At 41.7% G+C, this 72,089-nt stretch overlaps 2 protein-coding genes and 2 long non-coding RNA genes across 4 annotated transcripts; 2 read left to right on the top strand and 2 right to left on the bottom strand.

Moving 5' to 3' along the window:
- Positions 1–37,010: 37,010 nt before the first annotated feature.
- LOC103185209 lies at positions 37,011–40,582 on the bottom strand. The gene is made up of 3 exons (XR_488617.2): positions 40,526–40,582; positions 39,524–39,640; positions 37,011–37,982 (listed from the first exon to the last, which is right to left on the bottom strand). It is a non-coding gene; the product is annotated as an uncharacterized LOC103185209 (long non-coding RNA).
- A 2,378-nt stretch (positions 40,583–42,960) lies between these two features.
- On the bottom strand, positions 42,961–49,256 carry emx2 (empty spiracles homeobox 2). Its single transcript, XM_007903601.2, has 3 exons — positions 48,869–49,256; positions 46,613–46,797; positions 42,961–43,203 (listed from the first exon to the last, which is right to left on the bottom strand). The coding sequence occupies exons 1-3, from the start codon at positions 49,254–49,256 to the stop codon at positions 43,036–43,038; spliced, it is 741 nt and encodes a 246-aa protein (XP_007901792.1). The 3' UTR covers positions 42,961–43,035.
- A 5,200-nt stretch (positions 49,257–54,456) lies between these two features.
- On the top strand, positions 54,457–55,782 carry LOC103185208. The gene is made up of 2 exons (XR_488616.2): positions 54,457–54,526; positions 54,653–55,782. It is a non-coding gene; the product is annotated as an uncharacterized LOC103185208 (long non-coding RNA).
- A 10,552-nt stretch (positions 55,783–66,334) lies between these two features.
- LOC121849481 (homeobox protein not2-like) lies at positions 66,335–68,696 on the top strand. Its single transcript, XM_042336972.1, has 3 exons — positions 66,335–66,826; positions 67,569–67,750; positions 68,351–68,696. Exons 1-3 carry the CDS (start codon positions 66,460–66,462, stop codon positions 68,537–68,539), a joined length of 738 nt encoding a protein of 245 aa, XP_042192906.1. The 5' UTR covers positions 66,335–66,459; the 3' UTR covers positions 68,540–68,696.
- The last annotated feature ends 3,393 nt before the right edge of the window (positions 68,697–72,089 follow it).

Raw genomic sequence — 72,089 nt, 5'->3', positions numbered from 1 at the left:
GTGTAAAACATTATTAAATTACCTCGCGCTCTCCTTGTCTCCCGTTTCAAGACCTTACACTTTGACCTTGCCTATGGTCACTCACCCCCAACCCCCAGCTAGGGTCCAAATCCTTGACTGCCCAGTGCCTTGGGGACTCCTCCTGATGTAAATGACGCTATAAAATTCAATTTGTTGTTGTTATTGTTGTAAAAGTAAAACCAGAACAATACTTTTGGGAATGGTCAATGGTCTTAAAGCTAAGACCACAGGAAACGTTGAGCCTCTGGTTGGGCTCACTTACCCGCTTCAATAACAATAATAATAATCCTTGCATTTGATATAGGGCCTTATCACGTCTTCAAGACGTCTCAAAGCGCTTCACAGGATATACTGTAAATTGAATTGACAGGGATTTGGACACAACACCAGCTCGGGTCAAAATTCCTGACTATCCAGGGCCTTGGGCTGTCCTCCCGACGAGAAAGGCGCTATACAAATACAATCTGTTGTTGCCGTTGTTGTTTAAATCAAAAAAGGCTGAAATTGAAATCTGTAACCTTTCTGATCTGCTCCACGATACCTATGTTGTCCTATGTACAAGCTATGATACTGGGTGAGACCTTCAATTTGAAGGCGAAATGCAAATGCACCTCGGGATGTGTGGGTGGCGGGGCGGTGGGGGGGATGGTGTGTGGGGAGAGAGAGGTGCACAAGCCATGGATGCACTGCCTTACACTGTCCTAGAGTGGTAGGAAATGGATATGTGCCTGCAATTCATCACGCAACAAGTCGGCCGTGCTCTTGGAGAAAGGCAGAGGAAATCAGGGTAATTGGAGGGCGAGTCACCCTAGGCTATTTTTGAACATCTCCTCATGGCTGGAGCGGACGGTGCCAGCAGGAGCCGGGAGCGGGTCAGTGGGCCGCTCGCTTGATGGTTGTAGGGAGGTCAGGTGGGAAATAGAGCGTGAGACTAACACGACCCACTTGGGGGAGGAGGGCAAGTGTGAATGCGTGTGTGTGTGTGAGGACAGTACTGGAAGATGAAAAGACCTTTGAAACGATCTTACAACAGGTAATTGCAGTGCTTGGCTCGGAGCATACTGTAATAATCCTTGCATTTGATATAACGCCTTATCACGTCTTTGAGACGTCTCAAAAGCTTCACAGAATATACTGTAAAGTGAGTTGACTGTATATTTTATTGGCGAAACACGGCAGCCAATTGTGCACAGCAGCGTCCCACACACAGTCGTGGATTGAGTGACCAAATTATTATTATTTTTTCTTGAAGTGATTATTACCCCAGAAAAGCGATCCACCATTCAACTAATAATTGGGTTTCTACTTCCAACTAGGTAAACCGAAGTGTGTGGAGTAAGGAAACTTGCCTAATGTTTTGCCCTGCCCTGGAATCGAACCCAGGTCCTCTCGCTTGCAAGGCGAGTGCTCTAACTAAAATGGCTAATGCTGCAATTTGCCTGTGAGGGTAATGGAGCTCGCTGTGCTCTCGGCTGCCAGAAACTGGCAATTAATGCAATAGAGCTCCAGTAATGCAGGGGAATCAAGATGCACTATATGTGTTGACACACTCCTGCTGCTACCAACAAGCTTCCAAAGAGCCACTACTGGGAAAAAGGAAATATTTGTTATTTAAATCAAAAGAAGCTCTTCACCATACTCACTGTAATGATATTTCATCTCCTTCCTTAGTGACACTTTCTCATTACCATTCTATGTACCCAACTCTGCCAATTGGGTAATTTACAACTATTTGGTACATCAGGGTTCAAGTGCTGATGATAATTGTAAACCTCCATTAAATGCCCAAGTCATCTCGTTCTCTCTTTTTTTTTAAATAATCCCTTTCTTTTCCAAAAATATAGAATTAAACCAGCTTAAAGGACTTTCAAAGGTTAAGATATTCAGAGTCGGATAAAACAGAACCTCTTAATGAAATTCAAATTAGCAGTTTTATGCTCTTTGCTATTAACCTAAGTCATATCAGATTAATACACATTTTCGCAACCCATTTTTTCAATTAAGCATATTAAGTCCACTGTCAGACATTTCATCCTTTTTTTTCTTATATTGAGAAAAATAGATAGAGGCGCATTTCGTCTCCCATTGAGATAGCCATAATTATTAAGACGTTTGCTCATTAATTTTATGTAAATGTCTGCATTATAACTATTTATTTGCATTTTTAAATAAATGAGGCACTCAGAAAAGCAGAGGGGCTTCTGGATATCAAAGTAGACAAGTGCTAAAACCCTGAGAGACATCTAACGCTTCAGCAGGGCGAGGGGAGGTGCGGGACTGCTGTTGTGTTTTGCCTTTGACCTACCTTGTTCCCGGCACATTTGGTTTTATTTTCCCACTTGCTCCGGGGTATTCTTGGCAATCACTCCCACTGTGTGGACCTTCATCCAGCTTGCTCCCTGATTTCCTCCCAAACTATTGACCCCGCAAGGAAGGCTATTCCTTCCCAGACCCCCCCCCCCACCTTCAGTCCCGAAACCTTATGACGGATCTCAGTTGCTCCTCAGCTTTGGACATAAATCACTGCACACCCTGCACTGGATGAACGCTTCCCTTAAGAGCAACTTGCTTTGCAAAATGATTGCGTTTACAGACAGTCGTCAAGCTAAAATTCCATCTAGTCTTAGCCTGCAAAATCGTTTTCGTCTTAATGTTTAAAGATGGCACAAAATTGTGGAAAATTCTTAAAGTCAGTTTTAATTTGGAAGCCGGTTTTCAGGTGAAAGAAAACTGTCTTCCACATTAAGACTTAATGTAAAGATTTTCCACAATTCTGTAGGATCTTTTCATTTTAAGACAAAAATGGTTTGGCAGGCTAAGACTAAGATGGATTTCCGGCAAACACAGTAGTTAAATCTTAAAACAAAAGAGCTTTACAAGCAAAGATGAGGTGCAATTTCAGGCTTTAAAAATCAGGGTTAACTGCACACAGATTCCCTTGCACACATGCTGAAGAGCATTTATAATAATAATAATCCTTGCATTTGATGTAGCGGCTTATCACATCATTGAATATATCAAAGAGCTTCACAGAGTATACTAAACAACACCAAATTACATTTGTAAAGTGTCTTTCAAGTTGGGAGGACATCCCGAGGCACTGAAGTGAATTGACTGTGTATTTTGTGGGCCAAACATGGCAGCCAATTGCGCACAGCAGTGTCCCACAAACAATCATGGATTGAGTGACCTTATTAATATTATTATTTTTTTGAAGGGATTATTACATCCGGAAAAGCGATCCGCCAATCGACTAACAATCAAGTAATAAAATAATAAAAGCAATAAAAAGGGTTTTACAGGCAAAGACGAAGTGCAATTTCGGGCTTCACAAACCAGGATTCACTGCACACAGATTCCCTTGCACACATGCTGAAGAACATTTGCCTCACTATAAGTGCTCCCTCTTTCAGTCAACCATCTAGAATCCCAGATACTCTCCTCCGATTATGAGACAGCACAGATCTCGCCAGTTATTTTTCTCCTCCGGTGCACGTAATTGCACCATTTCAATGCTGTAGTAATTGGTGCAGCAATGACTGGACTCTTTCAATGAAAACCCACTCTACCATTATCTCCTCACTGCATACACAAAAATAATACGATCCCGCACCCAAAGCCTCCAAGGAGATGATAATGACCCCTTGTGAGTAATGCCTTCAAAATGTGTCATGAGTTGCTCTTAATTGGCTCATGATCCAACTGATGATCATCTAATAAAAGCCTTAAAGTCTTTAAAGGTTCAGCTCTCTCCATGTATCAAATCCTCTGCTGTGCCGCTCCCTTCAATAAGATTCACGGATTTGTCAAGCTTTGTTTTTAACCAAAAATAAGTGTGTCGTCCTTCCAAAACTTTGACTTAATAATAAAGTAACAATCCTTGCATTTGATATAGCTCCTTATCACATTTACGAGACATATCAAAGCACTTCATAGGATATACTGTGAAATGAATTGACTTCACTCTGTATCTTCAGCATCAAGTTAGAGGTAACTTTCATGCAGTCAAACCTGTTAAAGCAACCGCGTGCTGTCAACAATAATCCAGATCGATTTTCCATAATAAACCACCTCTAATCAGCAAACACCTGTATAATGCAACCAGTGGCCACTCTGCGTTTTTAGCCCTTTCAGTGTACAGCCACCCTTTTCATAGGCCAGATCTGGTCGGGTAGGCCATTCAGTGTGGCGTTGGAGTCTAATGAAAGTATGCATGTAGGCCCACAGAAATCTTTGGCCCTTCCAAACATTAACAACATATATTTTGTAATTGATTTGTAACTATATTCAATCTCATTCGATTTATGCACTGTATTTTTCTATACACTTAGAAATTCTACACACAACCAGCAACCCCTTACTCAGAGGCCATCCTTATATAAAGGCCACTTGTGGTCGCTGAAGAGTTGCTAGAAACAGGTTTGACTGTAAATGCATTCGCTTTAAAGTTTCAATCTTTCATGGACGAGACATTAAACTGAGGCCTTACCGTGTTTTTTCAGGTGGACCTAAAAGCACTTTTTGAGGATAGAGAGGGGAATTTCTCCTGGCCAACAATTCCCAAGATGAAACAAATTGGTCATTCTCTCCATAGCTTTTCCTAGGACATTACCTTGCACAAATTGGCTGCCACAAAATACACTGTACTACACTTTACATAAAATCCTGTGAATCTCTTTGAGATGTAAAAGATGGTGTATCAAAGGCAAGGATCATTATTTATTACCATCGCTATTCCGAGGGTAATAATCCCTTCAAAATTGGCTGCCGCGTTTTGCCCACAAAATATATAGTCAATTCACTTTACAGCACATTCTGTGAAGCCCTTTGAGATGACTCGAAGGCGTGATAAGGCACTATAGAAGACGCAAGGATTCTTACAAGGAACCGAATGGGATAAATAGCGATTGCAGCAGAATAGTGGTGGGTTTTCAACATTCCCGGCGTAAAAGATAATGATTGGAATAGCCTCCTCCTCAAACCTTCCCTTCCCCTTTGCCCCCCACCCCACTTCCTATTAATTCTCTCCCCATCCCTCCGTCTCCCCACCCCCATCCTCATCACATCCCCAACTTGCACAGAAAACAAATTAATAAGAAAAATCACAAATGCAAAGTATTTACAAAACGCTTCCCTCCACACGCTCGTTCAAACCATCCCAAAGGGCAGTTTATTCGACTCTATGCAAGGTTGCCTTTTTTGTTACGATTCGTTGGTTAGATTTCCCTAAGCTCTGGGACTGGAGTTGTGATAGATACAGAGGTTTTTTTTTGTTTAACCTGGGTAATCATGTTGATATCACTCCTACTCATTTTACACCGTAACATGTTTGACATTTTTAGTGACTCCCCAAGGGAATTGTAAGCCTTGTAACAATTTCACTTTCAGCAAGGACATTCTTTTTTTGTCTATTGGCAGATATCCCACCAAGATTATTTCAAGCAATGAGTCTTCAAATTATTGTGCTTTACCACTGGCACGCATTAATTCCCTCCCTCCCTCCCTCTCTCCCCAGTCCATTCATGTGAGAGATCCATAATTTAAAGTAATAACTGCCAGACATCAACGCAGGGCCAACATAGCAGATAGGACATTTTTTTTTCTTAAGGGGCAGCGATTTTTTTCGTTGCAGTCAGAAAAGATGTGCCCAGGGCAGCGCTGGGTCTTGAGACATGTGGAAACACTTTAGAAGTGATAAATGATTTGAAATCTAGTGCGTCCAGTGGAATTCTTCTCCGGAAACAAAATTAGGACTAACAGGTGTTAAATAAGGAATTCTGGTGCACTTCAATAGAAATGTCAAAATGTTGCAGCCACATGAGCCTAAAGGCCCATAGGGATAGGTCTGATTGCCTTCAAATTTGCACATCTCTTACTTGCTCTGCCTTTACGACTTTATACTGCTGATTGGAGGAAAACAAATGGGAAATGCTATTGTAATAAGAATAATCCTTGCATTTGGTATAGCGCCTGGCATGTCAAGAGGAAGTCTCAAACCTCCTCACGGGATGTGCTGTGCCGGACACTAAGCGCGGGAGGCTTTGGAGGGAGGTGGCCAACAACAGCTGCGATGTAATAATCACCCCCAGTATATTTGTACTTGGAGTCTTGCAGCGTAGGTTAGAGCACTTGCCTCTCAAATGAGAGGACCTGGGTTCGATTTCCAGGCAGGGCAAAAACTAGGCAAGTTTCCTTACTCCACACGCCTAGCAGTAAGTAGGAACCTGGTTGTTAATCGAATGGAGGATCGTTTTCTGGAGGTAATAATCCCTACCCCCAAAAAAAATTTTAAATACTAATTTAATCACTTAATCCACGACTGTGTGGGACACTGCTGTGTGCAATTGGCTGCCGCGTTTCGCCCACAAAATATACGATCAATTCACTTTACTGTATATTCTGTGAAGCACTTTGCGATGTCTCAATGATGTAATAAACCTCTATATCAAATGCAAGGATGATTATTAGTATTATTATTAAAAAAAACACAACCCTGGCCCTTTGCAAGCAGCACGCAGATTAGAAATTTGATTTGGAAGCTATGTGTGCACAAACCTACCTTTTCTTGTGTCAGACATACACAGGTGAAAGTCAGAGCTCGTAGAAGGAAATTCCGACTGATTTCCACGTAAAGACTTGAAGCTTTCTCTTTGATAATAATAAAAAGATAATATTAAAAAAAAGCCATTCGGCTTCACTTGTTGATGTGAAAGGTGGGCCCAGTTATTGACGGTTGGCTGATCTAAGCAGCGATTAGACGAAAGGACAATGAAACAAACCATTTGTCAAGTGGCAAACATTTACTCCCGATAACCTGACTCAAAACCAAGTCATTTAACCGTCTCATAGCGCTTCCATCATTCTTAAGGATGATTAGAAGTATAATATGATGAAGATCTTTTCAAGATCAAACCTGACAAGATGAAACGCTATTTAAAGAATTCCAAACCCAATTAAGTGGAGCGTTGGGGGTACTCCACTTAATGGCAACATTTGCTCACCCTTTGCCTTGGAGAAATTATGAAACACTGATGTGGCCCGTTGGCTTTTACCACTTTTTCTCTCTTATCTGCTGTGTATCATCTTCATGTAGTAAATTTACTGGGACTGTTTGAGACCATTTTTATGTTGCCTAATCTGTGCTTGTTCTTGAACATATTGCTTCCCACATCCTCTCCCTCTCACGTTTGAGTACTAGACTCTATCTCCCTTTAGTTCCTCACTTAAAAACCTTTAGTGCAAACAGCCAGGCAGAGCTTTCAATCCAAAAATTGGACGCAAACCCAGGACTCGGGAGTGAAAAGCCAATGTCGTAAACCATTGAACCAACCAATGTTCTGACAACAAAAATGTTAAATGGCTTAGACACTGAAAATCTATTTATTATAAGGAATAGACATATTGAGAAGTACACAAGATATGGGAGAAATTCCACTCAGGAATAGATTTACTTTTATTCGTGTAACAATTTTACAGTTTCCAGAATTCAGAAAACTGTTGAATACTTTTGAATAGTTTTGAAACTTGATCTCATGAAGTTCAAAAATAATTACAGAAAAACCGTTTCCAAAATGAAGGCCACACAGAGAATTTGCCTAATTGTGGGTGTTGTTAAAGTGCAGCATAAATAGAGTAAATCTAAACCTTGGTGAAATTTCTCTTCGTAGGTAGATTAAGCAAGAAATCCCAGGATAATATTTTCGGATACATCAAAGCAGATAGACAGGAGGTCACAAGTTCAGTTTTGTGAAAAGCAACTTTATGACAGACACCTGGAAGAATTTCTTCACGCAGCGAATAACGACTGTAACAGGTTAGCATGAATAGTGCATAAAGCCAGAGCACTGGACTCATTTACGAAATAGATCGATGTCTTGTAATAACAATAATAATACTCCTTGCATTTGGTCGAGCGCCTTACCACATTGTCGAATGTCCCAAAGCACTTCACAGAATACCCTGTAAAGTGTATTTTGTGGGGAAAATGTGTCAGGCAGTTTGCGCACAGCAACATCCCATAAATGTCCATGAAGTGAATGGCCAGCTTTATTTGAGGGATTGTTGGTCAGGACACCAGGAGAAACTCCCTTCTGTTTTCAAACAGTGCCATAGGATCTTTAACAAACATCTGAACAGACAGTTGTTTACGTCTCAACCGAAGGACGGCAACTCCAACAATTCAACCCCCCACCACCCACCCCCAGCAATGCACTGGAGTGTTAGCCTAGGTGTGACCCACACACTTCTGCCTTAGAGGTGATAGCGCTACCAAATAAGCAAAGGCTGACACCTAATTTTGACTGAATTGAAGTCATCTTTCACAATTGTACAAAATACAATTTTGTAAGTCAAGATGGTTCAACGGTCTAAGGCTAGGTGGAATTTCAGGCCTACGGTGTCTCGCGTTTCAGTTTCTGACTTGCTTCATAATCTCCTGAGGCCTATTGTGCACTATGTGTAAACCATGTGTGAACTACGTGTAAATCAGTTAGAGCAGAGGAAGAATACCATCAATGAGGAAAATCTTATGTGGTGAAAAGAAATCATGCACCAGCACACCCAGGCAAGCTTTTACGAGCTACCAATCCATGCTGTGCCCAACACCTAATAGCTTTTAACTACCTGCGGAAACCTAAAACCTGGTATTTCACAGAACTTGGCCGAATTATATCAGTGCGTGACGAAAGGGCGGAAGCAAATTCTGCAACTTAAAGAACGCAAAGATAAACGTGCAATAAAACGTACCAAGCAAGAATCCTCTAATGACGTGAAATTCCCATGCTAATGGCCTTTGAAAGATTTATTGCCTGCCTTCGAACCTGTTTGTGCAAGCCCCCGTTTCACTCTGCCCAGGGAAACAATGAGCAGATTCTGGTGAACGTGTGCACTGATCCAAGCAATACACCTCCCACCAGTGCACAGCAGAAAAATGTTCCAATGTGGAGGTTAGCACCACTTAGCACTAAACCCCATCCACCACACTGCAATATTTTATAGAACATTAGCCTCTTGCATTCCATCCCATCCAGTCCTACACCGTTAAACAAAATTTGGTCATTCAATCCACGACTGTCTGCAAGACGCTGCTGTGTGTAGTTGGCTGCCGGTTTTCGCTCACAAAATATACAGTCAATTCACTTTAGTATATTCTGTGAGGTGCTTTGAGACGTCTCAAAGACATGATGGGACGCTAAATGCAAAGATTATTATTAATATAGAAGTCGGGTACACACACACATTACGATATATAATCTGTGAAGAACTTTGGGACGACTCGATGACGTGATAAGGTGCGATATCAAATGCAAGGTTTATTATTATTATTATTATTATTATTATTATCATGTCTTGAAAAAATATCCCCAAATTGTATCAGAACAAACTATTAGGATTTTTTGTACAAATTCTGCCCGAGAGTTTCCAAGCTGTAGGAGAATTTGTTTAGGAAAGTGAATTTTGAATTTACCAGGAAGAGGTGAGCTACCTACAGTGCAGAGCTGTAAATTGTGACCTTAATTAGCACGTTGTTGATAAATGCAGTCAACGATGTCAGTTGGGCTTTCGTCCCACGCCCCCTCCGACCCACCATTGGTGGGCAATTTTTCAGAGAGTTTGCCTCCCTCCCCCCCATCACCCCCGGAACTCTCTCCCTAAATCCCTTCACCTTGCTCCCTCACTGTCTGCTTTCAAATCTACCTCTTTGACCACACCTTCAGTCACCTCAATCCTTGCTTGGGCTCTCATTTCATCCCGGTATCCTATATGAAAGACATTATATAATAATAATAATTATTATATAAGTGCAAATCGCTGTTGTTGTCTCTAACATTTAGTGCAGAAAAGCATCTCATATGCATTCCGACACGCACTAGGCATTATGTAATGATCGACAGCAAACATCTCACTCGTCTTCCACTTCAGTTTCTGGCTCGTTCGAGAGATTTCTATTATGCACCATGTGTAAACCAATTGCAAACAGGGGGTAAGGATGCCATCAATGGACCAACTTTTCTGTGGCAAAGGTGAGCATGAGTCTTTCACCTCTAACATCAAACAAGCTTCTGCTTCTGCCAACAATGTTGTTGTCTCTAACATTTAGTTTAGTTTGCTGTTGTGGTTAAATCATCTAATCTTCCTTCCGCTTTGAATTTAAGTACAGTTAAACTCTTATAAGACTGTCGATCAGAAGCATGAGGCAAAATGTCTCAAGAGTATCAAGCAGTTCTCCTACTGATTTCTTCCGCTCGTAAGATGGAAGAGTGAAGCCCTGAATTTGACGTGTAAGAATAGTATTCTGCTTTTCATTTTATTTTTGGGAGGGTTTGGGATAACTCGGGAAATGCAATAGAACTGCTAACTTGACATTTCCTGGTCCGCCACACATTCACACCGTTTCTGTGAGAGCCTCGTTCTCTGTAAGCTTGTAATTGAGGATGGGGGTTGGGGTGGGGGAGTGGGGGGTTGTGGGGAGGAAGGGGGGAGGGAATAAATCTTGTTTCAATTTGAAATTTCCTCAGTAAACTCTGGAGGGAATGGTTGTGTGTTGTTTAAATCTGCATCTGTGACAGGAGCCAAGGATTGCTTCATAACAAGCGCATTGAAATGAGCAACCGCTATACTTCTCTCTGCAGCTGGACTTCTCTGTCTAAACACCCATCAAGCCGGGAGAACAAATTAAACACGACGTCCAGAAGATCTGGGGTCTGTACTGGATCGACTGACAGGAAACCCACATTCACCAGCGCGATGACAGATTATCATTCCCGTGACATCTCCACAGTAGATTCCTTCCACACTAGGCCACCGCACTTCACCTCACTTCATGGCTGTCTATGGTACATTCATGTGTGCAATTTGGCTGCTGGGTTCGCCTGCAAAATGTAGAGTCTCACCACTTTAACAGTACATCCTGTGAAGCGCTTTGAAACGACCTCCCAATGTGAAAGGCGCTCATCGAACGTAAACATTATTAATGATTTGTTTTTTTACAGCTTTTGAGACTCTCTCCCCACACACCCATTGTATGTGTGTTCATATACAGCACTTACCGGAAACCAAAAAAATTTCGCCCACAAAATACACGGTCAATCCACTTTGCAATAAATTCTGTGATGCACTTCGAGACATCTCAATGACGTGATAAGAGCATTATAGCAAATGCGAGGATTATAGGATTATTGTAAATGTGTAGTTTCAAAGGCATTGGGCTCATCTTAGAAAACTGTAAGAAAAAACAAATTCTCTTTAGTTCAATGGACCAAGAAATGATAAATAAATATTAAAAAGTTAGTTGAAATAAAAATACTTTGGCAGGAGAGACGCTGGATATTTGGGTTCTATGCTGGATCGACTGACAGGATCTGTCAGCCCTGGATTTTTTACGGATCTGAAATAGCGACGGCCATGGAATGAACAATTGTTGGGCAAATGGGTTCTCAGAATTGCCTTTTGGCATAATTTCAGTCGAGCTGGAGTCTAAAAGCGACACCAATTCTCAGTGGTGACATTTTTGGAAGATCTACAGGCATTGTAGAAGCAACTAGCTGGTTACGACTTAATGATGGCATTCTTTGTTTGTCAGATTGTATCATACAAGTTCTGCAACATATCAGTAGCAAATTATACTGCAGCGTGATTTACTTCTCTGCAGACCCTATCATTTTCATTTTATTGCAATGTATCAGTGCCAGCACACTGAGCTTGGCTGCATACTCAACACTAAGACTAAAAGGAAATTAACGATAAAGGAATTGTAAATAAAACCGACAGATTATCTCTAACATTTCTTTTGCTTTTTTTGTTTCCCCCGCATGTAAAATTATACAGAGCAAAATATCGAATGTGCAAATTAACAGCTCAGCAACATAGCTCACATCCTCACCAGCTCACTCAATTCTTAGAAGAAATTATTTCCCCAATCTAAAGGCCGAATAATTTATTGTGCTTTTTTTAAAAGTAGGAAAAGCTTGTTTAATTTACTATTGCTAATAGCCAAGCAAAACCATTTATGGGAAAGTGCTTCCTTTTAAAGTTCTGGAACAAAGAGTGGGAGTAGGAACTCAATCTTTGGTTTGCATTAGAAGTCACTGATCCATTAACACTTTGAGGATCATTTCTCTTACAAATTGCAAAGAAGGAGTTGTTTAACCACAAGTTCTGACCATCCCATAGCAGCTGTATGACTACAGGGGGAAAAAATAATTAAGTCTTAAAGATTTTGTCTGTGGTTTCTAAAAAAAAGAACTCACCCTTTCTAATGTTTTGTTGAGAAACCAGTGCGCTTTCCAGCACTTTTTAACAACCACAACAAGCAATTTATATTTCAAAGGTATGAATTGTGCATTTATTTTTAGAATTACAACGCTAAGATGTCAGCGTGACTCAGACAGTCTTGCCTCTATGTCAGAGGTTTGCGGGTTCATGCCCCACATCAGGAGTTTGAGCTCACAGTCTAGGCTGACATTTGGTGCAATGTTAAATGCAAGGAATATTATAATGAAATACGTATCATTTTAACTGTGATTCTTTGGTAGTGTGCGAAGAGTTGTAAAAGTTCCACAACGTAATCCGATGGACCTTTTTTTTCATCTGCACCAACCTTCTCGAGCTACAACTGGAGAGCAAAACTCGAAAGATAATAATGGCCCACAAATTCCTTAGACTCAGCCTTAAAATTTAGACCTGTAGGAAATCCTTTCAATTCGGCCTTCATTTGGAAACCTTTTATTTTGTGAATTGTGGAAAATTGGCTTCCAAATTAAGACACAATTTAAAATTTGGTGCCACAAAAATGGTGCTGTTCTCACTGTATCCACCCCCAACTTCTGAACGTTGGTAGCACCCAAACCAACCTTGGGTCCTACAATCTTGGATACCCTACCCCTTCCCTATAGTAATGAAAAAGTTGGTCACTCATTTTATGACTGTTTATGGGACACTGCTATAATAATAATAATAATCCTTGCATTTGATATAGTGCCTTATCACATCTTTGAGATGTCTCAAAGCGCTTCAAAGGACATACTGTAAAGTGAATTGACTATGTATTTTGTGGGTGAAATGTGGCAGCCAATTATGCACTTCAGAGGCCCACAAACAGTCATGGATTATGTTACCAAATTATTCTTTCTTTTTAATTCATTTTTTTTGAGGGGATTATTACCCCCAGAAAAGCGATCCACTAGTCGACTAACAACCGGGTTTCTACTTACTGCTGGGAAAACAGAGGCTTGTGGATTGAGGAAACTTGCCCAACGTTTCGCCCTGCTGGGAATCAAACCCAAGTCCTCTCTCTTGCGAGGCGAGTGCTCTAACCACTAAGCTACAGGACTCCGCTGTAGCTTTGTGGCTACAGTTGCTAATTTCTATGCGCGATTGGTTGCAGTGTTTCCCCCACAAAATACACAGTCAATCCAATTTACAGCGTATTTTGTGAAACAGTTTGAGATGACTCAACGGACTATGCATTATTATTATTATTATTATTGTAGCAGAGGTAATTTGCAAGTGCTAAAAAAAATCCTTTCAGATTTTTCAAGGAAATTACTATCCTAAGTCACTCTGAGTTGGGGGTTGTCTATGGTGAATATACCCTGAAAGGTCACAACTGTTAACAGAGGTCATTGAGGAATACTGAAAGTTTGACTCTGCTGCAGGTTCGAAGACTTCAGCAGTCAGATCAGCAGATCTGGTTGACCACTGATTGTGTCACACCAACCATTAGAACAGGCGATCCCTTACATCATAATAATAATAATCCTTGCATTTGATATAGCGCCTTATCACATCTTCAAGGCATCTCAGAGCGCTTCACAGAATATAGAGTAAAGTGAATTGTCTGTATATTTTGTGGGCGAAACATGGCAGCCAATTGCGCACAGCAGTGTCTCACAAACAGTCGTGGATTGAGTGACCAAATTATTATTCTTTTTGAAGGGATTATTACCCCCGGAAAAGTGATCCGCTGATCGACTAACAACGGAGTTCCTACTTCCTGCTAGGTAAACAGAGGTGTGTGGACTAAAGAAACTTGCCCAATGTTTTGCCCTGCCCAGGAATTGAACCCAGGTCCTCTCAATTGCAAGGCGAGTGCTCTGACCACTAAGCTACAGGAGTTCAGCTTCTGGTGCCAAACATAAATGGCAACTGCTGGCAATGTGCTGGCAAAATCAGCAGCATCCTAACGAACTTCATCACTTGCAATGAAAAACTTTCCTTTGCGAACCGAGCCATGATGACTCAAAACCTTTCGATCGTGACCGACCCACCTTATCTTAACCTTATTAGGATTCCACCGGGAGTCTTAAACACAGTCCTTCTCATGAATGCCACATTGTCAGTAATTGAGCGTATCAGCCATACCATTGAAAAGCATTGATGTAACAACACAAAAAAGTGTTTGTTATTTCCCCAACAAGCCTGTAAACACCAGGGACTAGTTTTATTGTTTCGGACTTGCCCTCACTTGATGGCTAGGTTGCTGTTATAGCTCTCTCTCTCTCTCTTTCTTATGCACCCTGATTCAGTCTGTGTTTTCTCCAGCTCCTCTAATCAGCTGCCTTGAATACTAATGAAGGAATTAGCTGCTGCAATGAAATTTTCTCTATCAAACACAACCTTATCCTTTGGGATCTGGAGCCCTATTTGCATGGCAGAGGACTTGGCTTTTCAAGGTACAGTCTTTACAACATGTCACACACTTACCACTATTTTGTTTAACTGAAGAACCGGCAACCTTTACCTAGTTTGGCTAATGACAGCCACCCACTGTGATCTATTTGATTTAAACTCAGGTGAGTTCCGTGCAAATAATACTGTGTGACACTGCGAAGACCGTCTCTCCTGTGTTTCAACCGGACGCGAACTGTCATTTCAATGCAGTGCTGCGGTGTCAGCTTTGGGCGATAGCAGAATATCAGTGTGTTATGGTGTTTTTGCCCAATTAATTTACTCCAGGGCTCTTCGGAAGAAATTCCATTTTCTCTATTCGTGTAGCATTTCAGAGCATCCAGAAATTTGGCAACTTTTTTTTTAAAAGTGCAGCCTTAATTATGAAACTGGTTTTCTGTAAGTTCTTTCTGTAAATTCCTTGATCTGCTCTTCATGATTTACGTTTCGCCCACAAAGCATACAGTCAATTCACTTTACGATATATTCCGTGAAGCGCTTTGAGACGTCTCAACAACAGGATAAAGCACTATATCAAATGCAAGGATTAGTATTATTTATCCCTCTCTACATTTAGAATCTCTTCCAGTCCCATTCTGCTCATGCCTTCCTCTCATCCCAATCTCACCTAATGCTCATTCTGGGCTCCATCAGTCCCAGAGTTAGTGACCGAGTCTTCACTATGTCCCATCCTTTTGAACTCCCCCTCAATGTCCCTTTGGCTTGCATCATCTCTCCCTACTTTGAAAACCCTCTTAAAAATATATCTCTTTGAACATGCCTCAAGTCGCTGTCACCTACTCCCTGGACTATAATCTCCATCATCTCAGCAAAGAGCTTCGAGATATCCATCGTATGTGAAAGGTACGTAGGTGAAAGATATTTTATTGGAGGGAGTTCTCGCGCTCTCTCTCAGTCTTTCGACTCCCCCATTGAACCATGAGATGTCAACAGACAAGACAAGCAGTTTTTATAGAGCATGAGTGAGTGGGATAGACTGGCACTCCCTATTTTCTGCTAACTTCTTCCATCTAAACTTAAAGAGTTTTATATTGAGTTGGTGTATTTGGGAAGACACTCAAATTCCTATTCTACTAAAGTGGCTCCGATTTCAACCTTAGTCCATTTTGCCAGGTCGAATTTTAGCTACTTAAGCCTAGACCAAGTGCAGTTTCTGAACGTTTAAGATTTACACGGGCAAATAACACTCCTAATGTTCGGATGCATCCTACATACGTGTCTGTGCATCCAGGTCTCTGTGTGAATTTGTGACTGGTAAACACAAAAGCAATGTTTACTGAGAAATTCAAATATATCTCTTTTCTCTTCCCACTTAAGCCCAGTGATGGGGGAGATGGAAATAATTCCATTGGAGATCTTTTTATTTTAAGTCTTCAAGTCAGTCTCTCCGGTCATTGTCCCTGATGGACAACACCAAGCCACTTTTCCTTTTGGAAATTGAAATTGGTTCACAGTCCCTTACCCAGTCAGGACGGTCCTTATGTGCAGGCCAGTGCAACCAAAAGAAACATGTGTGAGCCAATGCCCGAGGTGCAGAACTGGGCTCACGTACACACACAAACACTCACTGGGGTCCTCTACGTCCTCAACCATGTTGGGAGTACCTATTAAATGTGCAATTGCTGTCAAACAAGTTGTAAACAGTCAATTGAATTCTATAAACGTGCCATAAGATTCATAAACAGATTGCGGAAGGGCATTTTTCTGAGATATAGTTACGAGTGACCATCAAACAGTGATAGCACGCTTCACGATCACGTCTGTCTAGGTCTGTCACACTTGACACAACCTTCCCTCACAACTGACCCATTGTTTTCAACTGAGATAAGGGTAGCGTTGGGTTATGAAAACTGAAGAGGATCTCGGAGGAGGTTTTGCCTGTGCTAAGATAACTGCTAATCTGAAAGAGGGGGTTGAAAACATATGGTGGCAAAACTGAGGCATAGGAACAGACATCAAAGAACTGGGAGCAGTGGTCCATGCAAAAGGTCAAGCTGCACTCCTTTTGACCCAAGTCTACTTTTAGGTCATGACAGTCTCGAACATGATACATTCTTCTAAAAGATATCTATTCGTGTTAACCGCTTCAGCGCCAGGTTTACTCGGACACATTGACGTTTCCCCAGCTACTCTCTTCTTGGTTCGTCATTTACGATGATAACGACCTCCAATTAGAGGCACCTTATTATTGCAATTAATAATAATAAACCTGCTCTTTTTATACTGTGCTTTGCGTGTGAAAATACGTGTCTCGAAGAACTTTTGTAAAATATGACACATAAAATTGGGCACTCAACTCATGGCTGTTTGTTGCAAAGTTGCTGTCTGCAAATTTGCTGCCCCGATCGCATACAAAATGTCCATTCACTACACTTTACGGTAAATCCCATGAAGCGCTTTTAGATTTCATCTGTTTCACCATTCCGCCTACAAAATATACAGTCAATTCAATCGACACCCGCTTTGAGACGTCTAGAAGACGTAATAAGGTGCTTTATCAAATGTAAGGATTAGTATTATTATCATCTGGAAATCAATAATAAACTGTTTATGATATAGAATTCTGTTATGTAGACAAGCATGGCAGGTAAGCTTTGCCCAGCAAATATATAACGAGTGAAATGAAAATTGAGGACAGTGAAAACGAAAGAAAGACATCTCCTCATTTGCAGTCTCTGGCCTCCTTAGCTCTACAAAGCTACATCCCTCCCCTCTTCCTAGGCGCAGAAATCTTTGTGTCCCATGGAGACTTCATGTGTCTCGTTCTGAAGCTACCCATATAATCCTCCAATATTGTTCTCAAGCCAATGATTATCCAGTTCTTATTAAAGAAATTGCTTGCTTAGCTCATTTGGTTGCATTCTCACCTCCTCTCGGTCACAAAGTTATGGGTTCAAACATTAGAACTTGAACTCACAGCCCAGGCTGACACTCCAATGCAGCAATGGGTGGGGGGTGGGTACCGTACTTAAATGAGGCATTAAAACTGAGGTCCCACGTGAAAAGGAGTCACAACACTATTGGCAAAGAGAACAATATCATGGCCAACAATCCTACAGATAAATCGGCATGATCGTTCATTTCGTGCCTGGTAATAATAATGATCCGTGCATTTGATATAGCGCTTTTCACGTCGGGAGGACGTCCCAAAGCGCTTCACAGAACACAATGTAAAGTGAATTGACTGTATATTTGTGGGCGAACGCGGCAGCCAATTGCGCACAGCAATGTCTCACAAACAGTCGTAGATTGAAAATGACCAATTTATTATTGTTTTGGGTTTTGGAGGGATTATTATTAGGCTCTGTGTGGAGTAAGGAAACTTGCCCAAGGTTTCGCCCTCTGCCTGGAATTGAACTTAGGTCTCTCACTTGCAAAGCGAGTGCTCTAACCACTGAGCTACAGGACTCCCAAAGCCAAGAATGCTACTAACTGAGCCAAGGTAACACTTGGATTGTGAGTGAGACCAGAGGGAGACAGGGCCAACTGGGAAAGGCACTTATCACACATATCCTGAGACCTTATCCCACTGTCTGCACACGGAAAAATAAAACAAATGGGGACCGAGTGAAAGGTGAAAAAAATCAGATTTTAAACTTAAAATGATGCCATGTGAAATAAATAGAATAAATAATGGCAAGGGGGGAGGGGGAGGGGGTGCAGAGTAAGGAGACTGTGGAGAGAGAAGTGATTTACTTGGAACTGTTCGTGAGCAGCCCAGGTAGACAACACTTCCAATGAAGTGCATCGACACTTAGCTTGGAAGAATAGATTTTAAGGTCGGTATTGAATTGGGCATGCCTTTCAACGCAAGATACATCAAGTGCTATTCGTATGTTTGTTTACCTTGTGTATTCTGAATTGATATGCACAAAATGTACAGAATAATGCACATAATTATATAAAGCCTTCCAAAATATATATTATGTATACACACACATATACATATAATATTATTAGAGCGAATTACAGCTATTAAAGGAAATTAAAATCTTGCAAATAAAAAGTCACAAATGAAAATTCGGCCTGTGATATCCCTTGAATTTTTCAGGCCCCTGAAGTTAAGCCAGAGTGATTAACCAACAGTTATTTCAGGTCTTTTCAAAGGATCACATCTTTGTATTAATACCCTGATTTAGCAGCTGGTGATCGAGAGGGAGGGTGGCATTTTGAAGCAGGAGAAGATGCCAGTCTCTGGGGAGAGAAGGTGTTAACGTTTAATAGCTTTCCAGTAATAGCACAGAGTGTGCAGGACCCAGCAAAAAGGATTTTTAAAAATTAATAGAGCTGAATACGCTTCACACTGAGGAGAAGGCTGGATTAATAAGCGCATTAACGGTTGCTTTGGATTGGAAATAATTATAGAGGCTGACAAGGAGCAGAGGTGGTAAGGGCGGTGGTTTAAGGAATACATTTTAAAAGCAGTTTAAACAGCCTTCAGATGTTGGAATTATCCTGCATGACCAAATTAAGAGCAAATGAGAAAAGTTTATCTGGCATTTTAGAGTATTGAATCAGCTTATGATTTTAAATTATACAGTGTGTGAGAGGGATAGAGGCCGGAATTATGGGTAAATCATGTTAGAAACTCTATGAAGCGTTCAATGGATCTGATTATTAATGCTGCCACTTCCTGTTGCTTTTTTTAATGGCTGAACAGAGAAGGGGATGTTTCGAATCTCGGATTTTATAGTGTGTGTGTTTTGGGGGATAAACATTGGCGATGTAAACCCAATCTAATTGATGTTGATTGCTCTGTAGGTGACAAAAGGTCACCACAGCAAAGGAATGCTATACACTGGCTTATCTGCCAAAGCCTGCTCAATGATACATTATAACTTACATTTACACAGAGTCTTTCACATCAGGAGGATGTCTTCAAAGCCACCGATACTGCTAGCTGGGCACCGGAGCTGGAGATGGGAGCCCAAAGGAGGTGGGCAGGGGAACATAACCCGAAGCACAGTCAAAGAGGAAAGAGCTAAGCAATCAATGATATTTAAATGGCCTGAAATGCGGGATTTCTAACAGGTTTTCATAATAAGGAATCCGAGTAGCTCAAATCACTGCTCCATCCAGTAACCAGCAGTGTGTCACCCTACCAATGGGAACACCCAGTGACTGTTTAAGATAGACGTTAACACTTATAATGCTTACGATCTTGTGACTATCCGTGACATTGATTGACGAGGGAAGTGAGTTTCTTCTGTATCCTCCTGATGCATATCATGGCCGTTTGTGGGATGGACTTTGTCAAAGCGCTTCACAGAATATACTGTAAAGTGAATTGACTGAATATTTTGAGGGTGAAACACTGCAGCCAATTGCACACAACAGTGTCCCACAAACAGTCGTGGATTGAGTGAGGAAATTAATATTATTATTAATTCAGTTTATTTTTTGAAGGGATTATTCCCCCAGAAAAGCGATCCGCCAATCGACTAACAACCAGGTTCCTATTTACTGCTAGGTAAACAGTGGCTTGTGGAGTAAGGAAATTAAAGTTTCGCCCTGCCCGGGAATTGATCCCAGGTCCTCTCACTTGCAAGGCGAGTATTCTAATCACTAAGCTACAAAACTCCACTCATCATCTGCTTGGATGAAGGTCTGGAAATCTGGTGATTTCCATTGAATGAAATATCCGCTTTGGGAAGGTGAAAATGGAGAGTGAGATTGTTGGGGGTGGGGGTAAAGACTTTACTTTTGCCTTGACATCAACTTGTTTTTAATGCAACAACATCAAAATCATTGCAGTTTGACTTCCGGCACTCCAGCTGAATCGTGTAAGGCCCAGAAAGCATTTCAAGAAGAGGTTGATTATGAATTAAATTTAGAACGAATCATGGTTTAAGATTGTTATCAGCATTTAACGTAACCACACATTCAAGAGTGGTGAGTCTGACTAAACAGCTGCGATTCTTTTGAAGAGGAAATGTACTCGCTGGTGTATCCTTTCTCCTAATGTGTAAGAATGACCTAAACTTTCAATTTTAACAGCTATCAATACATGTAAAGCCACAGTCCTGTGTGGATCTGAAGTCTACCCTGAAGGTACATTTAACTCACCGCTGACACGGCAAGGCCTCCCACCTGAGAACATGGGGGATTAGAGCGGTTCGGAAGATCTACAACCACTTACAAAGTACTGCAGTCCTGATCTGCACTAATAGTGCAGGAACATCAGTTGTTACTGTTGTCCTTTTCACTTGGTTAGCCTCGAGGCACTGCAGTGATCTATCATCCTTAATAGATAGGAATATTTAATTGGCAGGTGGGTGACTCATAATGAATGGGTGGTAGAAATGAGATTTAGCAGTTTCTGGTCAGTCAGCACCAGTGATGATCGGTTTTGAATTGGCTGGAAGACAGCAACGAAAACCTACAAAGGGATCTGTGTGTCTAAAGCTAGACGCTAAATCTGATATGTATAGCTGTGACTGTGTCCCTGCGCCCTTGGAATAGCTGTTCACAGCCCCATTTATATATGGGTACCTGGATCTTGTGTGCCTGCCTCCCTGGGCATTAAGCTGGCACATACAACAACGACGACTTGCATTTATTAGCGCCCTTCACGCAGGTAGCATCCCTGAGTGCTTCACACACACGTACACACACAGACACACAAGTATCCCCACGTTAAGTGGAGTTTGTGGAGTCCTGTAGCTCAGTGTTAGAGCACTCGCTTTGCAAGCGGGAGACCTGAGTTCAATTCCAGGCAGAGGGCGAAACCTTGGGCAAGTTTCCTGACTCCACACAGAGCCTAATAATAATCCCTCCAATCCAAAAACAATAATAAATTGGTCATTTTCAATCTACGACTGTTTGTGGGACATTGCTGTGCGCAATTGGCTGCCGCGTTCGCCCACAAATATACAGTCAATTCACTTTAGAATGTGTTATGTGAAGCGCTTTGGGACGTCCTCCTGACGTGAAAAGTGCTATATCAAATGCAAGGATTATTATTATTATTATTATTAAAACCGATCCAAGATGTGTTACATTGCACATTGAGGTATTTAACCAGCAGTGATACATTTAAACTAACAAATGGAATGGAGAAATGCATTGGTGATTATTATCACAAGGACAGGAAATGCACTTGTTCTGTTCTGCGGCCTGTCCTTAAAGACAGACTTGGGACTGAACATTTGACATCTAGAGAATGGTTTCTCCCTGAGTTAGTGAACCCCACCATTTTTTTTCCCCCCAATTCAATAGAGGATTTTTGTTTAGGATTCCTAACACTTAAGGCTGATTTTAAACTTTAACATTTTTTCCTCTTTTAGGCCAAATTCTGGTGAAGAACAGCAAAATGCATTCTTCTTGGGACCTGGTTCAATATTCTTCCAATGATGAGGAATTGTTACACTGGTGCAGTTTTGTCCAGAAGTGTTTACCCTTCGATGCTATGAATAATGATACAGATTTATTGCTGATTCAAAGTCACAAAGTTCCTAACCTGAGCAAAAGAGAAATCAGATGCATGTTATGAAGGTAGATTTCACACTTGCTCAATGACTGTGCCTAATTGTACCCCTCATACTGTGCAATTGTGTGTCGAATTGAACGTCCCCTTGTTCAAGGTCTGTCTCGAACGCCTCAAAAACACAACAACAACAACTTGCATTTACATAGCGACCCTCACGCAGGAGAGCATCCCAGAGCGCTTTGTGCCACTTTGACTGCAATTTTGTTCATCTTTCCCCTCCCACATTCCCCCGCCAGCAGCTCCCAACTCCAGCTCGGGTGCCCAGCCAGCATTGTCGAGGGCTTTGAGGCGGAAACCTGACAAGATGTAAGTTGGTAATCTTCCAGAGTGCAATGGACAGTCACAGAACCGTTTTGCGAGGTCATCGGGCAAGGTACGCACAGCCTGGAGGATCCCCCGGTGCTGAGCGCCATGCAGCCTAAGAACATAAGAACAAAAGAATTTGCTAGGCAAAAGAAGACCAAGGTCCATTGAGTTCTGACAAAGGGGCGAGGACTTGAACCGTTGACTCACTTTCCTTTCTCCATAGATGCTGCCTGACCTGCTGAGTGTTCCCGGCGACTTCTGTTTTTGTTTCAGATTTCCAGCATCTGCAGGATTTCGCATTTTATTAAGGTCTATCTTGTTCAGCTTTCACCATCCTGGCAGTCGCTCGACTGACATGTCGTGTCCCAAACTACACTGTATCCTGAGATATTTTCTAGCAGAAATCTATCTAATTTGTTCTTGAGGAAAAAANGCTCCTGAGGAATGTACACTAATCCCAAAAGCCAGGGTGCGGATCCCCAAAAGACTGTGTTTGCCCAAATGCATGTAACAACAATAACAACAACTTATATTTTCATATCGCCCCTCATGCAGGGTAGTGTCCCAGAGTGTACCGTGCTTCTGGTTAGCTACCACGGCCCATCTGTAGACCCGCACTATAAAGCGAGGCACCATTCTATCAAAGGACGCTGTAACAGAGTTCCCCCCACTCCCCAGCAAGGAAACAGGAATAAGGAAAGGTCAATGATTGCCCCTCCCCTTCATAAGACCACAAGATAGGTTTGGATGAAGAGAGCATTTCATTTGATAACACTATAAGCGACTTAACATAGTACCTTTCACAAACCCTTGTTAATTTACGATTTTAAAAAGTGGGTATGATCTCTTGTGATGTTTCACATCAAAGCACCACCTTAGTAGCTCTGGCACAAGCTGAACGGGTCCATTTATCATCATTTATAAATCCTTCGCCAGCTTTCTCTGCAGGACTATACTCCAATGTGAAGTTTTGATAAGCTGCTGAAAAGGTAGTAATCTGCCTTAGGAATTTCACACTGGGATATATAGGTAGATTTTATTACCCACCCAATTACATTAATCACATTGATTGCAATTCGCAAGTAAATCCTAAGAGCTTTTTTTTCACATCTTCTGTTCAATTCTTGCTACATTTATGGTTTTAATATTAAGGCAAATTCAGTTCCTTGTGCATTACCAATTATTTCAATGTTACAATGGTTCCACACAAAAGAGGAGTTTTGATAAGGTAAATCAACAGCAACAACTGCATTTCCACTGGTCAGTGAATTAGTAACTAAAGAGGGCATAAAGGAACATTGGGACCAAACAAAAATCAAAAGGCAGAGGGTAAGAAAGACATTCTTTTTTAATACACAGAGTGCTATTAGGATTAGAATAATAATACTTGCATTTGATATAGTACCTTATCAGGTCCTCGAGACATCGCAAAACGTTTCACAGAGTATACTGTTAAGTGAATTGACTGAATATTTGTGGGTGAAATGCATCAGCCATGTGATGCACAAACAGTCATGGATTAAGTGACTAAATAATTATTTTTTAAAAATCTTTTAAGGTAATATACCCCAAAAATGCAATCCGCTAATTGACTAACAATTGGATTCCTACATACTGATAGATAAACATAGGTGTGTGGAATAAGGAAACTTACTTAAGGTTTCGCCCAGCCCGGGAATCAAACTCAGGCCCTCTCACTTGCGAGGTGAGTGCTCTAACCACTACGCTACAGGACTCCATAGGAATAGGAGAGGTGAGGGCTCGTGTGGAGTATAAACACCAGCACAGATTAATTGGACCAAATGACCAGTTCCCATGCCATATCACTCAATTCAATCTATTGTAAATCACCTCCAGTGCTGTAAAATTCTATGATTCTAAATTCTCTGTCTCAATTTAATTGCAACCACTGACAGGAAATTTTAAGTGGTTCATTTTCTCAGGCCAAAGTCCGCCGTATTGATTCAGTGAAATAATCATCATCATTCTCATCATCATCATCATCATCATCAATAATCATTGAACAACATTTAGAAATTACCTCCTCAGAGTGATTTAAACTATAATAATAATAATAATAATAATAAGCCTTTCATTTCATCCCTAAGCACTCCACAGGATATACTGCAATGTTCAATCACTGTGTGTTTTGTGTGTATGCCTAGTTAACGATGAGTATGTTCAGCAATAAATGCCCTGTCTGTTGTGGAGCAGAAATCGACTACATACATTTTAACACGTCAGCTACACGTGAGACATGAAATGTTTGACACGGTGGCAGTAAACAGTTACTTATCGCATTTTTCTGTCACAAATTCCACTGTGTGCCTTTGTTTAAAACACCCGGTGAAGAGCATTTAAGAAACATTTATTGAGCTAAAATAATCCTTGCATTTGGTATAGTGCCTTATCACATCTTCGAGACGTCTCAAAACACTTCACTGAATATACAGTGAAGTGAATTGACTGTATATTTTGTGGATGAAAAACAGCAGCCAATTGCACACAGCAATGTCCACAAAACAGTCATGAACTGAGTGACCAAATTATTTTAATTCATTTTGAAGGACACATTTCACTCAACATTTCGCTCAACATTTCACCCAACATTTCGCCCTGCCTGGGAATTGAACCCAGGTCCTCTCGCTTGCATCAAATATCATTGACTTTAACGTGGGTTTAAACTAAGTACAATATCCCAAGTTTTCGAAAGCTTCTGCATATTTATTTAGTGATACTCTTTCTCTTTTGATCCTTATCCACACTGCCTCCTAGCATCACCAGTGTGCCCTAGGTTCCCAGCAGGGTCAGGTATGAAACCCGGCTCATTAGAGGATGGGGATTTATCAGTGAGAAAAGGTAATTGGTAGCCGAAGGGCAGTGAGAACTGGTTTATGACTACTAATATTTTAGATTCTGTGGAATGATTTGTTTCACTGCTGGTGCCAGGTGTCCTTTACACTTTATTTTGCTCAAATCACTAGTCTTCATGTGCATGATCTTTTTGCTGCTTACAATGCCTCTAAACTTTTCCTGTTGTACAGGGTTCCGAGCACTGGTGATCTGCTGTGCTAATTACCTCTCAGTCTGACAAGGCTGGTCTAATTAGACCGTTTAATTAGCTTTTTTTTGATTTGACGTGTGAGATTCGTGGTTGATGTGAACAATAACTTTGGTGTTTTAGCTGCTTTCTGTGAACTGCAGGGTTTGGCCGCAGTTTATGTTCCAATTAGTGAGAAGTCTAATTTTTAATCAAAATCGAATCAATGAATTTCATCCAGATAAGCGATATTAACCCTATATGGAGACTACTGTTTGGGTTCATATTGGATGATACCTTTTTTGTGTATTACATAAATTTGTTTCTCATAATCCTCTTTCCTTGAATTAAACATAAATATAGCGTCTATAATTGTACATTATATCTTCACAACTTTAGTTATATCTGTGGTATATCGTACTGAATCCATTTGTTAAAATGTATTTTTCTTTAATCGGGTAGTCTTACCCACAAAATCATTACACCCCACAAAATATCCAGTCACGACACTTTACAGTATATTCTGTGAAATGCTTTGAAACATCTCAATGGCGTGATAAGGCACAATATCAAATGCAAGGATTATTATTATTATTATACTAATCCTTGCATTTAATATTAAACCTTTACCGTGTCAGTGAGACATCTCACTTATGCGATAAGGCTCTATATCAAATACAGTTCACAGGATTTACTATAACGTGCAGTGACTGTGTATCTTGCTCAAATGACAAATTTAAAAGAGCCAGCACAGACATGGTGGGCTGAATGGCCTCTTGTGTGGTGGTCTGTGATTCTACCTCACGTTTTGTGGAGTCCTGTAGCTTAGTGGTTAGAGCACTCGCTTCTCAAGTGGGAGACCTGGGTTCAATTCCCGGTAGGGCAAAACCTTGGGCAAATTTCTTTACTCCACACGTCTAATAATAATCCCTCAAGAAAAAGACAAATAATAATAAATTGGTCACGTCAATCCACGGATGTTTGTGGGACACTGCTGTGCGCAATTGGCTGCCACGTTTTGCCCACAAATGTACAGTCAATTCACTTTACAGCTTGTACTACGATGCACTTTGAGACGTCTAGAAGAGGTGATAAGCGCTTATATCAAATGCAAGGATTATTATTGATAAGTCAAGGTACAATTTGACATTAGATGTAAATACAGTATTCAATGAATGAGAATGAATGTGGTATCATTCAGTGGTTAAAGCCATTCAATGAGAACCCCCCCATTGTGTGCCCAATCGAGATGCAATGGTTGAGGCAATTTAACTTCAGTCTATAGATTGAATGCACTGTCAGATACATCTAACAGGAGAGGTATAGTTTTACTCTGGTGAAACACTGCATCCAATCTACAGATTGAAGCAAAAATCGCCTCAGCCATCACGTCTTAACGAGTCACCAAAGTGTTAAAACTCGCAGTGAATCCTTCAGGATTTCTATAAATGGATTAATTACCACAAAAGGGTGCCAAAAACGAAAAATGGAACACAATTATACAATAAATGTCCACAGCCCAACAAAGAGGCCACAAAAGTGCCAAAAGAAACAGGGAGTTGGCATAAGTCCATGATTATCTCACATTAAAAAATCTTTAGAGTGAAAATTCCTGCAAATGAGAAATATAATTTTTTTAGAAAGCAATCTTCCCTTGAAGCATATGTGGTTTGACAGCATAACCTCTGCCTTAATCAACTCGCTAATAGTTTTTGCATATGACTTGAATCACATCCATCATAATATAACATAATAATAATCCTTGCATTTGATATAGCGACTTATCATGTCTTCTAGACGTCTCAAAACGCTTCACAGAATAAACTGTAAAGTGAATTGACTGTATATTTTGTGAGCGAAACACGGTAGCCAATTGGGCACGGCAGTGTCCCACATTGGAGCACTCGCCTTGCAAGAGAGAGGACCCGATTTTGATTCTCAGCAGGGTAAAATGTTTCCTTACTCCACAAGCCTCTGTTTACCTAGCAAAAGTAGAAACTCAGTTGTTAATCGATTGGCGGATCACCTTTCCGGGGGTAATAATCCCTTCAAAAAATAAATAATAATTTGGTCACACAATTTACGACTGTTTGTGGGGATGCTGCTGTGCGCAATTGACTGCCGCGTTTTGGCCACAATTCACTTTACAGTGTATTCTATGAAGCCCTTTGAGACGTCTCGATGTTGTGATAAGGCGCTATATCAAATGCAAGGATTATTATTATTATTATATCTCCACATATGTGTTGTCTTCACCGGATCCTGTTCTATTGGTTATCATCATCTTGGAGGAGGTCAGTGATGGATCATAAGGGGGGGGAATCTCTAATCCTTAGGTGAGGGGAAACTGGTCCAGTCACTGGGTGGCTTGTCCACTAACAATATCAGTGACTGGAATCCACACTCTGCTGCCATACAAAAGAAAAGATTTCACCCGTGATTGAATTTTCACAGGGAGTTGCTGGCACGAAAGTAAAATGTTCAGAACAGGGTCAAACTTTTCTGTATAAATATGAAGGTTTCCCTCTATTTCCTAATATTATTCCTGTGTTTTCCTCCCTCGTTGGTTCACAATATTGAAAATACTGAGAGAAGATTGAAATAGTGACATTTTTACAAAGAATATAAAGAAATCAAATTCCACAGTGCTGTGATTTATAACCCTTATTGACAAAATTATGAGGGGTTGTGATAGAGTAGATAGGGAAAAACTGAGGGTCAGAAACAGGAGATACAGATTTAAGATAAATGGCAAAAGAACCAGAGGGGTGATGAGGAGCAATTTTTTTTACACAGTGAGTTGTTACGGTCTGGAATGCACTGCCTGAAACGGCTGGTGGAAACTGATTCAATAACACCTTTCAAAAGGGAATCAGATAGGTACTTGAAAAGGAATAGTTTGCAAGGATATGGGGAAATAGCAGGGGAATGGGTCTGACTGGGTAGCTCTTCCAAAGCACCGGCACAGGCACTTCTGTGCTGTAATATTCTAAGATTCTATAATTCTATAACAACCAACTATTACGACCGAAAGAAGTCAATGCATTGTAAAGTTGAGTTGGGTTGCCTCTGGTTCTATCTCTGAAACGAGGTGCGCTTTGAGGTATCTCAATGGCGTGATAAGGCGCATTATCAAATGCACGGATTATTATAATACGTAATGGAACTTTTCATTTTGGGTGCATGTTCTCTGATGCTCTCGTTTTAATTGAAACCTGGTAAAGAATATCAAGGGGTCCCAGGAGAGAGATTTTCTCTCCCATTTCCCTACAGGTTGCGATCTTTCCTTATTTCTTCCCTACATCTGTACACAACTGTGCTTCCATTTCAAATAAAGCTATTCCCATTGACATGAAAAGACTATAGATGTGTGAGAAAATCCAGTGAGCAGAGGCAGATTGACTTCCACTGTAACCCATTCTCATTTTTTTTGGCAGTAAAGAGGACTTTGACAAAGCTGAGATAATCCCTTTAAGAAGCAGAGGCAAGCACACATATCCTCAGATCTGCCCCAGGTGAAGAACTAGCATAAGTCCATTGATTTCCTTTCAGAGGGGGGAAAAAAAAACCTCAGATACATTTTTCCCCGCGGACCACATGCAAGAATACTCGTCAGGGTTTATTTATCCTTAAAATCTGCCCTCATATTGATTAGAGCAACTGAAAAACAATCGCTGTTAATGTGACCATTTCATTCCAGCACTATATTCGCACCAAACACTCCGAATTAAGATGCTGTCTCCTGTGAATGTAGTGCTATATAAATGCAAGTTGGTTGTTGCTGCTGTGTAGGTGGACAATTCACAACAAAGAGATCCAAAGATGACCACAAGGTGCAGGTGTTCAGCTGGTCTTTCTGCTCGGGATCCAAGTAGAATGGCTGGACCTTAGATGCAACGTCATTGTAATCTTCTCTCGCCAATTAGATTGTCTCATTGTCAAGATCACTGCCTTTGCTCTCCTCGTTCTCCTGCTCTGTGGTGCTGATGATCTTAGTTTTGAATCTGAAAACCTGGATGTGGAGGGTGGTCTGAATGACGTAGTTCCTACGCTATGGTTTTATCAAATCTAACTGTTACAAAGACATGTGGAGCAAAAGACGTTTCCGTCTTCCAGAGGAAAGAACTATCAAACGTTAGACAATGAATAAACATTGTGTTTGATTTTAAGCTTCTGATGCGTGCATGTTCTCAGAACTGTACACGCATGATGCAAAACTTAAATTTAAATGCTCACTTCCCATTATTGTTCTGTATCTCAGTGGTTAGAGCACGCGCATCGCAAGCAAGAGGACTCAGGTTCAATTCCCGGGCAGGGCAAAAAAAATTGGTTACTGAATCCCAGTGTTTGTGGGACACTGCTGTATGCAATTGGCTGCTGCATTTCGCCCACAAAATACAGTTAAACCATTTACGATATATATTCTGTGAAGCGCTTTGAGACGTCTCAACGACATGATAAGGCGCTATATCAAATGCAAGGATTATTATTATCGTTATAGTTCAAATGAAAACGTCTTCGGTCACCAGTGAAAGCTAGGAACTTGATGGACCGCTCAATGTATCAGCGGATGTCACTCACAGATCAATGTCTTTCATGCTGAAGCTGCGGTAAAACAAATTATTTTTCCAGACACTTTTTTAAATCACCTCGTAAATATTGTTTTCGTTTTGACAAATTGTATTTACTTTCTGGCTGAAAATGTTGCTGTTGTATAATGACCTTGCTTGTCTATGGAAGTATGGATTAAAGGACCTGTTTTCTTTTTGAGTCTGACTCAGGAGGTTCCAAAGGTGTCATCAATTAAACTCTCACCGTTCCCATGCTGATGTGAAGACAACATCATACACCTTCGTCAGACACTCATCCCAGGCATGTTCCTGCTCTTCCCTGTTTCAGGCAATGAATAGTGCCATTGGAACTTTAATGTCAACTTGAGCAGGCAGACAGGACCTCGCCTTAACATCTCATTCAAAGCACATCACCTCCAGCAAAGCATCACATCTCCAGCACTGCATTGGAGCTTCAACTTAGACAATGTGGTATTCTGTAGTTCAGTGGTTAGAGCAATGTCTAGAAGACGTGAAAAGCACTATATCAAATCCAAGGATTATTATTAATGTGTGTTCCAAGTCCCAATGTTATCATGATGATGGAGGTGATATCGATAGGTGCTCCTGCTCATGACAGCCTTTTTCAATATGTGTTCCCTCTGCATTGGATGACGTCTGAAGTTTTGTTTTAAAAGTGCATTTTAACATGCTGGCTGGTAACTTAAATAATAATAATCCTTGCATTTGATACAGCACCTTATCACGTCTTCGAGACATACCAGAATATATTGTAAAGTGAACTGACTGCATATTTTGTGGGAGAAACGCAGCAACCAATTGCACACAGCAGTGACAAATAGTCGTAGATTGAGTGACCAAATTATTATTTTTGTTTATTAAGGGATTATTATACCCAGAAAAGTTATCCACGAATCGACTAACAACCAGGTTCCTACTGCTAGGTAAACAGAGGCGTGTGGAGTAAAGAAACTTGCCCAATGTTTTACCCTGCCAGGAATTGAACCGGGTCTTCTCGCTTGCCAGGTAAGTACTCTGACCACGAAGACACAGGACTCCACAACTTCTACTGTTAAATCAGCACCTGGAATGGTGGACTGTTCATGAGGAAGAACGCTGAATAACAAGACTAAGTGTTCGGTGACTCTGCGTTCTGTATTGCAAACTGTACTGCTCTGGGGGAGTGAGGAGACATGTGGCACTCTGGACACCAGCAGGTGTGCAATAAGAGAATGTGAGCACCACTCATGCCTTTGGCAGGCTTAATAAGAATAAAAAGTAAAATACAGTCAGAGTGGTTTCTGGGGACAAAAGTCAGCTGATTTCTGGAATAAATAATAATAATCGATGCATTTGATGTAAAGCTTTAACACGTCATTGAGATGTCTCCAAGCGATTCACAGAATATATTGTAAACTGGATTGACTGGGTATTTATAATAATAATAATAATATTTGTGGGCGAAACGCAGCAACCAATTGTGCACAGCAGTGTCCCACAAGCAGTCGTGGATTGAGTGACCAATTTTTTTCTTTTTGAATGGATTATTATCCCCGGAAAGCGATTTGCCAATCGACGAACAACCGGGTTCCTACTTAGTGCTAGGTAAACAGAGGCATGTGGAGTAAGAAAACCTGCTTAAGATTTCACTCCACCCAGGAATTGAACCCAGGTCCTCTCACTTGTGAGGTGAGCATGCAAACCACTATGTTAGGGGACTCCATGAATGCAATTGGTTATTTGTTCAACTATTGAAGCTTTGAGCCACCATCTCATTGGAGGTGTTGGGTGGTGAGGGAGGCTAGAAAGAGAGCAATCATCTAGCATGAGTTCTCTGGTTACTGCCTATGCTTTGCTCTTGTTTTTCCCATTTCCTGGACGCAGTTGTCATCTGCGATTATCTCACAGTTTCACCACAGAGTGATCACAAGTGAAGACTCTCTTCTTTCTTCTCGGGCCGGGTGTCAAAGTACAGATCAGCCCTGCCTTCCTTGTTCAGAGAAGCAGGAAAAGGCACACCGAGCACTCCTTGTGAGGAAAAGGCCTTTGAAAGCAAAGCTATGTTTTAATTATTCAACATAACAGCATCGCATCACCTTTTATGAACGTAACACATATTCGATGCCTTGTGTGATGTGAAATACAATTTATTTATTTTGGGGTGGGGGGAATGTGGAAACATGCTTTTGCAAAAGGATAATGTAATTCTTATGCCATGGTTACTTATTTAAAAAAAGGCTAGTTTTTCCTAGCTAGTCTGAACTCCCGTCATTCCAGGGATTTGGGTGCAACAATGGAATTTTGCGCATCAAAGGTTTGAAATGTCAAAAACTGTAACCCATCAATGCCAATTGACAATTTCTGGGCAACGGCCCTCTGAATTATAATATGCACTCTCCCCACTAACGCCCCCTCAAAAAAAAGGATAGACTTTTTTTTTAAAGTATCTATTTCATTGGTATACTGTACAGATGTTTTACAGATGTCAAAACTTTTTTTTAGAAAAAATACAAAAGGGGCTGTTGTATTGGACTGCATACAGTGTTAAGTCAAATAATTATCACTTTGTCTGTATGTTTACAAATATATTGCACTTACCAAGCGAGCGAGCCTGTCATCAGCTTTTTTTTATGTCCACCTTGTTTTGATATATATATATACATAAATAGAGACAATCTATTGTTTTGCTTATGCTCCAGACATTGAACATTGCATTGGAACAGCAACAACTTGCATTTATATAGCACCCTCTTGCAGGGGCACTATATAAAGCCAGAGTGTTTAACGGTGGCAGAGCATGACACTGAGCTGGGGGGATGGGAGATGACCGTAGACACGGTTAAATAGGAACCGACCTCAGCCCATAACATAACACACAAAGCTGTGTACGATTTTAAGGCGACGATGTATCACAATTAGTTTCCATCCCCATTACAATTTAGCCAGGAAAAAAAAACACAAGTAGACATTCAGTTTCGACTGCATTATTTATTTATTTTTACTTCAATTGACTCACTGGGTATTGGCAAAAGGATACTAGTGTCAGTTCATCATTGTCCACAAAATACACTGTCAATTCACTTTACATTCTCTTTATATTCTGTGAAGCACTTTGAGTCATTGCAACAACGTGATAAGGCGCTATACCAAATAATAATAACAATAATTCTTGCATTTGATATAGCGCCTTATCACATCTTCGAGACATCTCAAAGCGCTACAGATAATTATTATTATTAACCTACTCATTCGCCCACAAAACACAGTCACTGCACTTTACAGTAGATTTTGTGAAGTACTTTGAGATGTCCCATGGTAGAAAAGGCAGCAAATCAAATCTAAGGATTATTATTTTCTACTTGTTCTAATTTCTGTATATGCGTGGGTATTTGTGTTCGTTTGTGTTTGCCTTCCTGTATCAGGCTCAAAGCATTTCAGAAATGAAGTGAATTCATAATAAGCTTAAACCACTTTAACTGTGGCTAACTAATACCCCCCAACCCCACCATTTAAATGTGTGATTGTAGGAGCTAAAATTACTATTTGTATTTTTTTATTCAGTGACCTTACTGAATCGTACCATTATAGTAGGGAAAATGTAAGGTTAGAGGCAAAAAGGCATGGAAACAGTATTTTTTTTAAAGAAAGGTTTATAAAGTGTCTACAAGATGCTGAATATTTTCCAATGAGATATAGAGAAGTGTTGGACATCGTAGAGATTTGTGCTGGAATAATAATATTAATAATAATAATCCTTGCACTTGATATAGTGCCTTATCGCTGTCGTTGAGACGTCTCAAAGAGCTCCACAGGATATACTGTAAAGTGTAGTGACTGTGTGTTTGGTGGATGAAATGTATGTATTTGGTATGTCTTCAATATATATGGTTTCATTTTCCAACACGTCCCACCCTTCCCGGGGAGAAGGGATAGAATTCTCTGTTTGGTTTGGATACTCTTTAGCATGGTGATGAATTAAATGGTGATGGGTGTCCTCATGCATCAGATACCCACCGGGCTGACCAAAAAAAAAAGCCAATTTCGAGCTAAAACTAATTGACACCACAATAATCATAGAGCAATCTGTCCCATTGCTTAACCCAACTGCAACACAGGATGTAGATCTATCTGCATAGCGTTGTATTTGGGTTTCAGTAATCACACGCCCAATTTAAAGAGTGAGGCTCCAAGTTACAGAAGCAGATAGACACATTCTGGGATGTACTGTGTAGTCCAAAATAAGAACACATTATACTGTATTCTCTCTGAAAATTCAACGAAAAGATGTGTGTGTGTGTGAGAGATGGGTGGGGGGGGGGAGAGAAAAAGGGGAGACCTTATTTCAAACTCCAATCACCTTACCTATCCCACATACTAGTTTTTTTTAAAAGTAATGCCAAATCTGAATATCACTCAATATGCAACAAGGCTGTTCTGTTGTCCTATAAAAAGGAACCGTAGTTTCAAGTACAATTACACCTAAAAGTGTCTTTCTATGTAATTAATCCGGGGGTGTGATTAAACGTGAAATGTAAATTAAAATTAAAATTAGACTCCCACCCCAACCCTAAGTTTTCCCATTTAAACCACACTAATACACGCTTCGAGGTGTGAGTGTGTGTGTTTGTGTGTGTATTAATAGTTGAGTCCCTTCATTCTTTTCACACCAAGCAGTCAAAACAAATTACTTCTATCAATCCGTCTGCTAACACACACACACACACACACACACACCCAGCAAGGATTCATGCAAACGATTTTACTCACTATTTAATTTTAGGCTTTCACATCATTTCTCAGATAATCACCATCTTAAGGACACTGCTTTCTTCGAATGCATTCTCGTGACTGGCAAGATGGCATTTAGTTTTCTTATGATCGATTTCTGAATTGGCCTGAAATGCGAGGCCAATGCTACATCAAACTTGCTGTAGACTATCTATCTGTCTGTCTGTCTGTCTGTCTGATGGAACTAAAGCACATACATGCACACACGCATCTAACACACTGCTCGTAAATCATGTAGTAGAGGTGATTTAGGGGACTCAAAGTTAAGTTTCTCGGCTTGTTACAAATATAAAGCCCCAGTGGATAAAAGAGTGACCCTGATCCTTCCAGAAATGGACACCTACACGAGCCTATCCATGCCGCTGAGCCATCTAACACTGCACAGAACAATTCATAGGAGCTATTTAGACCCATCCTCACACACACACACACACACACAGCTCATCCCAGACCAGCTCTGTCACGCCACAGATTGCATGTTGATTTTTGTAAAATATGGTTCACTGCAAGTCATTAAATCGAACAGCTTTCAGAAACGTATTTAATAATTAAGCTTCTGACCATACATTATACACCATCCCTCGCCTGTCCGCTTCACGTTTCACAAGCTCTCGCTCTCTCTCTCCTCCTCTCCTGTGTTGTGGCACATTCAGTTGTTGTGTGTGTGTGTGTGTTTTTTTCTCTCTCCTCCTCCTTTTTATTTACACACACAAAAAAAACTTTAAAAACACAGAACCGCTTTTGCTGTTAAAACATATCCCCGACGCTGCGACAATGTTAAATATATCTGATGATCCTGGTTGTTGATGGGGTGAGGGATGAACATTGCTCAGCAATGAAATAGATTTGTACTAATAGCATCGAATCCGATATCAGTGCTTTAAAACGTCCAGTTTGACCAAAACTGAGAACAACTACTAACTGGTTTAGTTTTACCTGATCTATTACAACTGTATATATATATATATATATATATAAATGTAAGGCTTGAGTTGGGAGGAGTATTTTTTTCTCTCTCTCTCCCACAAAAACAGAACAATATTGGAACTCCCAGCGTTACTTCAGCAGATCAAAAAAAAAACAGCTACTGAATGGATCCTGTAACTTCATCAAACCAAACCAAACAGCTTTCAAATCAGCAACCCAGCCCCTCGCCTACGATTCGTTTTTCCTTTTAAAAAAAGAAAGTGCTTGCGTATGAAAATGTGCAGCACGTTACTTTATCTATTAGAAATTGCTTATTTTATTCGATGGACCCTCCCTCGCTTAACCCCTCTCCCCAATTAATTTAGAGACGAGACAAACACTCAACTTCGCAGTCTGCAGACAGCCACTGCCTCATTTGCCAAATGAAAAAAAAACACAGCATACAATTGAATTTATAATGGCACTCTGATCAGGAAAGTCCCTATATAATTCGATATTTTTTGTGCTTTGAGTGGCTAGCCCTTCGTAAATAATATACAAAGTAAGGAAACATAATCCAGCAGGCTGGAATGTTTAATTCATCATTATGCAAGCTAATTGGAAGGTGATTATATGGTAATTGCTCATTAGCTGTGTATATTTATCGCTGTACCTTATGTCAAGGCCATGGGAATCGTGTAGAGCGGGTACTCTCATTTCAGGGATCAGTTTCAGAGGCAATTCGTGAAACTCGATGGATCAAGTTCTTTCTGACGTCAGGTCCATCAGGGGCAATATATGCCTTGGTATAAATATTAGCTGGAAGACTAGACTAAGGAAATCAGCTTTCCTTTTCCAGCTAACGCGGGGAAGGTGCGGGCCAGATAGAGCACAGGGGGAGAGCAGACAGAGCAAAAGGGGGGAGAGCAGACAGAGCAAAAGGGGGGAGAGCAGACAGAGCAAAAGGGGGAGAGCAGACAGCAAAAGGGGGAGAGCAGACAGAGCAAAAGGGGGGAGAGCAGACAGCAAAAGGGGGGAGAGCAGACAGAGCAAAAGGGGGGAGAGCAGACAGAGCAAAAGGGGGGAGAGCAGACAGAGCAAAAGGGGGAGAGCAGACAGAGCAAAAGGGGGGAGAGCAGACAGAGCAAAAGGGGGAGAGCAGACAGAGCAAAAGGGGGAGAGCAGATAGAGCAAAGGGGGGGAAGGCTTGGAGTATATGGGTATGGTTTAAATGTATTGAGTTCTGCAACAACAACAAAAAAACAGGTGCACTCAACGCGGTCATTGAACTAATAAAGGGGACAAACTGAGGAATTTGGGTGGGGTGGTGTGGCTGTGAGGGTCTGTTGTTTGTGCAATGTGTTTCAGGTAAGGGTAGTGTCATGTTATGGGCGGTTGGTAATGTGAAGGTAAGTGAGTATACGAATGACAACATAGTGGTCGAAAATGAGCCAGTTTTATACGGATGCCTGCCATTCAATTTTTGTTTTAGAAAAAATTCGGTGGTAATAAGCCAGTTGCATTCTATGCAAAAGTTTTTTTTTATTGGTTTGGGATATAGATTGAAGAATTGGTACATTAAAAAAGTGGATTAGTAACATGGTAAACGTTTGAATGCCCATTAATATCCTTGTGAATGGGTTAAAGATTCAGTCCCGCGATTGGATTGTGTGTGTGTGTGTGTTGCAAATGTGTGGTGGTGGGATATATAAACTTAGCAATTCAGAGTGAATGAAATTCTGACTCCATAAGACAGATTTGATTGTAGGGGGAGAAAGGGAGAAAAGGGTCATTTACTTTCGAGAGATGGAGAGAGGCGTTCTTTTGCTCAGTCGTGAAGGGGCATTTTTATACAGAGAGGTATATCTAACTAATGACTCGCTCCAGTGTATCTCTGGAATAATTGCAACCGATCAATTAAACGAGAGGAGATTGATTCACTGCCTGGGCTTCGCCGCTTGAAACCGTGACATTAAAACGCCTCAACTCTGAGACTGACTTGGGTCACCGGGTTCTCAAAACTCCCACTTGCAAATCGCAGCGGGGTTGTTTTTAAAAGTAAATCAGTTGATATATGGAGGTCTAAATAGTTCCTAAACAGTGATACTGATCAGAGGATACAACAGGAAAAGCTGGCGAGTGTGTGTGTGTTGAGGAAGGTTTGAGTTTCTCACTGAAAGGGAAGGGATAAGGACAACATCAGACTGACGCCTGTATATCAGTCAAATGACTTTCTAATGAGCCATTTCTTCACGGTCAGAATCAGTTTCCCCCCCACCCCACCCCCCAAACTTTTTTTTTCTCTCTCTCTCTCTCTCACTGCTCGTTAATTCCCCTAAAGTCTCACCCGTGCGGTAACGGGTCTAAATTAACTTGGAAACGCTCGACTAGAACTCGCAAAGGAAAACGAGGGTTTTTTCTCTCTCTCTCTCTCTCTCTCTCTGATTGAAAAATCATCAGTCAGTTTCATATTCGGGATCATTTAGGAATCTGTATCTATCTATCTATGCAATAGCTAGAATCACCACTCCATCCCGAGGTTGGGGTGTAAAGAGAGAGAGAGAGAGAATATACAATAGTATAAGAAACTCCAAAGCTGTCTGTCGCTCTTTCACCCTCTTGTTAGTAAAAGTGCTACTTTATCAGCACACACACACACACAAAAGTCAAAGTTATAAGGATAAACTAGAAACATGGACCGTAATATTTGCCCTATTAAAGCGTCCAGACACGAGTTTGAGTGGCACAGCGCAAACTCGCCACTTATTTGGTGTCAAGAGAGAGGTTGAACTGGATGCGAGGTACACCTTTCAGCAAGTTTCTCTCATCTCTCCCCCCCCTCCAAAAAAAAATCCTCCAGCACCTTAGCTTCTACCGTTAAAGAGGTATTTATCTATTGAAAAGACCTGTCGGAAAAAGAACAGAACTCTGCTCCCTGGGGTGTTGGTATAGTATTAATATGAGTGTTGTCAACAACACGTCTATACACACACACTCACTCACATACACTGTACTTGTGTATCTCTCCCAACTATTGGTCGCACCGGATTCTTTTTTTCTCTCTCTTTGATATTCTAATAGCAATAATAATCCTGTGTCTCCACAATAGGAGATGATTTTAACACAGCCACTCACAATAAACAGTGCCCCTGGGGATTAAGAATTACTGGGCTTTTAGTAATGTTTTTCTCTCTCTCTCTCTCTCTCTTTGCAATGAAATTCTGAGCTTGGAATACATTAAGAGGAATGAATTCATTTGGGAAGGGGGAAAAAAACGCTAGCTTATTGGTAATAACGGTCTATATATATATAATATATATATAACCAATAAGCTTTATAAATATAAATACACTATATATTAAATGTTTCAAACTTCTCAATTGACAGTAACATTTTCCGCGCAACACAAATCTGGTCGTCTTCCACACACACACACACACACACACACACACGCACACATATATAATTAACAGAAAGAATAAAATGAAATCAACTCGAGCAGATGCATAAATATATTACATATAATATATAAACTTCTTAAATGAGATCAACTGTTCCCTGGGTCGGCTGTTTGATGCTTTAGAGAGAGAGAGAGAGAGAGAAAAAAAAAGTGCGCCAAATTTTGGTTCCAGGGATCAAGGCGAGCCGTCTTTTCCTCCAGTTATTTATCTTAATTCCGACTTGAAAAGATATAATTATCTAGTTTGAACAGACCTGGTTATAAAATCCTCCTTTAGCCGGTCAGGGAAAGCTCATGTGTATTCAGCGTCAGTCGGGTCCTCGGCGCGGCTCGGTGTATATTGAGATAGTGAGTAATGAAGTTGTGTAGTTCTGCGATACAAAGGGCATTAACCTCATTAGCATGAAACCTTTTCTTCTAAGTATTGTGCAACCTTTTCAGCCTCCCTAATCCCCTATTTTCAAAGCTCGCTTGGTAATAAAGCTTTTTGGGGGTTTTTTTTTCAAAGCTAATGTTATTCTCAAAAGATTTATTGCTATCGCCCGCCTGCCTAGGACGGTTTAAGTTCTTCCAAGGCTAGTTTTATGTAATAGTGTAAAATGCGAGGCTTTTTTTTTTAACTCTCTCTCTCTCTCTCTTCTCTCTCTCTCTCTGATTCGGATGGGGAAGCATTTTAAGGAAAAGGACCCGAGTTCTTCTCAAATCTTGAAGCTTTAGAAATTCGCTCCCCCTTTTGCCTTTTTTTGCCCGCATTATCATTCGCGACTATCCAATGCGTCGAGGGGTTAAAATAAAAGCACAACAGCTTCGCTGCGGCAATGGGATAGAGAGAGAGAGAGAGAGAGAGAGAGAGATCTGAAATCGAGAGGGAACACACCTCCCAAAACGCGGAGAGAGAACGATCACAACGTTTCATTTTTTCTTAAAATAAACATCAAAATGTATATATGTTTTTTTTTAAAAAAAATAGCAAACGCTAAAACGAATGGAATGAGCGTTTCTCCCCTCAAATTAGATCTTTACCGAATATGGTAAAACGGGTCGGTGAGTGTGTTTGCACACCGTTTAACGACACACACACACACACACAATATGTATACACACCCACAAAAAATACACAGTCAATTCACTTTACAGTATATTCCGTGAAGCGCTTGGAGACGTCTCGAAGACGCGATGAGGCGCCGGATCAAGTGCGAGGATTATTATCAGTAATGCTGCATATAAATTACAATTAAAAGCTGTGTGATACACACCAGTTTTCACCTTGAATATGTCCTGTGCACAGGTCCCCTGGTGTACCCGGCCCACGTATTAGTCTGAAAAAAAAACTTTTAATGTTTTGCCCCATTGCGCGGGCGCGTGTGAGCCGCAATTAATTGTGCAATTTAAAAACACGGGTTAAAACAAAGCGCTTCTTTCTCCCCGTCCTTTGTAACTGCGCCGTATCACAGTGTGACTACTGGTGAGATTTGTCCTGAGTTATGTCAAGCTATTCCCTCTATACATGGATTAAGAGATTAAACGGGCCAGTGGCGCTGCTTTCTGCTTGCCTCAATATTCCTGGTATGATAATTGCTTAAACTGATTTGCACTTTCACAAAAGATTTTAGGGGTCTTTGTAACTCGACAGAGCAGACTGGGTTTCTGTCAATGGAAATAAAACTGATTAATGCAGTCTATCAGGATGGAAAGTAAATTAGCCATGAAAAAACATTGCCCAGCTCACAAACCCCGTTTTGTAGTCAAGAGCCTGTTACAAATAGTTCAAATGCTACACTTTTAATTATGATTTCAATTAAAATTAAAAAAGAATCTAGAATATAGAGAGATATAAGCGATTGCGAGGTTAAAAAAAAAAAGTTTCGCCAGTTGACAAACACTGGGGAAATTAATTGTGTGCGCAAACGCTTGATCCCTTTCATTTTTACGCTGCGATTACGAATCAGGGTGGTGGGGGGGGGGGAGAAATCCTATAAAATGTTACCCTCTCCGATATTTATTCCTAAAATACACATCTGACAACAAGCGAATCACTGGACCATTTTCGGAATATTGTTAAAAAAAACACAGCAAATGATTACGATTCCAATGTTATAAGAAGCGGTAACCACACGCCCAGTCTTCAGCGGATATGCTTTGACCTCATCTGACCTCTCTTTTATAACGTTTAACAATATAATATCAAATAGGAAATGTACCTTTTGCGGTTGTTCAGTGATGGGGAGGGAGGGAGGGAGGCGGGTTGGGTCGAGGTGGGGTGTGGGGTGTTAGAGTAGTTGGGTTCGGGTGCGAATGCCGAACGAATGCCCCACGTTAGTTCTGCAAAAGTGTCAAATGCATTAAGATCTTAAAGGGTTAACCGATTCAGTCATGTCAATCGGATTAAAACGATGGGGGTGGGTGGGGGGGGGTCCAGCAAAAAGGATGCAAATCGGCTATACGATTTCTGCAAAAAAAATTAAATATATCTATAATATACACAACACATATGCCATTGCTTGGATCCTTATGAGCAGCAAATGGATAAATCTTTATTGACAAAATATGACAATGACATACTTCTTGGAAGTATAAATGTGTTAAAATTGCAACAAACTCAACAAAACACAAGTATTTACATTCGAATAGAAGACATTACAGAAACATCTTTTCACTTTAGTGTCGCAGGGAAACACATCGATGAGAAGCTCAGTGCTCAACTCAAACCACAGAAGATAGCCCAAACTCGCCTTTTTTTTCCTCCTTTGCAATCACTTTGCAAATAAAGTTCTGTCATACCTTAACGGCACGTTCTAGGAATTGGTTTCGCTTCAAGACTGATGCACAGGGAATATCCGAATACTTTTGAGTTTTTTTTTAAATAAAGGACCCGAATTGTGGTCGAAACACAATTTTGTTTCTTGTATATATATATATATATATAATACAATTAAAAAAACCATATGACGCTTAACTTTTTTTGTGGAAACACTTTTTTTAAAAAAAACGCTGTACTGTATCTCGCTACTTCTTCATATAGCTGTTTCTTTTCACAATCACGTCGACGCCAGAAATTATAATTATAATTACTTAAGATAGCACATTTCTGTTTTTTAAAAAAAGAGCGCTTTACAGCTGGACAGAACCACACTTTCTCTCACTCTCTCTCTCTCTATCTGAAGAAGAAAAAAAGCAAATAAGAGGTGGGGGAGGGGGGGGGAAGAAAATAAAAAAAAGTCTATCTTTTTTTAATCATTGAAAAAAAATCCATCTTCTTCACAAGCGGCTCACATGCAATTCGGGGTCGTGAAACAGGTGTGGGGGGGTTTTTTTCTGCAATGTTTGCGGTCTGTTTTGCTGCTGCTGCTGTTGTTATTGTTGTAGTAGTAGTTGGAGTTTTTTCCTCCCCCCCTCTCTCTTTCAATTCTTTCAAGTGCAAAAAGTCCGGAATTGGATTTGGAAGTACATGTGTGAAAACGGATCGCAACACAAGAATACAACGAGTTCCTCTTGTCGATCAATCATCTTGGCCGGAGTTGACTGATCAAACTAGTGCTTTGAGCAAGAGCGAATTCTTCTACCTTCGCCCAGTTCAGTCCAAAGTCAGTCAAGTCACCATATGTCTCTCTTTCTCTCGGGTCTCTTCACAGAAATTGCATTTTTTTTTAAAAAAAGATGAAAAGTGTTTCTCTCTCTCTCTCTCTCTCTCTCTCTACATCAGCACATTTTTTTTTCGCTGCCGATTTGGAAGTTAACACTATGGTTTGACACGGATCCTCAGTTCCTAATCGTCCGAGGTGACATCTATCTCCTCTGGGCTGGCCTGTTTGGTCGCGATTCTCCATCGATTGACGTGATGGGTCCCCTTTTTCTTCTGTTGCGCGTCTGTTCCTTCCTCTTCCAACTTCTGGCGCTTGAATTTCGTTCGTCTGTTCTGGAACCAGACTTTTACCTGTGTGTGTGCGTGTGTGTGTGTGTGTGTATGCGTGTGAGAGAGTGTGTGTGAGAGAGAGAGAGAGAGAGAGATGGAGAGAAAGGGGGGAGGAAACGAAACAGGCAAAAAGTTGTCACAAACATTCAATGCAACTTTTTTTTTTGCAAATTAAATACATTTCTCGTCCGGTTTAAGGCGTCGCATTCAATTCTAAACACTGTTTCGATTCAACGTCTTGGCATTTGCTTTCTTTATCCAACACAAGAGAATAAAATCTGTAATCTGTTGTCAATAAGAATAATCTGGTCACTCCATCCACAACTGTTTGAGGGACGCTGCTGTGCGCAATTGCCAGCCGCGTTTTGCCCACCGACCGCACAGTCACTACACCTAACAGTGTATCATGTGAAGCGTTTTGAGACGTCTCGACGAAGTGCTAAGGCGCTGTGTCAAATGCAAGGATTATTAATTTATTATAACCGCCCCGCCTGAAACTGCTCACGCTGATCCAGTGCTAAAAGACTTCACTGAGTATCTAATGGAATCAATGTATATTTTTTACAGTTAAAAGTTGTAATGCCGGTCCCGAAATGTGGTTCAAGTAAAAAAAAAGGAAACCGATTTAGAGAGGGTTTTACGTGGGACAAGGTGGGCGAACTCAGATTATAATGAGGTACAATGTTTATTGGATTGAATAAATATCGCTGGATTTAATAAGTATCATTGATTTAATAAATCGCGACAAAGCGAGTGACATTGATTTGCAAACACAAAATGCCCCCAAAATACGCAAAACAGTATTGGGATACAGTGCATGTGTTTTATGTTATATGTTATATTAAAAGAATAGTGTTTCTTTACAATAAAAAAATCAACACAAAGCTCTATCACTCTTTCACTCCCTAACCAAACTGGAAACTTTCTCTGCTAACGTGCAAGTTACCTTAGCTCCTGTCCACCTCCATTCGCATCATATTATATCTCTCTCTCACACACACACACAGCCTTCTTTTGGGATTTTATTCACCCTTAACCCTCGTCCGGGGTTTATTCCCGCATCGCCAAAGTAAATCACCAGATTTGACCCGTGTTACAGGCCCCCAAAATGAATTTAAATACCGAACGATAAACGCGTGGGGGGGGAAAAAAAGCGAGACTTGATGTTTAAAGACTTATCATAGTGAGTCTATTTTAGGACTTTTTTTAAAAAAGGAAAGCGTTCTGGAACTGCTACCCTGAGTGAGGGGCGCTGTACAAATGTATTTGTTGGGTTTTTTTGTTGTTGCCTTTGGGGAATTAGCTTTATACACGAATGTACTGTTCACGGTTAACTTTTAAATAACCTGCAGGAGCACAAATGCTCTCTCTCTCCCCCCCCCCCCCCCCACCCCCCACACCCACCTCCCCTCAAACACAAACCCCCACCAGTCAGAAACTACTTTCCCATTAAGGGAATTAATTCACATGACAAATTCATACGAGCAATTCACATTGAGATGCGGGATTTGTTTGCAGATAAGCCTCAGATAAGAGCGAGGGCGCTGGTGACAGATCGATCTAAAGTCTCACAGTGACTGACTTCTTCTGCACAACAGTGCATTGATATCATTGACCCTCGCGTCCCTTTGGTGGGAGATATTTACCGGTGCAAGTGTTTTTTTATTTAAAAAAGAAAAACACAACACACCGCAACACACACACACACACACACACACACCAACCACACGCGGATATGTGATGGTGCTTTAGAGGGGTGGGGGGGGACACGACAAAATACATATTTGTCTTGTGAGTCGTTTCTTTTCATTATATCGTGGCAGCGCTTCTATCAAAAAAAAACGGACCTGCAATTCATTCTCCCCTTTTTTTCCTAATTGAGGGAGAAAGCTGCGGGTTTTGCAAAGGGAACTAGTTTTTTTTTGTTCAACCCAAGGCCCTGATACTGGGACAAAAGCATCCAGCCAGCGTCGGTTCCCCGTCACACACAAAGCCACCTTAAAGACCGCATTAAGTAGGAAATTAAGCCCTGACCGCTGCCTTGTTTGCCAGGCAACTGAACAAGAAGACTGTTTTATTCTCCCTCCTCTTCTCCCTCTCTCTCTCTCTGGGTGCTCTCTTTCTCTAATGTTTTGGGATATCGTTTTAAAGGCGAGAGGGATCAAGGTATATGTATATATATATTATATATAATAAGGCGCTTGCCTTCCCTATCCTAGCGCTGTTACAGTGTTAGAATTACCATCCCCAAAGCGAAGGTTTACTCTGTGCTTTTCTGTACCTATTTACTATTTATTACCTGTGTTTTTACACTACGTTTTTCAATCGTCTCTTTTTTTTAAAATGAGGTGGGGGTTGGGGGTGGGGTGTAAGCATGTGTGTGGTTGGAGGAAAGGGGAGATGAGGGGGAGAGACAGAATCTATACGATTCGCAAAACCACTGCGAATGGTGAACGGCAATTTACGCCACAGCAAAACCCAATGAGCCGCGAATGGCATGTGTGTGTCAACCGCTGCTCTTTAAAAAAAAAGTGATTATTTCTGGTATAAGTGGCCGAGTCAGAATTTTTTTTAATTTCAAATCCACAACCAGTTTGCGAAGCCCCCCCCCCCCCCCCCCCCCAAAAAAAAAAAAATAACCCGAAAACAATAAATAAGTCAAACTAAGCATCTATGTGCACACCAACACAATTGATCTTGGCGTCGGTATTGACGCAAGGAAACAACCAAATGAACCTCGCCCTGTCCATCCCCGCAGTTCCTAGTGAACCCGAGTCGAATTGGAAATCAACCCTTATTGCATAAAATTGCATCACTCCACCTAATTATTCTTAATCCGTTTTAAACCCCGCGTTTAATGTTCACCGTTAGCACGCAGGTCATTTAAGCGACGCGCTCCAGTCTCCGAGTTGAGGTCGACCCGTTTTAACGCACACACACACATCCGATTTTTTTTTGTGCTGTCACAACATTTCGATGTGTGATTGTCACTTATTTTTTTTTGGTGGGGGGGGGTGGGGGGTTGTGGAAATGGAGCGGTGGGGGAGGGTGGGGGAAATATACATATACGTTTTAAGAGGTCCAAAAAATATATATTTGAAGTTCGCACGTTTGGCATAAGCAACAATAAAAGGGCAACAAAAAAACCTTTTTATTGTTTTTTTAAAAAAATCACTGACTTGCCTATGAAGAGATTCCCGGACACTTTACAATGATAATTGTTGTTTTTTTGGGGGGGGGTGGATAGACACACACACACACACACACACGCGCGCACAATTACCCTCCCTCTGCCCCCAAAACCACCAACGAAAAAGAAAACGAGAGAGAGAAAAAAATAAAATCAACATTTTTGCCGGGTTTGAGAAAAAGAGAGAAAGAAAAAAATAATTGACGGAGTTGCATGGAGTTGAGAAGGATGGCTCGTTACCTGAGTTTCTGTTAGACTGAGGCTATGTGCGAGTTGTTTTCTCTCGGCTCCGACTACATAGTGATTCTTTTCGAAGGCGTGTTCCAACCTTAACAGCTGAGACGGCGAGAAAGCTGTTCGTATGCGCTTGGGTTTTCGAGCCAGCGCATTATGCAGTAAAAAGCTCTCCGGGCTCGTCTCGTTTCCTAAAACAACGAAGAAGAAGAAGAAGAAGTGGGACGAGAAAAACAAAAACGCACCACAACTAGAATAACAAACACACACGTACGCACAGGGGGGGGAGAGTGAAAAAAAGATCCGCGTTTGGACAAAACCAGGAGTGCGATCTGTTCGATTTGTTCTGGTTTTGTTTTATTAACGCCACACGCTGTGTTTTTCTTAAATATATCGGGGGGTTGGGAAAGTGTGGAGGGGGGGGGGGGGGGAGGGGGTGGGTGTGTGGGATGGGGGTCGTGGGAAACCGACTTCGAATTGAATAAACTGGAATTGAATAAATGCAGAGAACGTTTGGAGGAAAAGTTTAGGAGTGTTGCTCTCAAAACTTGGGCTCTCTGAACGAGTTGCACCAGACGTGAGTAAAGCGTCGAGGTATAATTTTCCAAACAGAATTCGTTTAGTTGCTCGCATTCTCGATTTTATTTCATTTACACACACACACACACCCCACCCCCCCCCCCCCCCCCACCCCGGCAGAGAACGCGCCTTTGCACACTCACTCCCCGATTGCCTGTCAAAAACATTGAACGTGTTGTTCCACCTGCGGATTATAGACCGACTGTGTTTGTCTTAAGATATTCTCTCCAGTTGGCGACCTTGGTTCGATGCGAGGATCGATAGCACAACACAACCCCGCATTTTATAACTCCACGCTTCTTCGTTTGCGTAAAAGAGGTGTTTTTTTGTCTCAAATCGTTACGATTGAGGGGTGGGGGGGGGGGGAGAAAAAAAACTCTTTGAACATTGAAAGGAGGACAAATAAAATCAATCCCCGTTGATCAGAAGGGCTCCAAATAACCTATTTCCGACGCTTTTCCACTGATGCATAAAATAGGCGTTGATATCCCCCCACCCCCACCCCGAAAAAAAAAGCCCCGCATGACACATCTTGTCTAAAAGGATTAAAACAAACGAAGTTTATGAATTTTTTTTTGGAGGGTGGGGGGGGGGGGGGTTTAAAAAAAAAGCTACTGTTGGTGAAGCGAACAGGAGAATCGCACTGTTCCTCTTAAATAGACTGCGATGTGTTCGGATGAGTGAGTGCGGTGTGGGTGAGAAGGCACGTTTTGAGTTAACACCGCTGTGTAGTTTTCTGGGTGAGGATGCAGGTTTGTTAAGCGTTTTGGCTGAATTAAATAAGCAACGCGCCCCACCAAGCCTTGGCCTCGGGGCTTTTTTTTTTGCTCAGTTTTTGGCCTGCGATTTTCTAAAGAAAAAGGAAGGAGGGAGGGAGGGAGGGAGGGAGTCAGCTGGAGGGGAGAAGAGAGAAAGGGAGAGAGAGAGAGAGAGAGAGAGAGAGAGAGAAAACCAGCGCCGATGCATTTCTAGAGTCCACACCAAGTAGACTTGTGATGGGTTTTGCAATGAGCTGCGACTTTTAACCAAAGTCGATGCAAAGCAGTAAAAAAAAAGCCACAGGAAAGGCAACTTTTTTTTCTCTTCCCCCCCCCCCCCACACTATTTTTTTTTCCCTGAGAGCTGATCGCTCGATCGAGTCGGCGAATGCACATCTTTTTACCGATTTCACTCGCAATTGCGCTTTTATCCTCTTCAGCCCTTTTTTTTTGGTAGCCCCGCATTTCAGCACAAGGACTGCGGTTGCCCGCAACACCCGAAAAAAAAACACACGCACACACACACACAAAAAAAAATGGGCCGCCGCTCAACCAAACCGGTCGAAAAGTTTCGTTTCGCTAAAACTACCGCAGAAGTTAGGAAAGCGATCGGCGAAGTGCTTTCGTGTGTGTGTGTGTGTGTGTGTCGTGTGTGTGTAGTCGTTGCAGCTTTAACTGCAGAATAAAAATCCAGCAGGAATTAAACTCTCTCTCTCTCTCTAAAAAAAGAATCACATAACTTCACAACACTTACCCACCCCACACACACGCACACACACACACCCCACAAACGCACACCCCACACAAACGCACACCCCACACAAACGCACACCCCACACAAAAACGCACACCCCACACAAAAACGCACACCCCACACAAAAACGCACACCCCACACAAAAATCAGTGCGTAAACAGCGAACCTACCTTGAAACCTGTGTCCCAGATATCTGTACCGATGTATCAACCAGGGATAGAAAGTTGAAGGATCTCTTTGTTGCGATGCGAACAGGGGATGTGGCGAGTGCGACGTCTGGAGAGGGTGAGCGGCTAATGGATGTGGGGGTACCGGATGGACCGGTAGCGCCGTGTTGGTGGAGTGAGAGACCGCGTCAGCGAATACAAGGTCCGGGTTGGAATAGACAGCTCTGCCGCCGGGGTGGAAGCCGTTCAGGAATGGGTTCACCGGGTTAGAGTTTGCATAGCTGAGGGCGGCCGGCCTTATAGGTTCCTCTGATCTCGAAACAGGCACCGGGCTATCCTTCGCAACCAGAGATTCGATGGTAAAACACCGCTTCGGTGTTGGCTGGAACATGGTTTTTTTTTCAAAAAAAAACAGTGAAAAAAAGGAGGGAGGGAGGGGTGGGTGGGGGGGGGGTAGGGAGAGGGGGGGGGGGGTAAAAGAAGAAGGAAAATGGTCGGCTGTGCAATGCACTGAAATGCAATGCTTTTGCCCCCCTCCCCTCCTATATATTTTTTTAAAAAAAAAGTATTACTGCTGAGATGGAAGAAGAGAGGACATCGGGAGGGGGGGGGGGAGAGAGAAAAAAAAAAGTTGGTTTTCGAGAACACTTTAGCGACGTGTCCACATAGTCCAGAGGCAATCCATCTATGCGGTCACTTTATCACACGGCTGAAAAGTTGTGCAAACGACTTGTTAGTTCATGAGCTAATTAGTGCTGGTATCACATAAACAGCTTTCAGTGAAGCACTGTGTAATGGCTCGATGATTGGTCGCTATTACTCGCCTTGAGGTTGAGGGAAGACTCTTAAATGCGTCAATTGCTGCCTTGATCCCGGAGAAGCGGATTCCATCAATACGGATCGGATCAAAGCAAAACCGAGACGCACACAAAAGCCCCCCCTTTGCCCACGTCCAATCATCTCCCGATAGCCCCTACACTTACACTATATATATATATATATATATCTCTACAGTATATATTAAGGAAAGGGATCAGTCACGATTTTTTTTTACCACCAATCATATTTTCAAATACGCAACAGCTGAACACTTTGAGAGAGAAGACCTACCCAACGTGGGTGCTTTAACGTGAGCCTGATTTTTATTTGTGTGCATGTGTGTGTGTGTGTGTGTGTGTCTTGTAACGCTGTTGATTTTTTTACACACGCACACACACACACACACACGCACACATGCATGCAATGGCGTTCAAGAGAGGGATTGGAGAATGATTTGTTAGAAGCAATTTTACAATTGCCTAAGTCGATGCAGGATGCTGGAAAAGTTCACAGTGAGTGTGTGATGTCTGAGTGCCCACTCCGGGTTTTGCTCTCCTCCTCACGTCCAGAAACCTGAGTGGGACCTGGAGTCCCTCTGTATTGCTATTGGTCGGGTCGGGAAATAGTGCTATTAGATAATTATATCATCTTTACGCAGTCAGAATGCTTTGGCGCTGAGGGTATTTTTCTCCCCCCCTTCTCCTCTCTTTTGCTGTTTGTTCGAGTTTCTATTAAGTTCAAAACAAAACAACAACCACCGCACACACACACAAAAACAACAATCCCATCACCTCCTCCTCTTCCTCTCGGTGTTATTTCACCGCTTTTTTGCTCTGTCGCATTCACTCTGAGGCTTTTTTCTAAAAAAAACATATATACACACAATAGGGTATAAATCCCCTGTGTTCGTTAAGAGCGATGGAAATTAACCATTGAAACGCGCTCGTTAATCAATCACTCAAATGTCTGCATGTACCGAGTGGATCAATGTTTCTGGCTCTCCTCACCGCGTTTACACAGCCATAAAAACTCAGCCCGGATTGCATGCAACTCTCTCTCGCTCTCTCTCTAACAAATTAATTTGGTAAGATTCCCTCTATTCCCCCCCCACTCCACCCCACTCCCCCCAACGCACACACTCACTCACTCACACACACACACCCACATACAGCAGTTTTCTGTCCAATCCCCCTCCCCCCCATCTCTCCCCCCCCCCCCCACCGCTGGAATGACGAAAAAAAAGCAAATATCAGAATGCATTTGATTTCGCTCACATTGAATACGTGTCTCGGCCACGTTTAGCTAATGCACAGGCAAGTCCAGTTAGGAGACGTTTTGTTTTTAATCAATTAAAAACCGGTTGAGCGCTTTGCGGCCTCACTCCCCCGTAAGTAATGTTTTATTCTGTACCGAACACCGCGCCTTTCAAATGGGCAGAAGCGCACAATTGGCATCTTTCGCTAATTCTGACTTTGAGGTCGGCAGAACAGCGTGTGTTACATTTATTTTTTCGAGCGCGACTATTAAACGTTTATTTGCAAGTGCTTGTTTTATTTTTTTTTGATGCAACCATAGCGGAACATTAAGCAATCCCCACCGCCCCCCAAAAACCTTAATATCAGTGATCTCGTATTCTAAGAAAATCCAGTTATGGTCGCAAAACACAACGGGATAAATAGGCGTGATGGAAGTTTAGACATTATAGTTTTTTTTTGTCCCGAAAGGATTGTGAATTGATTCATGGAAATCAACATTAGATATTATAAACAGAAACGCTTTCCGAATGCGAGCGAAAAATGTGCGAATGGCGCAAAAGCCTGCAAAGTACCCGAGGTTTGCCTGTTTCACACAACGCGTGCGAATTAAGTTTTTTTTCCTCCCCTTTTTTGTATTAAAAAGAATTACGGCGGTAATTGATTGCAGTGTGAAATGGTTAAACAATCCTCTTATTAATAGAGATTCCAGTGCTCTTATCTTTCAAGTCTGTCTCATTCAGAAAATATTTCCTTTAGTTCAGAGCGAGAGCCGAATTATTACTTAATGTTTGGTAAGACTGACCCTGTCGATACATCAAAGAATAATCTGGATTTGTGGATGGATTTGGTTTTGGAGTTATAGGGTTCCTATAAAGCCATCTAGTTTCAGACTAATCCCAGAATGAACTCGCCCATTGTCAAAATAAACAGCTTGAACTTTATAGTTCGGTCAGGTTTTGAGCACTGGGGAAATTATTTTTTCATTGCATCCCAAACAAAATTCCTGGTATGGATCAGAGCGAAATAGCTTTGAATTATGCATGACTTACAATTGACCCCAGACACCGCCGACAAAACTGGAGTGCCCTAAATAGTACCTCGAAGAACCGTCAGTATCTCAATTAATATTGCCATCGGTTCTGAGAGAAGAGAAAAAATAATGTCAATATTGAAATGGAACAAGAGAAGCGAAGTGAGAGAGAATGGGGCTGAGTATATAACACGAGTCGCTTATATCAATGCCCTTCCAACCTCTGTATCTCTCACCCAAACCAGTGTCACACTTTCCAATTGTGGAAAGCAGATGACAGAGAAATCCCAAATTGCCACTGGAGATTGGGAACAGTCCCAAACCATTTTAAAACAGGACCTTTCATTGAACCAAGGTGTCTGTAATATATATATATATATAACATAATATATATATATAGCATCTCGGTGTGACGGCGCAAACCAAACACTAAATCAGTTTTATTTACCCCCCCCAACCCTCCCCCCCCCCCCCCACCCCCCCAAAAAAACCCTGAAATGTTAGGTTTATTTAATATACTTCACCCAAAGTTAGGACAGCACCGGTCCTGAGAATGTATAAATATGATATACTCCACCCAAATAGTCACTAAAAGACATTGCTCACTGCTACTGCAGGTACTTTCTATATATGAAGCGACAACTTTATTTGACAACCATTGAAACCCACTTGCAAATGAGAATGTTGAAACCATCATCTTGCACAGTCTCTGTGACCGCGACTCCCTTTTGATATCAAAAAAGGGCTATTTTCTTCTTTAGATTTCATCCAAATTAAATATATATATATTTTTGTTTTGAAGTCGCCTAATACTAAAACAAAACAATTTGCTCGCCATCGTCATCTCAAAGCTCGAAAGTTCAGATGCATTTTAACGTAACAATCCATAGCTAAAAAGGAAAAAAGCATATGGTCTCAGTAACCTTTTAACGCAATTCAAGTGTGTTTTCGAGTCGCTCGCTTTCTTAAAGCCATAGATTAAGAGAGAAGACATACAGTCGATTGACAGAGTTGGTGAAAAGGGTTTTTCATAAGTTTGTCTACGAAGAAAGGAGGCACTGTTACTACTTAATTCTGATTTTATTTATTGTTTGTTCAATCAAATTGTCTAAAACCTGGTAACAAATGCACATTACACTTTTGAACAGGGTCTAATTTAATGACTTCATGAAACGTGCTATTTGGAAATATAAAAACGGTGTGTTCATTCACACACACACACACACACACACACACATTCACACATACATTCACACACACCGGGGTTGGAACAAATAATACGAGGGATTTGCTATTTGCAATTTATTTTTAAAAATGCCAATCTGTCAAAGAACCCCAAACAGACACATTGATTTTCAAGTCTCTTCGCTATAGCAAATACCTCCCCCATTGCTGCATCCTGTGATTTTTGCAAGATGCTTATAAATATGGAAACCCAAATGCAAGGATATGGTAGAATTATATTTATTTGAAGCTAAACCGAGTTCCTAGCGATTCGCTCAGTCACTCAGGTCAATACTAAATCCGGTTTATTAAGAAAAGGCCGATTTATTCATGTGCGTGGGTTTATAAAATGAAGTGGAGCCTTTTTTTTTCTAAACAGCTTACCTTAAACGCCGTATTTATGAAGTCATCGAAAGTGATGTTGCGACTAAGTAATGGTAACGACATTATTCAGAAAAAAATAATAGTCGGGGAGGCAGTTAATGGATATTCGCGGTGACCTCACTAGAAAATTAAATTGTTGTTCTCATAAATCAGTAAATGCAGTGTTAACCTAACTGGATTTGAGAGAGCCAATGGTATTATATACTATTAATTCCTTTCAAATTGCCATCACCCGTAGAACTACTGGAAAAGTAATCTTAAAGTAAATCAATCTCTTTCCCCCACTTCCACCATATGCTGCAAAAACTCTTCAAATGTCAGTCCATTCTCACAATGTAACCCCAACCGCACAAGATTTGGGATTAAAAAAAAATGACTCGCATTGCAAAACAAATTAGTGCCTATTGGGGTACAATTAGGCGCCTAAACATAGCAGTTTAATGCAGTTTATGAGCACTAAATAATGACAAATGGATTTCAGTGTGCGGCGAAAAAAAAAACGCTTCTTATAAAGCAAGCCCCCTGTTGTTCACCCAAAGCATGTTTAATTCATAGACCCAAAACTGACCCTTGGAAAAAGTGCAGAACGTGTCATACTTTATGGGTATCTGACGTGTCGGTGAATAAAATTAGAGCTTCAGTTCACAAACCCGACTTGCCCTGAACGTGAGAAACCCGAACCCAAATCCAGCGTTAATCACTCCAACACTTCAAAGTGTCAGTCACATTAAGCAAACGCACCAATTTAGTTTAATGATACTTGAAGGGGTTTTTTTTTTTGAACGTAACGTCGTCGCTTTGCCTTACCAATCAGTTAGTTCATAACTGGACTTTCGGTGGTAGTTTTCTTTTTAAAAAAAAACATTTACAGTCGATGCAGTCAAATTAAGCTTGTCACTCACCCAAAGCATACATTCGTTTATGAAACCTAGATCTGTCGGGTGGAAGGTAAGGCGCTGTGACCCACGTATCTCAATGCCTGTTTGCTTTTATTATTTTTTTAAATTTTATTGCACGGTTGTTTTGTTGGTCTGCGTCTTTTCTATCTGACTTTCATCTCAAACCCTGTCGCAGATCAGATCTTGGTAAGGGAGGCATCGATCCATCCAACTCATGGCAAAAACTAAGGAAGGGGCCGATCTGAAGCACAGCATCGAAAACACAGAGCCTCTGGTTGTACCTAACACGGCTCCAGATACCTCTGGTTCCCTGCCTGGCGAGATGTTCGCTCTCGCTGATGTCTGGCACTCATTCGGATGACTTTTAATCCTTTGAACGCAAGGAACCAGAGCAAGAAACCAAAAAAAAAATACACATTACGAAAATAATCTGCACCCAATACAAACAAGGCTGTCACGCATTTTAATTTATGTTGCAGCAAAATTGGCCAAAAGAAAATGGACATTATTAATATTATTATCATCATCATCATCATCATCACCACCACCATCACCATCGTCATCTGTTGGAGGTACTTTTACTGTTGAACTGGAATGAAACAGGAAACCATAAAAACAAGTGTCGAAATGTCTATTTACACTGATGGCAGGGCTAGCGTTAGGGCAACTTTTTTTAAAAACGTGGGAGTTATTCTGTTGTCCTTGAACACTTTAAATGTCCCATCCACTTATTTCCATCTGCTGCATTCCTAGCGAGAAGGAAACAAAAATCATTTAAATAAGTGTTTGGGGGTAAACATGGTTTATTGACAAGACTCTGTTATCGTTATTAACGGTAAAACTGCAACTGAGAGATTGACACGAGTTCTATATGTAAACCATAATAGAAATGTACAACTAATAGCTGTTTTGTCAATGATTATAAAAGTCTACAGGTTAGTTTTGCTATTTGTCTCAACTATGTATTTATATTTACTTTAATCAATCAGTTATTTTAAAAAAAACAGTTTTGCTATATATGGCAATCAAAAAATTATTTTACTTCGCAGAATTTATAGAATTGCAGAATTTATATAATTGCAATTGGGGGTTGCGAATGAACTTGTGCAAACTCGTAGGTAAACATGAACAGAATTTATCTTTTTACGAGAATGGTGGAAATATCGCCACTGTTTCAGTCAACACTCTGTTTGGTCGATTCGTTGTAAAACGCCAACCGGTTCTGAAGAAGGTAAACCGGATTTTTTTTTTTGCTGTGGCAAAGTAAAGTCTCACTCCACACAATAAAAGTTAACTGAAGCCAAACTTTGACGCAGTTTTACTTCAATAATTTATTTGCGCATGGCGCCACCTAGTGGGGAGTTATGTGACATCCCATAATATGTGGAACAGTCCAAGGGCATTCTGTGTGAATCGTGCAATGCTTTCGATGGATATTTTCCAATACACATACTGTAATGTAAATAAAAGGAAGCGAGACTTGGAAGTGAAAGAAACATAACGTGCTGGAAATGCACAGCAGGTTAGTTAGCAACTAAACGCATGAAACAGACAACCTTTTTAAAGTATAGTTTTCCCAACCAGAAAATATGTGTCTTTTTGTTTTATTTAAATCCTGCAATAAATCGGTAGTCAGTGTTACTTAACACTTTGGGTTTATCGGTGTGTTTTTTTTTAACATGAATGGTGAAATGCAGCAAGTCTCTAATACCTTTCCAACTCGCAGTCAGTACTGTAAACCCAAACTGATGACTATTTTAATCAACTGTAACATCACATCGTTTAGTCTTCGTCGTCACCCGATCTAACACACCCGAAAACTTATTGCTGGTGCAAAAAATTCTTCTCTGCGACCGCTGTTCCGGATTTATTTATACTCTCGAAACTGGCAATTGAAAATATAATACAGTGTCTGTTTGAACCATTTTATGCTAATTCTCTCTTTGCTACTGCAAAACCTCAAGGTTGTATTACACGTCCAATAATGAATGACTGGGAACTGCATTAAGGGATTTGCGCAAAATAGTGTATGAGATCCCAATGCAAGTTATACAATAGGCACATTCCTTCGCCTAATAAAAAATTATCAAAATCATATTAATTATTCCATTCGGGGGATACCCGAAAAGGAAGGCAGTGGTTCAAGGAAATCGTTTGTAAAATAAATCTGCTTTTATTTTTCACGACGTGTATATATTGCCTGTATCTCTTTGCCACTAGAAATCCGACCAGTGTGTGTGATTACCAGGTATCTTCCCGTTATATATTCATTTCAGTCGTGTTAAATTGATAAATATCACACAATAATAACTCTTGCGTTTGATATAACATCACGGGGGACGTCTCATCGCGCTTCTCAGGATTCACTGCCAAGTGTCGTGACTGTGTTTGTCCAATTGAAAAGGAGTGACTGCATTAAGCCACCAACCCTGGGGATGGAATAGTCGGTTGTCGGCGACAGAGAGGCAGAAACATCGCGATTATGTTCTTGACTGATGGTTTCCAGGGGAAATGGGAAAGTTGCTCCTTGTCGTGGTAATCAATGCAAAATATAAATAATACTAAAAAAATTTTTTTTTTTTTTTAAATGTCCTGGCGTCCGAAATAGCGTCTTCGTGTCAGGAGGGCGTCTCAAAGCGCTTGAAAGGAGATACCGTTCAACGCAGTGACTGTATGTTTGTAGACAAACGCGACAGCAATGCCCCAAAAACAGTCCCTTGGGGTGGGAGGGGGTGGGAGGGGGTGGGGAGGTGTTTATGAAGTTCGAAGTTTCCCCCGCAAAAAATATAAAGTCAATTCACTTTACAGTATGTTTCTGTGAAGCGCTTTGAGACGATAAGGCGTTGGATCAAATGCAAGGATTATTATTATTAGTTATTATTAGTTATTATTATTATCATTGTCGTTGAGTAACCTACGGTGCACCTTTCTTTGAGAGATGATATTTAGATTGGCCGCGGGGTGGTGGTGGGGGGGGGGGGGGGGGGAGGTGGTGGGGGGGGGACAGGTATTGGATCCAAATTACTTGGAAGGATAAGATGGTGAGTGCGATGGACAGTCGGCTTTTGGGGTGGGGGGTGGGGGGGGGGGGGTAAATTAACCCCACGAGTTACCCACCCACCTGCACACCAAATGTGTCTGGCACTTTAATGAAACCGGTGCGTCTTTGGGGATGGATCTGAACACCAATCTTTTCAAACGCATTCGATTCACCGCAGATAATCTTTGCAAACACTCGCTGCGAGGTCACCAGCAGTGGATTTACCACCCGAGCTACTGAGTGAGCGAGTGACTTAGACTGGGACCTTTTAATCACAGATCATTGGAGAAATACGCATTTTTACGGTCTATTCCACCCCCCCCAGTTCGGTAATGGGCTCGACACTTGTAACGCTTGATCCCGCCCTGCCCCTTCACGCAATGCGAAGGGGTGTTTTCACGTTTGCAGTTCTGCAAATGGATAATAATACTAATAATACTAATAATTATAACGACAGCCCTCGCGTTTGAATAGAGCGCCCCTCGTCACCTCGTTCAGGCGTCTCAAAGCGCTTCACAGACTATCCAGAGCAGCCAAAGCAGTACGAGCAATAAATAAATACCTGATTAAATAGATAGTTGTCAAGTTCGCAAATAGCCAGGACAATTTAACGCGACTATTTGAATGCTCCCCCCACCCACCCCCATCCCCCCCCCCCCCCCCCCCCCGGGTTTCTTATTCCGAGGTTTGGGGATTACGTAATGTAACTATGGATTGACAGCACTTCACAGGAGAATACTGCAATACATATGCACTGATGCATTTAGGGTTGAATTATACATGACATGTGGACTAATCAAAAAATTGCTGGCAGGGCAAGACCAAACCGTGCAGAAATATGGTGCGCAGACTGCACAATAACAGGCAAATTATGTAAAACTATGTAATCCACACGTCTTCGTGTGTGTATTCAGTAAAGCAAACACGAACTCAATTGGAGTTAGTTCTTTTTTTTTTCCACGGAGGACTCGCAGTACTTTGGGACAACGCAAGTTTTTTTTTTAAAAAAAAATAAATAAAAAGAGATACTTAGATCTGAAAAGGCCGCAGTTATTTTTCGGTGCATTATTGGGATCTGGTGTTATTTCCGATCAGTTCCGACAGAAATGTCAAAACTTGATAGAGCTTGTGTCAATTTGAACCTAATTGGTATTGCATTTATTATGATTATCAATGACGACATGCAATAATAAGAATAATAATTAAAAAATCAATAATGCGAATAAAAATAACAATAAAGAGTAATAAAGAGAATAACAACAAAAGAATGATAAAAATAATAACAACAACAATACAAGAATAATTATTGGGAATGCATTGAACAAGCTGTGCATCTGTGGTCGTTTTGTTGTCATTTTGTGAACTGCTCTTGTTAACATTTGGGAGGTCTTTTCGACACGAAAGGCGTTATACAAAATGTAATGTAATGTAATTTTGTATTTAAGTCAAATCGCATCCTAGAGCTACAATCGTCCCTGGACTAGTGCAGCATTTGACTCATGGAGCAGTTGCACATCAGTATCGATGGACCTTGTCAAGCATTACTCCGGCGTTTTAAGCCTCCGTTCAATTTGCTCAACAGTAAAGCACTAAAATACAATCAAAGGGGCGCGATATCTCGACGGAGGAGTCATCGAAGTCAGAAAGAAATTAGTTTTTTGTTTTGTGGCGGATCGTTTAGTGAGATGAACAGCATCGTCGAGGCATAGTCTGGTCTGGGACATCTGGGTCCTTCCCTTGGATGTAAATCTCTCTAACAGGTAGTTTGTAGTATGTGCGTATCGGTTAGAATTAACGTGGGGAGTGGGGCACTGTGATAACTATGGGTATGTGGTACTTCACTGGCATTCCCTTTGATACTGATATTATCTTCTGTGGCTTACAGTGTGAGGGCGAAACATATCTGAAGAGTCATTTCTCGAGGCCACGCAATGAATTCACGCAATGAATGGTTTTGAAACACGCGTTTGCGTTTCTTTCACAGAGACTCGGATCATTCCGATTTACTTTAGAGGATGTGCGACGATTGTGGTGATTGTGAAGATTGCGCGTTTCTGGAGGGAGATTTGCAATTAGATCACTCTTGTCTGCAGTGATCCGTTGGATACCAGTTGGATTACTGTGCAGCAAATAAACTGTGACAATTATTTTCACCCTTGGGATATATCATTAATTAATCTAGGACTATTGTCTAATCATTGACTTGGCTGCCTGGAGCAAGGTTTCCCATTAGCTCATTTCAAACAACTTCTTAAAACACTGCTGTCGTTGCTTCTGATGTTGATGTCATTGCCTGGTGGAAGCAATCCTGAATGCAGTCGCCCAGAACCCCCAAAAAGTGCCCACTCCAAATAGGCAATTCTCAACACATGAGCTCAAGTAACTCACAGACACACAAACTGGATGTTGTGTGCTTTATTGGAGCCTGGCCTCATTACATAGCTTACAGCTGAAAGGTAGGCGCTGCACTTGGCGGGTTTGGAATATACAGCATCAAGAAGAAGAAGAAGAAGAAGAAGAAAAAAAAAGCACTTTTCCGGACCTCTAGGGTATTCAATAAGTGGACTTGCTCTTTCTTTTCCGGATGATGAGTGTCTCTTTCTATTGCTGTTAACACCTGACCTAACCCCAGTGTGCGTGGAGCAGAAAGCATTCGCTAACCTCTCTGCTCGTGCAATTCTCACCATCCCTTGCAAAAGCCCTGGGGTTCCCATACCATTTGGCATAGATTGATGACTGCAGAGTTAATACTGGGCTCAACTGTTGAAGCAACGCTGTGAGATGCACATTTTTGGCACGAGTGAGGAACAGAAGGCAAAAACATCAACAGGATTGGAAAACACACGCACACATAATATATATATATATATATAACGTCCATTCCATTACCAGCCGATGGCAGGGTGTAATCAGACAAACATATATATATATATTCGTGCACATTAGGTGTGGAGATGGCTACACTTGGGCGCTCTCCGGAAAGACGCGTGATTGGAATGTTTCCTTATAGAAAGTTATGTAAACTGTCTGTCGACTTATTCGGACACGTTTGATACTTGAGACATCACGAAGCTTTGTGCGCTTTGTCACACAAAGGCGTAGTCACTCTGATGCCTCTCACCACATTAAAAAAGGCATGTGTGCCCCTCCTCTGTCAGTCATGTCCAGGACTGTAAGCCGAATAACTCCTTCAGATGTTCAGGGAAATCTTGCTTTGACCCTTCAGGCAGTGGTTAAATGACTGTGATCGCCTCTGATTGATATATACTTGTTACTGCTTAATCAGTCGCAACTAGTGTAATGTAAGGAGGATGTACAATGATTGGGGTAGGACCTGGAATGGTGGATGTAACTGCACTCTGCAGATGTTTTTTTTTCCCACTCTTTTCATAAATAGGTTTTTTTTTTGTCACAGCTAGAATTTTTCTGAAGTTTCTTTTCGAAGATATTAAATCTCGAGTCACCCGAGCTCGACTGTTATCCCATTATTCGTGTTCTTTGGGAATATCGATGTGATCAGCCTCCACATCTGTGCAGACAGGCATTGTATTGATCTCTCTAGGATCCAACTGTCTTATTAAAGCTTCCCCCATGTTAGCTCCTGGTACACACGCCGTCTTGGAAGCTCAGTTCAGTCTAATCTTAATACATTGAACAACAACACTAAAGTTGGGAGCTTCGAATTCAACACAATCTATACATATATATAGAGAGAGAAAACGTGCCCTGTACGTTTAGAGACAAGAACACATCTTATTGTTCCCACTCCTACTTCTTTCTCCTTGGAATTGGGTCGTGGAGATAGAGCATGTTAATTGCAGAATTATCCTTTTATTAAAAAAAATATCGATTGAAAAACCATACACACACCCATTGAAGAAAACAAAACAGTACTGTGTCATTTGGTTGGCTTTATTTATCCCTGTTACTGGCTTGTTCGGCACCACAGCGTCCAATTGGCAGTCTGTGTATTATTTTTATTGCAAAATATATTCTCATGTCCCTATTGGTTTCCTTCTAATAGTACTAGTAATCTGATGGAGTTTGGCACAAGTCATCTGTTTCTCACCATGAACCTATTCACATTTACGTGGGGGAAACAAGAGAGGTGCCAGATTCTAGTGTAACGAGTAACCAAGATAGATAGAGAGAGAGAGAGAGAGGTATTGATTTGGTTGGTATGAATGACAAGACTGCAATGTTTCAAACATATAAAGCGAAACCTACAACTGCTCGTGTCACACAGTTAGTGCGTATTTGCTGTGACGGCCGTTCGAATTATTTATTTACAGAAATCAATTGGGTTCAACAGGAAGTTTGCAAAGGCTCTCTCTCTATTGACCGCTTCACATGACAGTCATATTTTAAATTGCTGTCCCAATCATAATGAGATGAGAGGTCCATCTGGAGAAAATGATCAGTAAATCATCGGTCGGTGTGTGTGCGTGAGGGTACGTGTGTGTATGTGTGTGTGTGTGAGAGAGAGGTGGGATACCAATTTTACCCATGAACCTACCCCGAGTTATTCGAACATATTACACTGGTTTCTCCCCCCTCCCATTCCCGCTTAACTTGACAATTTCAATCCACTGTCAAGAGAGTCGATTCAGCTGCGATTTAACACGGCAGAGAAGCGCCTGGTTGTAGGGGAACAAGTAAATCATTTCAGGTGACTTGACCCGAAAATAAATGCTTGTAGAAATGGAAACAATCGCTCACTATATTTTTTTCCCTCGATACACACACACATACACACACACACATATATATATCGCATACCTACAGTAAGCTGTCCAGAGCATTCCACATGGAGGGGTGAAACACTTTGATATATGATATCTCTATTTAAATACACACACACACGCACACACACACACATTTATATATTACTACATAGATATGTATCGTTTAAATACATGTCCATGTATTTCAATATGTGTGTGTGTGTGCATGTATGTGTGCGTGTGTTTAAATAGCGATGTGTCAAAGTGTTTTTCCCCCCAGTGAGGAATGCTATAGATACGGCTTGAAGTTTCGCAGTGTTTTTCCCCGCCGGCAGTAAGAGCAACACGACACTTAAAATCCCAGGAGGAATCTTGGCCGATGAAGGGAATGCAGCTGAGCCCCTGGATTGCACAGCACAATACAGTACAGTACTGCATTGACGTACAGTATTTGGTTTTATGTCGCCAGTCCTCGGGAAAGCAACATTTTACAAGTTTATTTTTACTGCAACGCCACGCATTGCTTCTCCCTTGGCCTCGTGGACGCCTATATTGAGGCTTTTGATCTCTGCAAACAAAACAAAAAGCAGATCTCCGCATACATAGAAACTCACCGTCCAAACGCAAGTAGCTAAGTATATCATGTCTTGTATCCGCCCCCAAGAGAAAAAACAAATTCCTGCCATACTTAACACGAAGTCGGGCCCTTTGATAGTGTCAGCAATAGGAAAATCCTTCCTACAGTACAGGGCAGTCCTCACAAACTCCACCGACCCCAAGAAGCGACCCCAAGATGTATTGCTGCTAACAAGATAATAACACCCCCCCCCCAAAAAAAAAAACCAATGGTCACTCAATCCACGACTGTTTGTGGGACACCTCTGTGTGCAATCGGCTCCTGCAGTTTCGCCCGCAAGAAAATGCGCAGTCAATGCATCTTTTGCAATATATTCTATCGAAGCGCTCGGAGACGTCTCGACTACGTGATAAGGCGCCGTGTGAAATGCAAGGAATATTAGTATTATTATTATTTTATTATGATTATGATTATTATTATCATCACCATCATGGGTGCGTGTCCGTTTGTGAGATGAAGCTGGTCAAGACTGTGCACCAGGAGTGAACCTCACCGAAACCGCACGACTGAAACCCTCAGACAAAGACAACTCGACAAATAAAACTCGCTCACCTGTTTAGACTGTGTGAAGGGACTTTTTTTTTTAGTCGTGTCGGGTGCCCGTGGCAGTTTCTGTCCTCCCCCGTGCAAGTGTGTGTGATTTTTTTTTAAGAAGAAGCAAAAAAAAAAAACATGAAATCTGCCCGCAAGTCAAACCCAACACATTTGTTAGGAATTCAGGGCTGTGGGAGAAGTGGTACTTTTCTTCGCGTAACGTATCCTCCCCGGTGTTTGGTTCACGCATTCCTATCATACCTTTGGATTTACACCACTTCCAATTCATTCGTGCTTCATATTTTTCATTTATTTGCTTACAATTGAGGGACGGTTTAAAACCTCGAAAAATGGATCTATCAGCGTTTACGTTGGTCACTTGGGCTCAAACCCTTTGCAGCCTTTTTTTTTACACACACACTCTGTAATCGTTAACATCTGTTGCTGGAAGGGGGGAAAAAAAGACCCTCATTGTGTTTGGAGAGACTGTCTCTCACGTCCAGGTTAATTGTATTTAATATTGCCCTCTCCCCCACACCGATGTCTCTGTCCAATTTAACACTGCCATTTATTTCCCAAACGAATTGTTTTTCTTCGAAAGAAAGGGGGGGGGGGGCAAAGATAAAAAAAAAAACGAAACTCTCAGGTCAAAACTGGGTCGTGAATAGAAGAGCAGCGTTTAGTGCAGTTTAAAAAAAAAGGGGGTCGATGAAATCGACGAATCCAAACGCCAAAAAACCCGTGTGATTCACGAACCTAAATGCCAAACATTTGTTAGCAGAAAGCAAAACCCATATATTGCGTTAATTTAGATTGGAAGTGGTGTGGGGCACTGAAGGAATTTTATTGTGCAGAGGCAGGTACCGTCGGGCTTTATTTTCCTGTTTGCATAGAATATATAGTTGACCATCAGAACTCCACACAGTCACCTCTGCCTCACGCCCTGTACATCCCATTGAAAGCCTTCACCCCCTTCATCCCTTTCACACACACACACACACACACACCTTCTCCAGCACTGAGAGTCTTAATCTTAAACAATCATCTGGATTGTTGCAGTTTAATTTTTTCCGTGGCTTCTCTCTCGGGCGACCGAGCTCTTGTTTCAGCTTTGAAACGGGACACCTGTGCAAACCGAGGTTTCCGACAGATTAAACAGGTTTCAGATCAGCTCTGTGCGCTCGAGTGAGTGAGCGAAAGTGTGTGAGAGTGACCAGGTGAGAGATAGTGTGGGAGCGAGTGCGTGGGAGAGGATGTTGGGAATGCCTGAACGTGTAAAGTTGTGTGAGAGACTCTGAGTGTAATAGAGAGAGAGAGAGAGAGAGAGGGGGGGAGTGAGTGAGAAAAGAGAAAGAGAGAGAGACGCTACTTACATTTGAGAGAGACTCTTCCAGTATTCACAAAAAAAAACCCAAATATTTGCCTGTTCACAGCCCACAAGGACAGAGGCAATCCCGAAGTGTGCAGAGTGGGGGGGTGGGTGGGGGTGGGTGGGGGGGGAGAGTAAAACAAAGAGAAAATAATTCAAAACTAGCGTGGAAACCTTGAACAACTCAGATCTCAAGAACGTTACCCCTAATTACAAATAAATCATCACCAGCCAAATAAGAAGTCCTTTCAAAAGATCCAGTGTGTGTGTGTGTGTGTGTGTAAAAAAAAACACAGCACTAAAAAGTGATTGACACGTGTCTTCCACTAAAACTTTAACGACGATTTAGGAAAATTTGGACTTTTTTTTAAATTTGGATTCTCTTGTGATTATTTCCCCCCAATCCCCACCCCCCCACCAACCAACCAACCACCTAAAACTAAAGACTTTTCTTCCCACATCAGAGCAGGGACTGCGATCCGGGCTCGAAATAATTCACCTTATTCCGACTGGGAGAGAAAGAGAGAGAGAGAGAGAGAGAGAGAGAAAAATCAATCACACTTTGAGAAGAAATATGTATACCTTAAAACGCGGAAGCAGACCTCAAACACATGGAAAATAATAAGAAAGAAAGCTGCCGATGAGGATATATATGTATATATTATAATATATGTAAATTATATACATATTATAATACATATATATTTATTATAATATATATACACACACACACTGAGCAAGAAATAAACTCTGAAAAATGTTCTGAAACTTCCTGTCTGGAAAATCAGCTGACCGCTGTGTCATTAGTTCATCTCATTTTTTTTTACTCTTTAATCTTCACTTACTCATTCACTCACTCCCAACTTTCATCTTCAAAGAGGCTGGTGGTTCTAGTTGTCGAGAGAGAGAGGAGGGGGGGGGGGGGGAGAGAGAGAGAGAGAGAGATTGAGAGAGTGGTGAGAGGGAGAAAGAGAAAGAGAGTGTGAGAGGGGAGGGGGTGGTGGTGGTGAACGAGAGAGGGCGTGAGGGAGAGGGAGAGAAAGGGGGAGAAGGAGGAAGAGAGAGAGAAAGAGGGAGGGAGAGAGAGAGAGAGAGAGAGAGAGAGAAAACACACTAAGAGCTCCCAGGACGATCAGGAACAACGCCAGATCTGGAATAACAGCAGAAAGTTTTGTGTGTGTGTGTGTGTGAGGAGGGAGGGAGTTGAGGAGGGAGTTGAGGAGGGAGTTGAGGAGGGAGGGAGTTAAGGAGGGAGTTGAGGAGGGAGTTGAAGAGGGGGGAGTTGAGGAGGGAGGGAGTTGAGGAGGGAGGGAGGCAGTTGAGGAGGGAGGGAGTTGAGGAGGGAGGGAGGGAAAGAGTTGAGGAGGGGGGGAGGGAGTTGAGGAGGGAGGGAGTTGAGGAGGGAGGGAGGCAGTTGAGGAGGGAGGGAGGCAGTTGAGGAGGGAGGGAGGCAGTTGAGGAGGGAGGGAGTTGAGGAGGGAGGGAGGGAGGGAAAGAGTTGAGGAGGGGGGGAGGGAGTTGAGGAGGGAGGAAGGGAGTTGAGGAGGGAGGGAGTTGAGGAGGGAGGGAGGGAGTTGAGGAGGGAGGGAGGGAGTTGAGGAGAGAGGTAAAAAGTTCGAGTCAAGTCAATCTGGAGAGGGGGAGAGGGTTGGGGGTGGGTTTGGGGGGAGCTGTTGCAATGCAAATTCCAACGCCCCAGTGCGTGCTGCTCAGCCCCCCCGGGGCGAGGACATCTCCCCTGGCGGCGGCGGTGGGGGGGAGAGGGTATCCCTCCAGGAGGTCCTCTTTCGACGTGGAATCGCTCCTCTCCAAAGCCTCCGAGTGGAGCCGCCGGGCCGAGCCGGGCCACCGCGGGGCGTGGGTCTCCAGCAGCGCCCCGGAGAGCCCGGGTCAGCCCAGGTGGGCGCACAGCGATTACTGGGGGTCTCTGCAAGTCCTCATCCAACCGGCCGCTTGCTTCCCGTTACTGAGATACAGCGGACAGTCCCCGGGACACGGCTACAGCGCTTTCCCTTCGGTTTGCTGCGACGATTCGTGCACAGAAGGTACGACCACCCGCAGCACTCGATGCGTTTTTTTTCTTCTGTTGTTAATTGCTGTTGTTTTATAAAGGACGTGGATGGATTTCGCTAAATCTGAACACAATCTTTTTTTTTGGGGGGGTGGGGGTGTTAAGAGAGAGAGAGAGAGAGAGAGAGAGGTGAATTGTACCTATAAGGTAACTATATATACCTATAAACGCGATAAGGCGCTATGTCAAATGCAAAGATTATTATTATTATTATTATTATTATTATTATTATTATTATTATTACCCTATTTATTGCAACATCTTAGAACGGCCCAGACAACAACAACAAAAAAAAACAACGATTGCGAAATGCGCCCCATTTTTGGCCGAACGAAACCGTCACCATTCGAAAAAGCTCTGTCAAAGTCACCGCTTCGTTGTCGGACGAAAATAATAACGTTTGCATTTGGGTTACACACTGGCGACTCGCACCTCAGGAGGACGTCCCGAAGCGCTTCACCAAATGTGCTGTCAAGTGCTAGTGTGGCTGTGCGTTTAGGAGATTAAATGTAGATTATGGGTGTGTGTGGTTGTGTATATATATATATATATTGGATTATCTAAATGGGTAACTTGTTGATCGAGCTTTGGGGCAAAGGTCCAATTGGATCCATGTCTTTCAAGAAGAGTTGACCAGACTTTTTGGTCGTTTTCCTGGTGTGTGTGTGTGTAAATATAATCCTGTGTGTGCTATGTGTGTGTGTGTGTGTGTGTAGGGGAATGGGCCTTTCGCTCCAACACTCTGCCCAACAAGTCAAAAACTAGACCCAAGCGAGTGAGGACCACCTTCACACAGGAGCAGGTGGGTCGGTTGGAGGAGGAATTCGGCAGACAACAGTACATGGTTGGAGCGGAGAGATTCCTACTGGCTACTGCCCTGCACCTGACAGAAACACAGGTGAGCATTCCTGGTGTCAACATTAAGACACCCGCCCCCACCTACACACACACACACCCACACCACCCACACGCACACTCACACACACACACCACACACACACTCACACACACCCACACCACCCACACACACACTCACACACACACACACACTCACACACACACACCACACACACCCACACCACCCACACACACACACACACACCACACACACCCACACTACCCACACACACACTCACACACACACACCACACACACACTCACACACACACACCACACACACCCACACCACCCACACACACACTCACACACACACACCACACACACACTCACACACACCACACACACACTCAACGATGACTCCTTCCATTATCATTATCTTTCATTATCTTCTCAGCTCTCCATCTCAGTCCACCAATTAATTGCAAGAATTTTTCTTGGATGCCAAGGTCCCCCCCCCTCCCCCCCCACCCCCATCCCCCCACTCCCACCCCCGTGGCCTTCCCACTCAAGACATGTGATGGTCTGCAATTGTTTTTTTTTGGTTTGTTTGTGTTGTGTTGTCTATTTGTTTGTTTGTTTGTTTGTTTGTTTGGTTCAGGTTAAAGTGTGGTTTCAGAACAGGCGGATCAAGTGGAGAAAACGCCACGTGGAGCCAAACCATTCGGGGTTTTCAACGGAGAATTTATCGTCGCTCCTCGCCGACCCCCCGAAACACTCACGCAACACGCACCACGCACCGAGGACCCCGCAACCCCGAGAGCCGCAGCGAATAGAAACGTCGTACTAACGCGCTCCGTGAAAGGGGAAGAAGCCCTGTTTTTTTTTAACACTGAAAAGTCAACACACGGGATGGTTTATGAGTGTTTTCCAGTCTCGATGTGGGCGTATGTATTGTATGTATATGTATATGTGTGTGTGTGTGTGTGTGTGCGTTCAAACTAACACACACTCACACAAGTTCGCCACGTTATTTTTTTTTCTGATGCAGTGGACTGAGGAAGAGTGACATATTCCATCCGTTTTCAGCCACACAAAAAAAGCGAGAAACCCTTTTAAACTCATGTCCCCAAATAGAGACCGAGTGGGTTAAATAGCAGAAGTGAACCGTCGCGTAAATAGGGGGAAAAACAACAGCCATCGACGTTGCTCAGGCCATTAAATACCAGGTCTGCTTGACATCAATGGTTTGTCATGAATAACCTGCTTCAAATATATTTGGCTTTGATAATAGATGTGCGGTCTTAGTTTGAAATTATTTTACAGGGATTTTTTTTTTGTGTGTATGTGTGGGGGGAGGGGGCAAGAGGAAGGTCGGACTCTCTCCCTGGGTAGGGAATGTCTCAAGAGACTCACAGGTCAATGTCAGTGTCTCATTCTCTGAGTCTCTTAACAAGTGTATTATGTCCAATACTCATTCATTTCAAGGAGGGGGGGAATTAGTGTGTGGGGTGGGTGGGGTGGGGGGGGGGGGGGGGTTAGTCCTTTTCTGCTTTCTCCTTCTCAAGACTTTTCAAATTTGTTGTGGGGGGAGAAACAAAATCATTGGCATATTGCATATTGGTCGCACTTCACCTCTGGTTTCTGTTCAGGAATGTTTTCGTAACTACCAATTCTGCAGGAAAACCAAATTGCATCTGTTCTGCTGTGTGTGTGTGTGTGTGTGTGTGTGTGTGTGTGAGTGTGTATGTGGTGGTGGTGGTGAGAGAGAGAGAGAGAGAGAGCTACAACTAAAGCTATTAAGGTTACTTTTGACACCCAAAAAGGTCCCCCCAAAAAAACCAATCCGATTCCAAATGATCGTGTTTTGTCAACTTCATCTAATTTCAGGCCAACTCTCCACCTCGGCCACTGGGATTTATTTACAGGTTACAATGCAGCTGCAAGTAACAAACCCAACTGTAATAATAGCTGAGTCTAAGTGTTAATCGTTTCGATAGCCATTAAAATGTCTTGCAGGGTTTTACAAACGGCCGCTCGGGAAAAAAAATTGGGTGCGAATAATAAATATCTCCTCGCATTTTGGCTCAAAGAGCTTCGCCGGATCCTTCGCACAGGGTTTGCCCACAAAGGTCATTCCCCCCCCCCACCCCCCACCCCCCAATGTACCGCACTGACCAAAAACTGAACCCTGAGTGAGAATGATGATCATTGTATTTAGAAGTGCTTAAGTGTATTGAGTGCAACTGTTGAACCGTATTTGGATATCCAGAGGATCAGTGTGTGTGTGAGTGTGTGTGAGTGTGTGTGTGTTTGAGTGTGTGTGAGTGTGTGTGTGTGTGTGAGTGTGTGTGTGTGTGTTTGAGTGTGTGTGTGTGTGTGAGTGTGTGTGTGAGTGTGTGTGAGTGTGTGTGAGAGCCCCATCATTTCCATGGCAGATAACGATCAATCGCTATTTCGATGGGACATCTTCCATAACATGGACGGAGTGGCCTCTGCCTACACAAAACAAAGTCACTACACTTAACCACAAGTTCCCCGTAGAAAGGCGTTAGGTCCAATGCAAAAGGATGACCTAACTGCAGCTCTGGATCACTGACTGACTTGGACTATTGACGCGCAATACCCCGAATCTGCACCTAAATGTCATTTTATTCGTGGCTTCAGCGTAAAAATCTGATTTCGTTGAGAATCGGTGGAAGAGACAAACGGTCGACTGTTAAGTACGAGCGCCGTCCCAATGCGGTTGAGTGGGCAAAAAAAAAAAAAATCTACCCTTTTGCGTTGACGGGAAAAAAAAGTAACTTTTTAAAAAAAGAAGAGACTCTTTAATGATCTGCATTTTTCTCTAATGATGTACAGCCATAGATTGCATCATGTGGATTTTTAAAGAGCATTTGGAATCTGCCCTCTAATGAAGATGCTATTTTTCTCCCTGTACTATTATTTCGGATTTGTTACAGTTCCCTTATGCAGAACCAATTCGAAACTATTCGTTACGGGGATTAATTAGGAGGAGATCAGATAATCTTATCTGAAAGTTTGAGTCGTGTGTGTGTGTGTTTGGGTATATCTACACACGAGTAAAAGACCTTTTAATTGGGACACCGCGCGTTATCTCACAGACAGAAGCTTTTTTTATTCTCACTGAGGCTGAATTGCATTTCACGTCTCTTTCTCCTGACTCAAATCAAATTAAAAAGCAGGTCAGGGAAGAATTAAGGTTTTTTTTTAACCGCTAAACTTTCTTCTACCGAGTTAAAACCTCCAGGGCAAGTCTGCAGTCCCTTTAGAAAAGATGTCACAAAGTCCAAGGTATATATATATATATATATATATATACATGTGTGTGTATGTATGGGTCGAGTTAATGTCAATGTGAACCCAATTTTGCACATTTCTTCCAATATTTGCAAATCGTCGCAACCACCGTTAAGGCGAGACTGTGTTCTGCTTCTGTTTATATAAAAAAAAGATCGTATCACCTTTACAAATCAGATCGCTTTCTTTGCTGGAGGCTTGATATCCAGATTGACTGAGGATAAACATCCCATTGCCTTGATTCATCTCAAAGCTTCTCCACCACTGGGTGTCACTCGGTCTGGGGTCAGAGAGAATAACAGAGAGACAGAGAGAGACAGAGAGAGAGAGAGAGAGCATTGATAGGGAGTCGGTCCATTCCTGATCCGAATTTAGTTGCTTAACGTTTACACTGAAATCCTTTGTAGCCTATATATCCGCAACGAAATTAACGAACTCTTAACAGGATTTTCCGTGTCTTTGGCCATTATTCAAGACTTAAAACGGGACGGGATATAAAACTAATTCCTGTTTCGAGAGAGAGAGAGAGAGAGAGAGAGAGAGAAGAAATTAGCATAAAAATCATGGAAGGCAGAGAGGGGTTTAAAATGGAAATAACGTTTGGAAAACGCAGATAAACCTCTTTTTTTATTTAGAAGGACCATTTTGCTAGACGAGAAAAATCGCGGATTTGCATAATGAAATGATTTGCATTTGTATCATTTGTGCAAAAAAACACAAATGGAAAGTTTTTATTTATTCGAACACCATGAAATCAACAAAAAGTGAACAAAAATACAAAAACTCGGAAACAGCTATATATATAGTATATACAGAGTGATCAAAAACTTGTGATATCCACACAATTCACTTAAAAAAAATCATAATTTCTTTAAGACTTATTAGACAATGTAATGGTATCATGACTTTTTAGTCACCCCCATATATATATATATCGAATCACCCAAATCGCCACACAACTTAGTAGGAGTGAATTATATATTGTTGTATATATATATATATATTCAGTATATTACAATTATAAATGCACTGTCTGTGAGGCTGGGGGTTGGGGGGTGACAAATTGGCTGAGGTGGTTA

Source organism: Callorhinchus milii, unplaced genomic scaffold (assembly GCF_018977255.1).
Source record: "Callorhinchus milii isolate IMCB2004 unplaced genomic scaffold, IMCB_Cmil_1.0 Scaffold7, whole genome shotgun sequence".
NCBI classification, from domain to species: Eukaryota; Metazoa; Chordata; class Chondrichthyes; order Chimaeriformes; family Callorhinchidae; genus Callorhinchus; species Callorhinchus milii.
This window is presented reverse-complemented; position numbering and strand designations above follow the sequence as displayed.

Excerpts from the sequence above, each read along its gene's own strand:
- emx2 (XM_007903601.2), bottom strand. The coding sequence starts at position 49,256 with ATGTTCCAGCCAACACCGAAGCGGTGTTTTACCATCGAATCTCTGGTT. Across the intron at positions 46,798-48,868 it reads TCTGGGACACAGGTTTCAAG|GAAACGAGACGAGCCCGGAG; the intron begins GTAGGTTCGCTG and ends TCGTTGTTTTAG. Across the intron at positions 43,204-46,612 it reads TCAGTCTAACAGAAACTCAG|GTAAAAGTCTGGTTCCAGAA; the intron begins GTAACGAGCCAT and ends GCACACACACAG.
- LOC121849481 (XM_042336972.1), top strand. The coding sequence starts at position 66,460 with ATGCAAATTCCAACGCCCCAGTGCGTGCTGCTCAGCCCCCCCGGGGCG. Across the intron at positions 66,827-67,568 it reads CGACGATTCGTGCACAGAAG|GGGAATGGGCCTTTCGCTCC; the intron begins GTACGACCACCC and ends GTGTGTGTGTAG. Across the intron at positions 67,751-68,350 it reads TGCACCTGACAGAAACACAG|GTTAAAGTGTGGTTTCAGAA; the intron begins GTGAGCATTCCT and ends TGTTTGGTTCAG.